Source organism: Aethalodelphis obliquidens, unplaced genomic scaffold (assembly GCF_003676395.1).
Source record: "Aethalodelphis obliquidens isolate GAN/ISIS:26980383/991018 unplaced genomic scaffold, ASM367639v1 scaffold27, whole genome shotgun sequence".
NCBI lineage: Eukaryota > Metazoa > Chordata > Mammalia > Artiodactyla > Delphinidae > Aethalodelphis > Aethalodelphis obliquidens.
In genome coordinates this window covers 19,431,570-19,503,658 of record NW_020837971.1, presented here as the reverse complement: position 1 = coordinate 19,503,658, position 72,089 = coordinate 19,431,570, and the positions used below count along the sequence as shown (strand labels likewise).

General features: G+C 37.9%; 1 protein-coding gene across 2 annotated transcripts; it reads left to right on the top strand.

The window, feature by feature from the left end:
- The first annotated feature begins 29,635 nt into the window (after positions 1-29,635).
- VSTM2A (V-set and transmembrane domain containing 2A) lies at positions 29,636-53,510 on the top strand. Of its 2 annotated transcripts, none has more exons than XM_027124174.1 (5): positions 29,636-29,759; positions 31,571-31,737; positions 32,801-32,851; positions 35,626-35,962; positions 51,582-53,510. In XM_027124174.1, exons 1-5 carry the CDS (start codon positions 29,684-29,686, stop codon positions 51,668-51,670), a joined length of 720 nt encoding a protein of 239 aa, XP_026979975.1. In that variant the 5' UTR covers positions 29,636-29,683; the 3' UTR covers positions 51,671-53,510. The 2 variants fall into 2 exon arrangements, with proteins under 2 accessions (XP_026979975.1, XP_026979976.1); XM_027124175.1 differs by lacking the exon at positions 51,582-53,510 and adding an exon at positions 51,460-51,536.
- Positions 53,511-72,089: the final 18,579 nt, after the last annotated feature.

Genomic DNA, 72,089 nt, shown 5'->3' with positions numbered 1-72,089 from the left:
ACAACACAACAACAAGATACAGTGCATTTCTATCATCCCAAAGGATTCATCAAGCTCTCTCCCATCAGTCCCCCCACCTTGCACCAGAGAAAATCATCATTGACTTCTATTATCATAGATTAATTTTTTCTATACCTGAATTATAATCATTCATTATTAAGCTTTTATGTCTAATCTCTTTTACTGAACATTACAGCAATGTGGTTCATTCATGTTAGTTTGTGTAGCAGAAGTTTGCTCTTTTTTATTGTGTAATATTCCATTATATGAATATACCACAATTTATTTATCCCCAACTCTACATTAATGGACATTTGGATTGTTTCTTATTTGGAGCTCTTAAGAATAAAGTTGCTATGAGCATTCTAATTCAAGCCTTTTGACAGACATATTTATGCATTCATACTGGGTATTTACCAAGAGTAAGACTGCTGAATCATAGGGTAAGTGTATGTTATTTTCAGTGATCCTGAAAAAGTTTCTGACTTGCTTGTTCCACTTTATACCCATACAAACTGTAGATAAGAATTCCCATTGCTCCACATTGAATCCAGCATTTGGTACTGTCACTGTTTAATTTAATTTAATCATCCTGGTGAGTGTGCATTTTCCTGATGGCAGGGCCAGGACTAGGGTAGACAAGTAAAATTCTACCTCAGGCACAATGTTTAAGAGGGAGGACACCAAAAAACTCAGTAGTAAAGATAAATAACATTTTAATTCAATAATTTAAAAAACAAATATTAATGAGAAAAATCCATGTGGAACAAAATATCAAAAATTTAAGGAAATATGTGTCATGCTGGCAAAGATAGGGAAAAGACTTTGTGCTTTGCATTTAGTATAATGTTAGCAGTAGATCTTTGGTAAAAAGCCTGATGATCAGATCAGATCAATTTCCTTCTATTCTTAGATTTTGTGCATCTATTGAGATAATCATATGTTTTTTTTCTTGACTATTAATTGATGTTAAAATTTCAAACCATTCTCCATTAATGTCGTTGTGATATGCAAACCTATTCATACATTGCTGAATTCAATTTGTAAAGATTTTTGTAGAAATTTTATCCCTATGTTTCTGAGATTGAATACCTGTGATTTTTGTGTTTTGCCGGGTTTTGGTATCAGGTTTACATTAGCCTCATAAAATGAGATGGAAGTATTCCCATTTTTTCTACTTTCTGGAATAATTTGTGTAAAATTAACATTATTTCTTCCTTAAATGTTAGGAGAAATTCACCAGTGAAGACATCTGGACATGATAATACGTTCAGAATAAATCTATTTATAGATAGTATATTCAAAATGTCTACTTCTCCTTGTGTTGGTTTTGATAAAATGTGTTCTCAAGGAAGTTTTCATTTCATCTATGCTTCCAAATTTATTTGCACATAGCTGTTTATAATATCCTCTTATTATTGGTTTGTCTTACATTTTCTTTCCTGTTTTTTCTCTACCAGTCTTTCTATGGATTTATTAATTTTACTAAATTTTTTGAAAAACCCAGATTTAGTTTCTTGGTTGAGTTGCTCTGTTGTATGTCTCCTTCCTGTTTTACTGATTTTATCTTTATATTTTATTGCAGTTTGATGATTTATTCTGCCACCTTTTACTAGCTTCTTGGAATGCAAGTTTAGATCATTGGTTTTCAACATTTTTTCTTTTCTCATATATACATTTAAAGCCATAAATTTCCTTTCAAGCATTGCTTCAGCTGTATCCCACAAATTTGAGATGCCTTGTTTTTGTTTAATCTCTCATTTTAAAATATTTCAAAATTTTATTGTGATTACCTGAGTACACTGTAGGTTAGTGAAAAAAGTTTTTTGCTTAATTTTCAACCCTCTGGGGATTTTCTAATTATCCTTCTGTCATTAATTTCTAGTTTAATTACACTGTAGTCAAAGATTATAATCTTCATTATTTTATTCCTTCGAAATATGTTAGGACTTGCTTTATGGCTCTCTAAATATTTTTTTTTATTTTTTGGCAAAGAATCTATGTGCCTTAATGTATTTGAAAAGAATGTGAATGCTACATTTGTAGGAAGTGGTATTCTGTGTGTCATTTAGGCCAAATTGTTGATCAATGTGTTAATTGCATTGTTCTAATCTTCTATATTGTTTATTGGTTTTGAGATTGCTTGTTCTGTTATTGAGGGAGTGAGTTAAAATCTCTAGCTGTGATTTGAATTTATCTATTTCTCCTTTTTTCTCTTATATTTTTGTTTCATATATTTTGATATTATTAAATGCATACAAATTTATGATTTTATTCTTTTAATTTTTAAATTTTTTAACATTTTTATTGGAGTATAGTTGCTTTACAATGTTGTGTTAGTTTCTACTGTACAGCAAAGTGAATCAACTATACATATATTCCCTCTTTTTTGGATTTTCTTCCCATTTAGGTCACCACAGAGAATTGAGTAGACTTCCCTGTGCTATACAGTAGGTTCTCATTAGTTATCTATTTTATACATAGTATCAATAGTGTATATATGTCAATCCCAATCTCCCAATTTATCCCACCCACTTTTATCATTATAAGCTCTCCCTTTTTATTTCTAGAAATATTTCTTACTATAAAGTCTGATTTTTCTGATAGTAACATAGCCAACATAGTTGGTACCTGTCAGCCTCTAGTCACAACATATTCACCAATTGATAACTACATAACCTTGTTTTATATCTATTTCTGTCTAAAGACCCCTTATTTAATATACGTTGAACTCATGGGCAATAGCACTATAACACATATCTGAATTAAGCTTATCTTAATTTCTCCAGAAGGCACATAACAGCCTTTTTGCCAGTAGGAACACTAGACATCACTTTAGTACTATTTTGGGAGGCCATTTAAACACAAAATTTCACAGAAAAAAAACCCCACAAAAACGTGAAAAAAAGTGGCACTAAATAGACTGCAAAAAGGACACTTATTTCCAGTATGAGAGTGGAAACAGGAAGGCAGAAGGTCACCCTCTTCAACCTCCTCTGGAAACCTGTGTGTTGGGAGACTCAGATTTTTCACCATTCTGCACAGATTCACACATGACTTGAAAACACAGGAGCATTGATTTCAGGGTTACAAATAAATTTTAACTAGTAGGTGAATTTGAATATGTGAACAATGTGGATCAAGTATATATCTTTTTTCTGTCCTTTCAAGCTAAATCTTTCTGTGTTCTTATATGTAAAGTGTATCTCTTTTAAATAACAATGGTTGAATCATGTTTGTTTTTTAATATCTATTCTGACAACCTTTATCTTCTAATTGGAAATTTTAGTCCATTTATAATTAATGTAGTAATTACATTAATTTTTGATGTAATTTTTGACTCTACAGTCTTTCTATTCATTTTCTAATTTTTTCACATGTTCTGTGTTTCCCTATTTTACCTTTCTTGCCTTCTTTTGGAGTAATTATTATTTATCTTACCTGCTTTTTAGTTATATATTTTAAAAATTTTATTTAGTGGTTCTCTATGGAGCAGAATATTAGTCCTTTTCCTGTTACAATGACTTTAAATGAGTCTTGTAAAAACTTTCCAAGTAAATCAAGAACCTTACAACAGTTCAGAATAATAGGCTCCTGAAACATTTCAATAGTACAAGCCCCCAGAACATTTCAAAGTCACTTACATTCCCTTCCTAATTCAGTTCACTGCCATCACCATGTCGAAGAATAATTGGCTGTTTACAGTAAAGCTTTGTTTTAAAGAAATCAACTGAGAACTGTGTTACATGTATATTAAATTGTATTATGCAGCTCCTACTGCAGGAGACATCGCTCAGACATGCTTTTTTTATTGTCCAACATCAGCTCATCAAACAGGAGATAAACATTAACATTACATAAAACCTACAGAACAATCTTGTGCAAAGCTTAAAGAGCTCCTTGAAACCATACCTTTGTTGCCAAAGTAAATTATAAAATGTTGTTTAACATTGAGCAGTTACTGTAATTAAACTAGAATAATTTGTAATGTAATTTTATTCTTAGATTAGATTTTTAAGTTTTTTTTAATTGAGGTATAGTTGATTTACAATATTATATTAGTTTCAAGTGTACAACATAGCAATTCAAAATCTTTATAGAAATAAATCCATACACTTAATGTCAATTAATCTATGACAAAGGAGTTAAGAATTTACAATGGAGAAAAGACAGTCTTTCCAATAAATCATGTTGGGAAAACTGGACAGCTATATGATAAAGAATGAAATTAGAACATTTTCTCATACCATAAAGAAAGAAAAAAAAATTCAAAATGGATTAAAGACCTAAATATAAAACCTGAAACCATAAAACTCCTAGAAGAAAACAGAAGAACACTCTTTGACATAAATTATAGCAATATTTTTTTTTTGGATCTGTCTCTTAAGGGAAAGGAAACAAACAAACAAAAATAAGCAAATGGAACCTAATTAAACTTAAAAGCTTTTTCACAGTGAAGGAAATCATCAACAAAATGAAAAGACAACCTGTTGAATGGGAGAAGATATTTATAAATGACATGTCTGATAGGGGTTAATATCCAAAATATATAAAGAGCTCAAACAACTCAATATCAAAGAAACAACCCAATTAAAAAGTAGACACAAAACCTGAATAGACATTTTTCCAAAGAAGATATGCAGATATCACCTCACTCCTGTCAGAATGGCTATCATTAAAAAGTCTACAAATAACAAGTGCTGGAAAGGGTGTGGAGAAAAAGGAACCCTCCTACATTGTTGGTGGGATATAAATGTAAACTGGTACAGCCATTATGGAGAACAGTATGGAGGTTTCTCAGAAAACTAATGACCCAGCAATTCTACTCTTGGATATATAGCCAAAGAAAAAAACACTAATTCAAAAAGATATATGCACCCCAATGTTTGTGGCAGCATTATTTATAGTAACTGTCATATTAGATTGATACAAGATTAGTTTAGCTTTGAAAATGATTTTTATGCTTTTTCAGCTTTTTCTATTCTCTGCAATAGAAATTTTCTGAATCTTGGTACTTTAGTAACAGACCTAAAGCTACATGGCGAGGTATTGCCAAAGAGTAGAGTGAGAGAGAAGCAGAAGGGTATAACTAGTGAGTAGTTACTGATTTTTAATCCATAATTTATAATCCATAATTTTGTAAAAAAAATTGTCTATGTTATTAGTATTTTCTCCTTTTTACATGGTTTGTACATATTGTCCTCAAACATATTACATATGTACTTTAATTGTGAAAGCATTAAATTCTATCATAGTAAATTTTGAAATACATTACCAAAAAATCACTATTAACCTTAAACATCCGAAGAGAATCATTGTTAAACTTTTAGGGATTTATTAATCCAGTAATATCCATTCAATCTACTCATCTCAAAAGAGCTAATATTTGTATTGGCTCTATTTTATATTATTATGGGTTTGGATTGAAAAAGCAAGTTGTAAAAAGATACATTCAATATAATAATATTTAAGAATATTCAAAATAATAATGAAATTGTATTTTGGGCACATACGTATGGAAAATATACTGGAAATAAATAAAAATTATAGCTTTCAAATACTAGTTAACTAATGAAAGGCAGAAATAGAAATGAGATGGGGATACAGGGCTTTTTAACTCTCTGTAACATTTCTTGGATAATAAAGAGAGTTGAAGCAAGTATGATAAAGTATGTTTTGTCTGGCTGACAAATATGTTGCTGCTTTTATTACTATTTTCTGGATTTTTCTATATTTTATCATTAAAAATGTATTAAGCAAATAAAAAAGAGCTAGTTACTGAACATACTTACCAATTCAGTGTTCTCTACTTGCTAATGCAACCATTTCTCCCCTTAAAATTCCATCCCTCCACCCACTTTCATGAAGTTTTACTTTTGATAACTTCTTTATTTGAATGTTTGATTTATTCATTTTTAATTTTCTTGGTTAGTAAGAAAAACATTTAAGTTGAGAAAAATTTTTTCTCAGTACAGCTTTAGAAAATTCCATCTGTTTTGGCATAAAGTATCCTTACTATTACAAATATATATATTTAAACAAATATTTAAACAAATACCTTACATCTTTTGGATCATTTAGTAAACATTGATTATTTCCTAATATCATTGTCAGATTCTTTATTATACATTCATATATTTCATGTTGCTTAATACACTCCAAATTACTCAAACGTATTTTTAAAAAATCAAAAAATTACATAATCTAAAATCTGTCCCAAATGTGACAAATTCATGGAGAATTCTAATGTAAATGTTCAAGTTGTACAATTTTTGTAACCCTCAGCATTTGTTACAATATTTTCTACATTAAAAAAAAAAATCAGAGCACAAAAGTCAGTCGAAAGCCCATAAACACACTAAAAACTCACTCATTAAAAAAATAGTAAAATGCAAGTGGAAATTTTTGTTATTTAAAAAAAAAATCCCAATTGCACTATCATATTCTTATTACACTCACGTATTCTTCAACAAATTAAGTGTTTCTAGACCACCATTGGCAAGATCACAGTTTTCCAAGTAAAACTAAGACAGAAAACAAAGTAAATTACATAGCATCTTCCAGTTTGTTGTTAGCTCTCCGTGAAGACCATTGAAGTACTTCTTTCAAGATATTAAAATTTTTTACATGTTTAAATCATCCTACAACTGTTATACATCCCTCTCATAGAAACAATCGGAAAAACCTCACCAACTTTATTTCACACAAAACAACCAAATTTTATATGACTTACTTCCAACCCAATTAAAGAAAATAAATCTAAAAGTTGAAGAGTCAAAGTAAGTTATTACATTAATAACTATTATATAAATTCATCTATAATAGAGTACCATCAAGAATATTTAATTTTATGAATCAAAAGAATATACACTTTAAATATTTCCAACAAAGAGATACCTAAAGTAGTTGACTCTTTCCGTGTGCACTATAGTTTATTCTGGGGTTTCCTATGGCCTTAGCTGCCCACCCACTCCTCAGTTCCATTCATTCAACAAATAATGTTGAGAATCTACTGTAGCCATCGAGTTAGGTGCAGTGAACACCATCGTAAATAAGAGAGATGTGGCCAATGCCCTCTTGGGTCTTATAGTCCAGTATGAAAGAAAAACATTAAATCAACTAAATGAGTAATTACTTATCTGGCATTGTGATATACTCTGGAAATACATAGGAGACAGAGTGCTTATACCAAGAGGTCTGAACTGGATTCTTGGACTGCTGAGTCTCTTACACAAATCAGCCCCAAGTGTCTGTAAAGAAAGCAATCATACATTTGTGGGACAGCTGTGTCTGAATAGATTTCTATGCAAACAAATTGAATAAATAAACTAGGAAAAAAATGAAATAACTATAGAGAAATTTGGTTAAAAACTTTGGAGGCAACCGCCAAATTCTAGCTCATAAAAGAATATATAGCTTGAAAGATATAGCATAGGAAATAAGCAATTTTTAGATAGTTACATTCTGTGCACTCAAATTAAAGAAAATGTGTGTAACATATAAAAACTAGATTGTAAGACAATAGCCTAAGATGAAAGAGGGAGCAGGCTGTGATAACACAGTAACGTCAAAGCAGATCTGAAGATCGCACTAGGAACTGAAGACAGCCTAGGAGGCATTTCGGAGAACTGAGTTAGCAATTGTAAGTGGATCTTAAAAAGCTATTCAGGGACTTCCCTGGTGGCACAGTGGTTAAAAATCCGCCTGCCAATCCAGGGGACACAGGTTCGATCCCTGGTCCAGGAAGATCCCACATGCCATGGAGCAACTACATTCCTGTGCCACAACTACTGAGCCTGCCCTCTAGAGTCCACGAGCCACAACTACTGAAGCTCATGTGCCTAGAGCCCGTGCTCTGCAACAAGAGAAGCCACCACAATGAGAAGCCCACGCACTGCAACGAAGAGTAGCCCCCGAGTAGCCTCCGCTCGCCGCAGCTAGGGAAAGCCCACGAGCAGCAACGAAGACCCAACGCAGTCATAAATAGATAAATAAAATTTTAAAATATATTAGAAAAAAAAAGCTATTCAAAAACGCAGCAGAAAAAATAGAATAGAATATAATGAAAGATGAGATAATAGATAGGGAAGACAGAAGAATAGTGATAAACTGTATAAAGGGAACAAATCAAATGGATCTCAATTAATAATCAAAGTTATAAATGAAAAAAACATTTAGTTGAAGAAAAACAATGATGTAGAATAGAATGGCCCATCAAATTCAAGACAAGAAAACAGTAAAAATTACTAGTGGTTAAATTCTTTGTTATGTCTGTTAATAATTCTCTGAATTTTTACAATGGATATATAATTTTTAAAAGTAAAATCTTCATGTATTATTAAATAAACTTTTTATTTTAGAACAGATTTAGATTTATAGAAAGATTGAAATATCATACAGATAATTCCTATATTGTACACTCCACACCCAGGTTCCCCAGTTATTAGCATCTTACATTTGTATGGTACATTTTTTACAAATAATAAACAAATACTGATAAATTATTATTACCTAAAGTTGATAGTTTATTCAGATTTTCTTAGTTTTTACCTAATATTCCTGTTCCAGGATTCCATTCAGGTTAACACAATACATTTAGCCATCATTTGTCCTTAGGTCCCTCTTGGTTGTGACAGTTTTTCAGACTTTCCTTATTTTTGATAGTTTTGAAGAGCGCTGGTCACATGTTTTGTAAAATGCCCCTCAACTGATATTTATCTGATGTCTTTTTTCATGATTAGACTTAGGGTTTTGCGGAGGTAGACTCCTGAATGCCATTTTCATTACACCATACCAAAGGTCTATATAAGTATAGATTCATATATATTTATTTTATACTTTGGGTTATAATACAGTACTACCTCACTTACGTTTTGTTCAAATTGTTCCAGTCTTGACCTCTGAGAATTCTTTCTGTTGGCCCCGGTGTCCCTTTGAAATGTCCTCATCATTGTTCATTGTTGTCTTCAGCACTTCCTTACTCTCTGGCACTACAAGACGCTCCAGGCTCATTTTGTGTATATCCTGCCACTGTCCTAGAATCAGCCATTTCTCCAAGGATCTCTGGTTACTTTTACTGGAGAAGGGTATTAGAAACCAACTTCTGAGAGGTAGGTGTGCTCATTGCTACTGCATCTAGGTCTTCTCATCTGATGGAAACGGAAATATAAGTAGGTACTAACCATATATCAATATGTGCACACATATATATTTATTTCTGTGGGTAACCAGCTGCATCTAAATTATGTTAGACATGAGTACATACTGATGTCTCTAACTCTAATCTATAACCACATGGTCCTTCTAGCCTCCTCTCATTGCTTGTCTGTAACTTCCCACTCCAACAGTGACTTGGCTCCCAACCACCTACCACCTGTTCACATTAATTCATGTAACATGCAGTGGCTTGTGAATTGTTAATTCATGCCCTCATAGAAAACAGCTCTATCAACTAGAGCACAATGCTTGTGTGCATTTCCTCTTCTCGTTAGACTTTCCTACAGACTCCACTCCATTCCAAAGTTACTGAGGTCAGCACCTTTCCCCCACTACACTCAGCACATTTGTTTCACACACATGTAATAGAGTTAGATCCCTTTGTTATATTCTGCATTCCATCCCAGAATCCTCAAACTTCTACTTGATTTTTTAAATGTGCATGTGCTAAGGTTCAGTCTTCGTGCAGTAAAGTTCTATGAGTTTTCAAAAAAACATAATATTATATATCCACCATCACAATATCATACAGGATAGTTACATCACCCTAAAAATGTAATGTTCATCTAGTCAACATTGTCACCCTCTTTGATCCCCTGGCAACCACTGTTCTATTTACCGAATGTCATATAACTGGAATCAAACTGTATGTAGTCTTTTCAGACTGATTTTTTTTTCACTTAGTAATTCGCATTTAAGATTCATCCATGTTGTTGTATGGATTAGTTAGTTAATTCCTTTTCATTGCTTAAGAGTATTCCATTACATGGATGTCTTATAGTTTATTTATCAATTAACCTATTGTAAGATATCTTACTTGCTTCTAGCCATTATGAATGAAGCTTTATATGGCACTTTTGCATGCTGGTTTTTGTGTGGACATATGTATTCAAATAAGTTTGGTAAACACCTAGAAGCACTATTGCTCATCATACCATAAGGCCATGATTAGCTCTGTAAAAAGCTGCCAACATGTCTTCTAAAGTGGTTGTACCATACTGCATTCCCACAAGCAATGAATGAGAGTTCTTATTGCTCTGCATCCTCATCAGCAATTGGTATTGTTAGTTTTTTTGGATTTTAACCATTGTAATATGTATAGGGTTATAATTATAATTTTAATTTCATCTCCCTGATGAAAAAGATGCTGAGTGTCTCTTCACATGCTTGTTTTCACTCTGTGTGTCTTATCTGCAGATATCCCCTTTGGGTATCCTAATCTCCTTGGTGAGGTATCTGTTCAAATCCTTTGTTATATTTTAATTTTGTTGTTTTCTTATTGTTGATATTTAAGAGTCTTTGTATGTTTGAGATCAAATATTGTTAAGTTCCTTATCAAATACGTTTTTCAAACATTTTCTCCAAGTCTGCAGCTTGTCTATTTATTCTCTTAAGACTGTCTTTCACATGGTAGACATTTTTAAATTTAATAAAGTCCAACTTAACTATATTTTTTCATGGATTATGCTTTTGGCTTCGTATCTACAAAATCATCACAAAACCCAAAGTCACATTGATTGTCTCCCATTTCCTTCTAGAAGTTACATAATTTTCCATTTTAGATTTATGTCTATTATTCTTTCTTCAGATAAATTTTGTGAAAAGTATAGTGTATATGTCTAGGTGCATTATTTTACATACAGAAGTCCAATTATTAAAGCACCATTTGTTGAATACTATTTTTCTACATTGAGTTATCTTTGTGCCTTTGTCTCTTAATGTATTTTTAATCACTGACATGGGCACATATTCCAAAATCTCTTGAAGTAAGGATAATAGATTTAGACTAGTTTCATTATTTAACGAGCGAGTATTTATCTCAGCAATGGTCCAGGCATTGAACAAAAAATACATCCAGTTTCTAGGTATATAATGTTTTATTGAGTTGTGTTTGCTATTCCTTCCCAGGAACAACTTTTTTATTGACAGACACCAAGTTAGGAACTGAAGAAAAGATATTGAGCAAAATAACTCAGATTCTGCATCAACAGAGCTAATTGTCAGGAAAAACAGAATATTAAATAAGCAATTACCAAACAGTATAACAAGTTTCACAAGAGAAATACAGGATGATTAGGAATCATAGGACAGTGTATTCTAGTATGAAAGGATTGGGAGTGTACTATTTTTATGTTGATTTAGAGTCATAGGGTTGGGGTGAGGACTAGAAATGGCAGGAGTGCGAGTAGGGAAGGTATTGTTCAGAGAGAGAAGATTTTTGTGCCGACAAAGCACAGTTCTTCACCAAGTATGAGAAGCAATGTAACATTTAAATGTGTCAGTGACAAGAGATACGGCTAAAGAGGTAGGCAGGAATCTGGTCATAGAAGTAACCCTAAGACTTTGCAGCAATTATTCCAGTGATCATGTTGAGATAGTGACAATATCTGATTTGCAGTTTTGGAAAAGCCTTATTCCTACAGAGTGGAAAAGACATGGGTAGTGAAGAGTGGAGGGAAATGATCACATTCGAAAGTTGTGTGTGATTCAGGTAAGTGATTCTAGTGACCTGGTGTTGAAGCTAAGAATTGAAATTTGAGTAATAACAGCAGGTAAAATCAGCAGCACTTGTTGGCTCAGTGAACACAGGGAAAGAAAAAAAAAACGAAGGAAGCAAGGTGACTCTCAACTCTTTTAATTGCAGAGTGATTTATAATCTAAGGCCATTCCTGAGTTAGAAAGCAATATAAGTACAGATTTGGAGAGAAGACCACAAGATAAGTCCTGGACATGCTGAGTTTAGTGTGCCTGGGAGATATTAGAGTTGGATATTTTCAATAGTCCTAGATCTCAGGAAAGACATTTTAGATTAAATTGCAGGCTCAGGAGTTACCAATAGTGTAATGAAATTGAAGTAGCTGAAACTGTTAAGAATTAGATAAAGAACAAACAAGAGGTGGCATGGAAGAGAGTTCTTAGCAGTACTGACATTTAGTGGAGGGTGGAAAACAGGGTCTTGAAAAAAAGATACTGAGTGAAACTGAGCAGGATCCTGCAGGACTCTCCCAGGTGTTCCCTGTTTCTTATTTGTAGTAAAAGGTCTATGTCTCTTAGGCCTTCCCTTAGTTCCAAAGAGTAGACTTAAGTAGTTACTAATCAGGGAAGTGAGGGAATGCAGAAACAAAGGAAAAGCAATCCAACCAGAAGAGTAATGAGAGGTTAAACAATAGTCAATGATAAAACAGAGTCCTAGTTCTTCCTCAAGAGATAAACATAACAATCTGATGCATATCTTTGAGTTGTTCTGCAGAAACTAAGAAGACCCCTACCCATGTGGAGGATGGTGATTACATGCTGAGCACAAGCCCATAGATCCCAGACTGGTTGGAACCAGAAGGTTGACAGTTAAGATTCCTGTTATCTCACTACCAAACAATCAGAAGAAAGTCATGCACCCTGCAGCCCTCGCCTCAAATGTTGCCTTTATAAACAGTTCCCTGAAAGCCATCAGGGAGTTTGGGTCTTTTGACTGGAGGTAAAAAGTCAAGAGAAAGATGTTCAGAAATCAAGGGAAAAGACAGTTGGTGAAGAATGGGGTAGCCTTCAGGATGAAATGATGTTAAGAAATCAAAGTAGGTAAGACGTGAACAATGTCTATGGGTTTTATTTTGCAAAAGAGATTTAAGTCATCATGGTGAAGCAATTTCAGGGAATTTTTTTTGGCAAAATCTAAATTACACTGGATTAAGTAATGAATGAGAGTGAGTATATTACGTCCTTTTTTACTTGTGCAAATGGATGGGTTGTTTGCACTGGAGCTGGCTGCACTTTATAGAAGTTCTTATGGATAAAATGTATTACAAATGGGAGAGAGCCAGTTTAGAACCATTCTAAATTTGGCCCATGAGGATGGTCAGGGAAAAAGTGATTCCAATAGAGTGAGTGTGGAGTGAAGTACAGAAAATCAGTAAAACAGAAAAGCAGACCTAGAGGAATGTGCATTGTCCATCACAAGTCCCCCGCCCATCTTCATGTTTGTCCTGTGTCCTTTCCTTTCTCCTATGCTGCTGTCTGGAACGCACATGTGGCCATGCTGAACCATGAAGACAAAGGCACATTCTGCCCTTCTGAGGCTCCCAAGAGTAGAAAGCCTGATGGGTCCTGAACCACCGACTTCCACTGACCCTGTTGTTTACGGGACTGAGAGATGAGGTTCAGTCTTGCTTAAGGTTATTATTATTTGGGTTTGTTTGGTTTTTTTTAATCACTCTGAGCAGAACTGAATTCTTACTGATAAATCTGTCCTCTTTAAATAACTAACTTCAATCCTGCAGGTAAGTTTGTGTGTCTGGTGACAGAAAGTTAGATGAGCCTTTCTTCTGATTGAGAGATTCTATTTAATATCTGGAGTGAGAGCAGAGGGTATCTGTGCATCACAAAAGGGGAGCTCTGAGGCTGAAGGTTGAAGAAGCCGGCAAAAGTCTGAAATAGTCATTGTGGAGAATGTGGAGTGACCCAACTAAGAAAATAATAGATTTGCTATTGCTGCAGTGAAAATAACATAGTTACAGGCTTCATTGAGGGCCGTTTGAGGCTGGTGAAAATGAATGTTTAAAGATGTCAATTTAATGGTAATGATTTTGAATTTCTTGTTAACTTTTTATTAAAGGGAACTACAGAAAACATAAATGTTCAAATCAATAAATTATCACACTGAGGATACCCACAGAACCAGTTCCCAGGTCAAAAAACAGATATGACCAGCCCCCTTCGTGCCACTTTCTACAATTTCAATATTGACTTCCAGTTGTGTGGTGTAGTGATATCTGGGGGGTTTTGTAATTGTATTGAATAGTACAATACAGTACATATTCTGTGTCTGATTTTTTGCTCAATATGTGTATGAGGTGTGTCAATTTTGTTGTCTATAGCTGTATTTGTTAATTTTCTCTGATGTCTGATATATGAATATGGCACAATTTATTTATTCTACTGTAGATAGACCTCTGGTTTATTTCCAGTTTTGAGTTATTAAAAGTAGTGCTACTGGGCTTCCCTGGTGGCACAGTGGTTGAGAGTCCGCCTGCCGATGCAGGGGACATGGGTTCATGCCCCGGTTCAGGAAGATCGCACATGCTGCAGTGAGGCTAGGCCCATGAACCATGGCCACTGAGCCTGCGCGTCCGGAGCCTATGCTCTGCAATGGGAGAGGCCACAACGGTGAGAGACCCGTGTACCACAAAAAAAAAAAAGTAGTGCTACTGTAAATATATTTGCACAAGCCTCTTAGAATACATATATACACATTCCTATTCTAATATCAGAATAGCTAAAACTAAGAAATTGATATTCCCAAGTGTTGGCCTGTCTGTGTAGCAATATAGGAAAACTCATGTTATTTAGTAGGAGGAGTGGCAAATTGGTGGTACCATTTTTAAACAGAGTTTGATATATCTATTAAATCTAAGGTGTACTTAACACTACAAACTGTAATTCCCCTCCTATGTATATATACCATATGAATGTGTATATATCTATATATACAAGAGAAACTTGTACAAATATATTTACAGTAGCACTAATTTTAATAACTCAGAACTGGAAATAAACTAGATGTCTATCTACTGTAGAATAGATCTGTTTTCATTTCATTTGTCCATTTGTAATCATGCTAATGTGACAATATCTTAAAAATTCTTTACACTGTCTTGATATATCTAGTAGACCAAGTCTTCATTTCTCTTTTCTTCTAATCTTGCCTATTTTTATACTCAAAAATTTACAAAAGAAATTTCAAATTAGTTTATCAACTAATGAAAATAACTTCTTGAGATCTTGATTGGAATTGCATAGATACATATGTCCATTTGTCTTCCAATCAATAAAGTTGGAAGTACATTCATTTTATTTAGGTCTTCCCTTATTTCTCCCCAAATGTTTATAGTTTTCTTTATAAAGACACTTGATATTTTTCATTAGATTTATCCCTGGGTATTTGACAATTTTATTCTATTGTAAATTCTATATATTTTTTATAATTGTAATAGCCTAATCTTTATTGCTAGAATATAGCAATGCAATTGATTTGATATACTGACCTCTTGTCCAACAATTTTTTCAGGACTTACTCATAAATTCTGACAAATTATCTGCATATTTTATATTTTCTACATATATAATCATATCAACTGAAAATATTAATAGTTTCAACCTTTTTTATCCTTACCTATTTTATTTATTTTTCTTAACTTAATGCATTAAGTACCTTAAGTACAATGATGGGTGGTAGTAAAGATTGTGGAAATCTTCGTCTAATTCACAAACTCAGAAGTATGCATTAAGACTTTGTGATTAAATATGATGCTTAATATTGATATCTAATAGATATTCCTTATAAGATTAAGGAAGTTCCGTTATATTCTTTGTGTACTAAAGGATTTTTTACAATAATCATAAATGGATATTTAATTTTATCATATTTTTATTAATTTAACAAAATGGTTCACTAAATGAGATTCAAGATTTAAGGTGGTAGCACTAGAAGTTAAAAGTAACCTTCAGAATTGACTTGACTCAGTAACTAAAACTTGGATTTAAAGATAGCTTACATTCAACAAGGTCAAAAATGATAAATTTCCTTAGTATAATGTGGAGGAGGATAGCTAAATGTTTAGCAACATAGGAGTGCTGTATGTATTTATTATATGAAACACATTAACCTTCCCACTCTTCCCTATGAAAGATAGGAAGACACCTCATTCATGAAGACTTTGACAAATACCTTAGTGAAGTGTCACCAGCTTCCATGAAACCAGTGCCATGGGGTCAATGTTCTGTAGGGCATCATTGTAATGAGCTCCTTTTCTGATGGGAATAATTACCTGGTGGCAGCCCTCAACCACAAAAATACAATAATAAGCCAAAGGAATGCTATGGTAGTCAAAGGGTTTTGACCTCTAGGGATCTCTGGTTGTGGCCAATTGATCATGAGAGCACTAGAAATAAAATAGATGACTACTCTTTCAAAGCATTACTCAATCTGTACAACTCGGGAGAAAAAAAAAAAAAAACCTTTATGTCTGATGAACAGAAACATGACTTCGGTCATTATCAAAAAATTTTTTTTAAAATCCTCTAAGTTTCCAGACAGAGGTTAGATCACAGATGGGACCTGGGTACACACTGAAATCATGCCAAGCCCTTTCCCTGATGTAACTATGTTAGATAGAACATAGCTCCATCAAATATAGAATTCTGGACTGTTGCCTTCGTACCTCCTCATACACATCTCATGAATACAGCCTCAAGGCGCTAGTGTATTTTTTATTTAGTGTTGATGTTTTGAACTAACTCCAGTGTTTCTCTCAAACATCAGGCTCTTTATCCCAGAAACACAATTTTAATTTATTACTGTTTGCCTTTGGAGGAGCCCAGAATACTCCAATACTTTCCTCTTAAAAACTCATTGTAAGGTTTAACAAGACTTCCCTTTTCATTCAGTCTGAATTTTATAAAAAGGCTCATGAGTCAAAAATGGGATAAATGACAATAAAATAATAGCTAGCTTTTACTGAGCCTTTACTGTGTACATGGCATTTTCCTCACAAGGTACAAAACAGGAACTCTTATTTACGGGGAAACTGGGTGACATCTAGAGATGACAAGTCACTTCACTTGCTTAAGGATTTAGAGATAATAAATACTGAGGGGAACCTTGAACTCAGTCTATAACACTCAATAATTGGGAAACGTGTACTTAAAAATGTACGGCTAATTAAATGTTTATAAATTGCTTTTGTTTCTTGAAAGCTTTTCAACAGCATTATTATAAGTTATTATTAACTTTCCTTCAAATTGTAAATATAGGCAAAGAACCATGGACAAGTTTGAAAATTATAGACTCTACTAAAAATTGCTGGTTTTCTTGTATTTTGGTTTTCTTTCCCCAAATAATTATCCGTTGTACAAAAATAGGTGTAGAAGGTAGTTATTCATGTCTAATCAAACCCACAGAATTTTTAATGAATAAAAAGCATACGTTAAAATTAACATCATAAATGCTGTGTTTCTACTGCAGCATAACTTTGAAGCAAGAAGAAACAATCTGGAGGTAGTAGATTCAGTTACAAGATCCTCAGCTTTCTTTACCTCGTGGCTTCTAGTTACAGATATTTTACTATGAGATGGACACATACCATTCATGTTAATTTTTTTGCTAATGAAGAACCGAACAGACACAATTTATATTTGATTATTAGCCCATTTTAAACTCTCCTAAGAGAAAAAAAAATGGATATAAGGGTTCATGAGTTTTGGGAGGGGCAAGATCGGGGTAGGGGATTAAGAGGTACAAACTATTATGTATAAAATAAATAAGTTACAAGGATATATTGTACAACACAGGGAATATAGCCGATAGTTTAGAATAACTATAAATGGAGTATAACCTTTAAAAATTGTGAATCACTTTGTTGTACACCTGTTATTTATATAACATTGTACATCAACTATATCATAATAAAAATAAAAGGGTCCATGGGTTTGTAGAGGGCATCTAAGTGGATCATGATATTAACTTTTAGAGAAAATGTGAAGCTTACCTTTGCTCTTTTCAGAGGTCACCTCTAGGCCACACATTACAGTTTTAAAATGACATAACATGACCTCATGAATAACATGAGTTCTAACTTCGTGAATGTCAGTTCCAAAGTTACATAGAGCTCCACAGAATATAAGTTAGATCTAAGTAATTTACATTTTAGTCATGTGCAAAAGGAAAAGATAAAGGGAGAAATCCCACGCAGAAGTGTAAAATGAACAGGAGTCATATGATGGACAGTTAGAGTCCATATAGGCCACCTGGCTCTTTGAAATGGTTGATCACTTCCAACAACCATCAGTATCCTCCCTCTCTGTTTACTTTATAAGACACGAGATACGAGACAACAAGAAGTTGTATAGAGGAGATTCAAAGACTATTCTCAGAGTCTGAAAATTCAAGTGATCTGTGTACTAGTGTCTAGGAAAGAGCTTGGGTGCAATTAATTTTGTTTTTAATTGTCATTTTTTCAGTATAAATAGTAGAACCTAGAGCATGAACAACAAGGGTTTTTTGTTTGTTTGCCTTAAAATATTTAATCCTCTGCCCTCTAAGTATTTTGGAGCTGAGAACCTGAAGAAATAAGGTCCTGATTTGATTTTTGTGACTCTAGTGACTATACTAGCAGCCCTAGTACTTCGCATGGAGAATGAGTGGTTTGGATTAATTCCTTACTGAGCTCCATTCCGGTTCTGAAATTCACTCATTTTGTGAAGAAATGCTGTGTGCATGTCTGAAAAGATTATACATGCTGTTTCTTCTGTCATTATTGTGTGTCCTTGACTGTCAATCTTTGGAAATTCAACAATGTGGAGGATACTGGTAAACACAGCATTACCAAGGCTTCTAGAATTCAGTGGAAAACAAATTTTAAAAGGTCATCTTTAGTTGATATGAGTTAGTGGCTTTCTCCTGGAGACTTTCTTCAGTTGAAATAGAGTTTCTTTGGATTTTTAATATTGCTTCCATATTTAAAGACTCTGTAATAATTCCTCTTATTTCCCCAAGTGAGAAAGAAATAATAAAGGCATTAGGTTACAAATTAAAAATTTCCTCAATACCCTGAAATATTCTCTCCTTACTCAGTTTTGAGCTTCTCCAAAGAATGTGTTCAAGACCACACAGGGATGCACTTTAGGTGCAGGAATGGAAAAGCGTGCTCAGCTCCATAACCCAGTGAGATGCCTGCAAGAGAGGTGAAGAAATGAAGCTTATGCCTCCAATCCCTAAGGGTGATCTTCCTATTCCATAGTTGGCTTTATTGTAAAGGTTATTTCTAAATAAAATACCTAATTTTGTGTCTTCCAATTATTCAGAAAATGAAAAATTTTTACATTGGGCACTTAAGTCCCAATTTAGGAGAGATGATGAAAATGTAATATGAAACATCATTCTACCATGAGCCTACGCAGGTGAAATATGGTGATTCCCCTTTAAGTCCAAGATGCAAAAATGCCCCAAAGTCTTCTTAGGAGAAAGAAATGATATAGTCTATAATCACAGAACTTGAAGAGACCCCTCTCCAGTTAGCTCTTGGATGGATCAATGGCTCTGAAAGCCTTTGTAAATGCCTACAGATATCATAAGGGAGCAGTATTTGAAAGACAAAGTTAAACAAGTTTTTATACACACACACACAAAGAATAAATCACAATCAAAATAAGATACCAAAGGAAGACAATGGAATGAACTCAAACTGAGGAAGGAGTATATAAACATTCGTATTATAAATTTTAGGGGAAAAGTAGCTGTGACACTACATATATTTAAAGTTTAAAAAGAAAAATAAGAAATGAAAAGCTAATTTAAAGGGCAAGAACAAAATAATAAAAATGAGATCATAGGATTTTATTTTTGGAGCATCTATTTCATAAATAAGTATTTTTAAAGAAGAGATGTGCAATCATTCTTATAGGATAAGGCATCAGCAATAATTTCGAGTAGGCAGAAATGGGCAGGCAATATCTCTCCCACATCTGGATGCAGACCAGTTGTCTTTCCTCAAAAGTTACTTCCAATCTTGCCGCGAATATAGTGTTTTACAAGGACTTATTTAAAATAATGGGCCTTAGTCTCAGAACTGTGTCATTTGATATACTGGATGTATTTGGTTTTTAATTCAATTTTCTTATTTCAAACTGTTTATACAGAGACGCTTTGTCTTTAATAAGGCAAGTGTTCTAAAGGAGATAATACAAATGTGTTTAGAAGCACTATTTACAGTCCTTGAGATGATGTACCAGGTATTAAGATAAAATTTTTGGAGGACGAGGGGAAGATGGTGGAAGAGTAAGACGCGTAGATGAGCTTCCTCCCCACAGATACACCAGAAATACATCTACATGTGGAACAACTCCTACAGAACACCTACTGAACGCTGGCAGACCTCAGACCTCCCAAAAGGCAAGGAAGTCCCCACGTACCTGGGTAGGGTAAAAGAAAAAAGAATAAATGGAGACAAAAGAATAGGGACGGGACCTGCACCAGTGGGAGGGAGCTGTGAAGGAGGAAAGGTTTCCACACACTAGAAGCCCCTTCGCGGGCAGAGACTGCGGGTGGCAGAGGGGGAAAGCTTCGGGGCCACGGAGGAGAGCACAGCAACAGGGGTGCGGAGGGCAAAGCGGAGAGATTCCCACACAGAGGATTGGGGCCCACCGGCACTCACCAGTCCGAGAGGCTTGTCTGCTCACCGCCGGGGCGGGCGGGGCTGGGAGCTGAGGCTCGGGCTTCAGTCGAAGTGCAGGGAGAGGAGTAGGGTTGGTGGCTTGAACACAGCCTGCAGGGGGTTAGTGCACCACGGCTAGCCGGGAGGGAGTCTGGGGAAAAGTCTAGACCTGCCGAAGAGGCAAGAGACTTTTTCTTCCCTCTTTGTTTCCTGGTGCACGAGGAGAGGGGATTAAGAGCGCTGCTTAAAGGAGCTCCAGGGATGGGCGCGAGCCGCAGCTAAAAGCGCGGACCCCAGAGACGGGCATGAGACGCTAAGGCTGCTGCTGCCACCACCAAGGAGCCTGTGTGCGAGCACAGGTCACTATCCACACCCCCCTCCCGGGAGCCTGTGCAGCCCGCCACTGCCAGGGTCCCGGGATCCAGGGACAACTTCCCCGGGAGAATGCATGGCGCGCCTCAGGCTGGTGCAACATCAAGCTGGCCTCTGCCGCCGCAGGCCCGCCCCGCACTCTGTGCCCCTCCCTACCCCCGGCCTGAGTGAGCCAGACGCACCGAAGCAGCTGCTCCTTTAACCCCGTCCTGTCTGAGCGAAGAACAGACGCCCTCTGGAGACCTACATGCAGAGGCGGGTCCAAATCCAAAGCTGAGCCACTGGGAGCTGAGAGAACAAAGAAGAGAAAAGGAAATCTCTCCCAGCCTCAGGAGCAGCAGATTAAAGCTCCACAATCAACTTGATGTACCCTGCATCTGCGGAATACATGAATAGACAACGAATCAACCCAAATTGAGGAGGTGGACTTTGAGAGCAAGATTTATGATTTTTTCCCCTTTTCCTCTTTTTGAGAGTGTGTATGTGTATGCTTCTGTGTAAGATTTTGTCTGTATAGCTTTGCTTCCACCATTTGTCCTAGGGTTCTATCCATCCGTTTTTTGTTGTTGTTTTCTTTTTCTTAAAAAAAAATTTTTGTTCTTAATAATTATTTTTTATTTTAATAACTTTATTTTATCTTTCTTTACTTTATCTTCTTTCTTTCTTTCTTTCCTTCCTTCCCTCCTTCCTTCCTTCCCTCCTTCCTTCCTTCCTCCCTCCCTACCTCCCTTCCCCTCCTTTCTTCCTTTCTTTCTTTTTTCTTTCTTATTCTTTCTTTCTTTCTTTCTTTCTCTCTCTCTTTCTTTCTTTCTTCCTTTCTTTCTACTTTTTCTCCCTTTTATTCTGAGCCGTGTGGATGAAAGGCTCTTGGTGCTGCATCCAGGAGTCAGTGCTGTGCCTCTTAGGTGGGACAGCCAACTTCAGGACACTGGTCCACAAGAGACCGCCCAGCTCCACATAATATCAAATGGCGAAAATCTCCCAGAGATCTCCATCTCAACACCAGCACCCAGCTTCACTGAACGACCAGCAAGCTACAGAGCTGGACACCCTATGCCAAACAACTAACAAGACAGGAACACAACTCCACCCATTAGCAGAGAGGCTGCCTAAAATCATAATAAGTCCACACACACCCCAAAACACACGACCAGACGTGGACCTGCCCACCAGAAATACAAGATCCAGCCTCATCCACCAGAACACAGGCACTAGTCCCCTCCACCAGGAAGCCTACACAACCTACTGAACCAACTTTAGCCACTGGGGACAGACACCAAAAACAACGGGAACTACAAACCTGCAGACTGCAAAAAGGAGACTCCAAACACAGTAAGATAAGCAAAATGAGAATATAGAAAAACACACAGCAGATGAAGTAGCAAGATAAAGACCCAACAGACCTAACAAATGAAGAGGAAATAGGCAGTCTACTTGAAAAAGAATTCAGAATAATGATAGCAAAGATGATCCGAGATCTTGAAGATACAATGGAGAAAATATAAGAAACATTTAATAAGGACCTAGAAGAATTAAGAGCAAACAAACAATGATGAACAACATAATAAATGAAGTTAAAAATACTCTAGATGGGATCAATAGCAGAATAACTGAGGCAGAAGAACAGATAAGTGACCTGGAAGATAAAATAGTAGAAATAACTACTGCAGAGCAGAATAAAGAAAGAAGAATGAAAAGAACTGAGGACAGTCTCAGAGACCTCTGGGACAACATTAAACACACCAACATTTGAATTATAGGGGTTCCAGAAGAAGAAGAGAAAAAGAAAGGGACTGAGAAAATATTTGAAGAGATTATAGTTGAAAACTTCCCTAACACGGGAAAGGAAATAGTTAATCAAGTCCAGGAAGCACAGAGAGTCCCATACAGGATAAATCCAAGGAGAAATACGCCAAGACACATATTAATCAAACTGGCAAAAATTAAATACAAAGAACACATATTAAAAGCAACAAGGGAAAAACAACAAATAACACACAAGGGAATCCCCATAAGGTTAATAGCTGATCTTTCAGCAGAAACTACAAGCCAGAAGGGACTGGCAGGATATATTTAAAGTGATGAAGGAGAAGAACCTACAACCAAGATTACTCTACCCAACAAGGATCTCATTCAGATTTGATGGAGAAATTAAAACCTTTACAGACAAGCAAAAGCTGAGAGAGTTCAGCACCACCAAACCAGCTTTACAACAAATGCTAAAGGAACTTCTCTTGGCAAGAAACACAGCAGAAGGAAAAGACCTACAATAACGAACCCAAAACAATTAAGAAAATGGGAATAGGAACATACATATCCATAATTACCTTGAATGTAAATGGACTAAATGCTCCCACCAAAAGACACAGATTGGCTGAATGGATACAAAAACAAGACCCATATATATGCTGTCTACAAGAGTCCCACTTCAGACCTAGAGACACACAGACTGAAGGTGAGGGGATGGAAAAAGATAATCCATGCAAATGGAAACCAAAAGAAAGCTGGAGTAGCAATTCTTATATCAGACAAAATAGACTTTAAAATAAAGACTATTAGAAGAGACAAAGAAGGGCACTACATAATGATCAAGGGATCGATCCAAGAAGAAGATATAACAATTGTAAATATTTATGCACCCAACATAGGAGCACCTCAATACATAAGGCAAATACTAACAGCCATAAAAGGGGAAATCAACAGTAACACATTCATAGTAGGGGACTTTAACACTCCACTTTCACCAATGGACAGGTCATCCAAAATGAAAATAAATAAGGAAACACAAGCTTTAAATGATACATTAAACAAGATGGACTTAATTGATATTTATAGGACGTTCCATCCAAAAAAAACAGAATACACATTTTTGTCAAGTGCTCATGGAACATTCTCCAGGATAGATCATATCTTAGGTCACAAATCAAGCCTTGGTAAATTTAAGAAAATTGAAATTGTATCAAGTATCTTTTCCGACCACAACGCTATAATACTAGATATCAATTACAGGAAAAGATCTGTAAAATATACAAACACATGGAGGTTAAACAATACACTACTTCATAACCAAGAGGCCACTGAAGAAATCAAAGAGGAAATCAAAAAATACCTCAAAACAAATGACAATGGAGACAAGACGAACCAAAACCTATGGGATGCAGCAAAAGCAGTTCTAAGAGGGAAGTTTATAGCAATACAATCCTACCTTAAGAAACAGGAAACATCTCGAATAAACAATCTAACCTTGCACCTAAAGCAATTAGAGAAAGAAGAACAAAAAACCCCAAAGTTAGCAGAAGGAAAGAAATCATAAAAATCAGATCAGAAATAAATGAAAAAGAAATGAAGGAAACGATAGCAAAGATCCATAAAACTAAAAGCTGGTTCTTTGAGAAGATAAACAAAATTAATAAACCATTAGCCAGACTCATCAAGAAAAAAAGGGAGAAGACTCAAATCAATAGAAATAGAAATGAAAAAGTAAAGTAACAACTGACACTGCAGAAATACAAAAGATCATGAGAGATTACTACAAGCAACTCTATGCCAATAAAATGGACAACCTGGAAGAAATGGACAAATTCTTAGAAATGCACAACCTGCCAAGACTGAATCAGGAAGAAATAGAAAGTATGAACAGAGCAATCACAAGCACTGAAATTGAAACTGTGATTAAAAATCTTCCAACCAAAAAAGCCCAGGACCAGATGGCTTCACAGGCGAATTCTATCAAACATTTAGAGAAGAGCTAACACCTATCCTTCTCAAACTCTTCCAAAATATAGCAGAGGGAGGAACACTCCCTAACTCATTCTACGAGTCCACCATCACCCTGATACCAAAACCAGACAAGGATGTCACAAAGAAAGAAAACTACAGGCCAATATCACTGATGAACATAGATGCAAAAATCCTCAACAAAATACTAGCAAACAGAATCCAACAGCACATTGAAAGGATCATACACCATGATCAAGTGGGGTTTCTTCCAGGAATGCAAGGATTCTTCAATATACACAAATCAATCAACGTGATACACCATATTAACAAATTGAAGGAGAAAAAACATATGATCATCTCAATAGATGCAGAGAAAGCTTTTGACAAAATTCAGCACCCATTTATGATAAAAGCCATGCAGAAAGTAGGCATAGAGGGAACTTTCCTCAACATAAAAAAGGCCATATATGACAAACCCACAGCCAACATCGTCCTCAATGGTGAAAAACTAAAAGTGTTTCCACTAAGATCAGGAACAAGACAAGGTTGCCCACTCTCACTACTCTTATTCAACATAGTTTTGGAAATTTTAGCCACAGCAATCAGAGAAGAAAAGGAAATAAAAGGAATCCAAATCAGAAAAGTAAAAGTAAATCTGTCACTGTTTGCAGATGACATGATACTATAAATAGAGAATCCTACAGATGCTACCAGAAAACTACTAGAGCTAATCAATGAATTTGGTAAAGTGGCAGGATACAAAATTAATGCACAGAAATCTCTGGCATTCCTATACACTAATAATGAAAAATATGAAAGTGAAATCAAGAAAACACTTCCATTTACCATTGCAACAAAAAGAATAAAATATCTAGCAATAGACCTACCTAAGGAGACAAAAGACCTGTATGCAGAAAATTATAAGATACTGATGAAAGAAATTAAAGATGATACAAATAAATGGAGAGATATACCATGTTCTTGGATTGGAAGAATCAACATTGGGAAAATGACTCTACTACCCAAAGCAATCTACAGATTCAATGCAATCCCTATCAAACTACCAGTGGCATTTTTCACAGAACTAGAACAAAAAATTTCACAATTTGTATGGAAACACAAAAGACCCCGAATAGCCAAAGCAATCTTGAGAACGAAAAACAGAGCTGAAGAAATCAGGCTTGCTGACTTCAGACTATACTACAAAGCTACAATAATCAAGACAGTATGGTACTGACACAAAAACAGAAAGATAGATCAATGGAACAGGATAGAAAGCCCAGAGATAAACCCACGCACATATGGTCACCTTATCTTTGATAAAGGAGGCAGGAATTGTACAGTGGAGAAAAGACAGCCTCTTCAATAAGTGGTGCTGGGAAAACTGGATAGGTACATGTAAAAGTATGAGATTAGATCACTCCCTAACACCATACACAAAAATAAGCTCAAAATGGATTAAAGACCTAAATGTAAGGCCAGAAACTATCAAACTCTTAGAGGAAAACATAGGCAGAACACTCTATGACATAAATCACACCAAGATCCTTTTTGACCCACCTCCTAGAGAAATGGAAATAAAAACAAAAATAAACAAATGGGACCTAATGAAACTTCAAAGCTTTTGCACAGCAAAGGAAACCATAAAGAAGACCAAAAGAAAACCCTCAGAATGGGAGAAAATATTTGGAAATGAAGCAACCGACAAAGGATTAATCTCCAAAATTTACAAGTAGCTCATGCAGCTCAATAACAAAAAAACAAACAACCCAATCCAAAAATGGGCAGAAGACCTAAATAGACATTTCTCCAAAGAAGATATACAGACTGCCAACAAACACATGAAAGAATGCTCAACATCATTAATCATTAGAGAAATGCAAATCAAAACTACAATGAGATATCATCTCACACCAGTCAGAATGGCCATCATCAAAAAATCTAGAAACAATAAATGCTGGAGAGGGTGTGTAGAAAAGGGAACACTCTTGCACTGCTAGTGGGAATGTGAATTGGTACAGCCACTATGGAGAACAGTATGGAGGTTCCTTAAGAAACTACAAATAGAACTACCATATGACCCATCAATCCCACTACTGGGCATATACCCTGAGAAAACCATAATTCAAAAAGAGTCATGTACCAAAATGTTCATTGCAGCTCTATTTACAATAGCCCAGAGATGGAAACAACCTAAGTGTCCATCATCAGATGAATGGATAAAGATGTGGCAATATATACAATGGAATATTACTCAGCCATAAAAAGAAATGAAATTGAGCTATTTGTAATGAGGTGGATGGACCTAGAGTCTGTCAAACAGAGTGAAGTAAGTCAGAAGGAGAAAGACAAATACCATATGCTAACACATATATATGGAATTTAAGAAAAAAAATGTCATGAAGAACCTAGGGTTAAGACAGGAATAAAGACACAGACCTACTAGAGAATGGACTTGAGGATATGGGGTGGGGGAAGGGGAAGCTGTGACAAAGCGAGAAAGTGGCATGGACATATATACACTACCAAACGTAAAATCGATAGCTAGTGGGAAGCAGCCCATAGCACAGGGAGATCAGCTCGGTGCTTTGTGACCACCTAGAGGGGTGGGATAGGGAGGGAGGGAAGGAGGGAGGGAGGGAGACGCAAGAGGGAAGAGATATGGAAACATATGTATATGTATAACTGATTCACTTTGTTATAAAGCAGAAACTAACACACCATTGTAAAGCAATTATACTCCAATAAAGATGTAAAAAAAAATTTTTTTGGTCTACATTGGCAGAACTGAAAATAAAATATGTATCGGCACTTTTCGTAAGGAAAAGAGCATAAATCCTTTCCTAATTTTATCTTCCTTCTTTCTTAATTTCTTACTTTTTCCTTTGCTCCTTTCCATCATTCCTTTTCTTCCTTTCATTGCTTAAATGCTTATAATTTTCTATTTAAAGTAGCCTGATGGTTTATCTGTCCTATAAAAATTTTCTCACACTTTACTTTTCACCTTTTTCGACTTATTTTTATTGTACTTCTGCAGTTACAGTGACCAAGTTCCCCTTAAAAGGAGCTGAAGTGCTTTGCTAAATTACTTCAGAACTTCCCTTGCTTAAAATGGATGCCCTTTTCTTTATATTGGACACTGTTCTAAAAGCAGATAACCTTCAAGTCAGGTCATATTCATGACATATTAATCTCATGTTTATGTCAAATGTTCAAAGAAAGCTAAAACCTTGTGGTAAACACTGAACACATCTTGTTAGGCATACAATTGAAAGCTGGAGGTGACTAGCCTCTGAGGATCTAATACCTGCAAAGTTTTGTTTACTTTTCAGATAATGTTTAATATGGGGTAGGTGGATTAACTTGGATTTTTTTTCCTATATTGTGAACACATTCCCCATGAGAGAGTGTTTGGGTATAAAAAGATTTATTTTCTTGAAATGACATCCTTCAGAATCCTTTGCTCAATAGAAGAATGTGGAGTCTTGCTGGCCTAAACATGAACAGATACAAAATGTCCTTCACGACTTTCTCCACATCTTAAATGCTGCCACACACCACAGTGAAAAATAAATATATCTTCAGAAAATAATATTGTTATGAAGCTACTGTGCCTTAATTTTCTGATCATTTAAGTTACTGCTGTATTCTGCAGAAGGATAAGCGGTTTAATAATCCGACAGTAATTTTTTTTTTCTGGTCAGTGAAGGAATTAGCCAACTACAAATTTTATAGCAACAAGATGAAAATGCATATACTGCCCTGGTTTCCTGACAGCATTTTTAACACTGAGTTATATTTCTAAATAATACCGAAGATCTGTGGCAGAGTTGCATAGAAGTAAGCGTGGGAATGAAATATCTGGTACTGTGCTTAGATGGCAAATGATTTTAATTTTGTTAAAAAGATTTAAATGCACTAACGTTTAGACTTCATATGCACAAATAGAGTCTTTAAGGCGACAGATACTGTTTTTAGATTCTTAATAAGAAATAGAATATACATCTCAGGTCTTCTCCAGGGAAGATAGCTAGATGTGTTCCAAATCCTAAACCTTACTGGGCTTTTTCATCCTAAAACAATATTCCTTATTAATACAATCTTAGGGAACATTAAATCTATTACTGTGTCAGGCAAAAAAAAAAAAAAAGAGCAAATAAAACAAAAATATACCTTGCAATAAAGACCTTAATGGTGTTTGAAACCCCTCCTCCACTCCACAATACAAAATACACGTGAGATGGAGGCTGGGATTGCGGAGCGGTATACGAATTAGCCAAAAGAATTTTAAAATAAAAATAAAAGTAAACGTGCTCTGGGTTTTCTTTCTGGAAAATTCTCTCAAGACGTGACTTTTTGTACTTTACGTCTCTTCCATTCACCAGCGAGAGTGGTACGGTCCCTGCATGAGCTGCTTCTCTTCCACTAGAGGCTGCTCAGCAATAAATTCGTGTGAAATAATAGCCTGCGCTCATTCTAGTTAGCAGTTAATAACTGGTTAACATACATTTCCCTCCAATGGCTGTTTTCATCGCCCCAGAGCAGTGTCTTTCGCCCCGTCCCATCCCTCCCGTCTTCAGCAAAGCCCCAACCTCCCCCTCCACCGCGGTCCGCCCTCCGAGCCTCCGCCGTGGCGAGAGAGGTTCAGCCGACGAGGAAGAAGCACTTTACGAAGGAACTATGCCGCCGCTCTCCGGAAGGCGAGCATAGACGGAGCGCGGTCCGGCGCGCACGGAGTTAAAGGCGCCGCGGCGCTGAGAGGGGAGCCGGCGCGAGCCCGCGAGGTCCCCGCCCCTCGCCAGTCCCCGCGCCACGCGCCCCACGCCACGGGCTGACGCCGGACCCGCCGCAGGAAGCGGAAGGCGGGCGGTCGAGTGGCCAGGCACTGCCCCGCGCCGCGATCCGGGTGTGCACGCGCAGCCCGCCGGAGCCCAGCCCGCCGGAGCCCAGCCCGGTGCCCAGCCCGCCACTGCGCCGCCGGGTCCCCGGTCCGCGTCCACAGAGCCATTCCGCGCCGGCAAGCAGCAGGATGTTAGCGGCGCCGCGCCCCGGGCGCTGAGACCGAGCCCGCGAGACAGTGGCATTCCTTTCTTTTAGGGCTTTTTGGCTGTTGGCTCCACTGATGTGACGACCCCCCCCCCCCATTTTTTTTTTTTTTTTTTTTTGGAACGATGGGGATCTTTCTGGCGTATGTTGGATTTGTTTTCTTTTCCGTTTTATATGTACAGCAAGGGCTTTCTTCTCAAGGTAAGTCTGTGCTCACTGGCAAATATACATTTGCTTGCACTGTGAGTGTGTGTTTGTGTGCCTTCTCTGTGTTCAAAGAATGGCCAGGCAGATGTGGTGAGGTTCTTAGCAAGTAACAGAGGAATAGTGTTCTGTTTGGCATTTTTCTTTAAAGTTTATTAAATAGTAGCCCTGCTAGATTTGAGAGCAGATCTAGTTGGTGCCCGACAACGAGATGGGTTCCTTGGTGAGCACAAACACAGGGTTATAAGTATGTGTGTGTGTGTGTGTGTGTCCCTTCTATCTGTGTGCATGCACAGGGTAACCACTCGTGCATACATAATCATCGCAAACAGAGCTGGGGATTGGGGACTCTCCATGGCCAGCTCTCCTCCTCGATGTAGGCAGTACGAGCTTATAGTTTCCTTTTTCTGGGTCCGTGTGACTTCGTTTGCCTGTGTGTTTATCAAAGGACAGACTCCTCTGAGGACCCATAAAAAGGTACAACTTGCATTACAAGCAGCAGCAGCAGCAGTAGCCTGCTAAATCCAGTTGTTAGGACTTCGCAGGCTGCAGTGATCATTTCAGCACCATGAACAGATCACACCTCTGCTGTCAGAGGACTGCATCGCTTCTGCAAACAGAAATGCCACACTCTCCCTTCCAGCTTGAACGGAAGAATCCTTTTCAGATCAGAATGTCCTCTTAACATCTCCCATTTCCTCTAAGTATAAATACAGTTCAATTTCAATAGAGATCATGTTGGGATTTTATAAAAAAAAATTTTGGAAAGGGACACTGATGGTGCCTCGCATTGAAAAGTGGGGGCAAAGTGCATCCACCCTGAATCGGCCCTGCAGCCCCCTCAGCCCTCCTCCCCATGAGTTCGCATTGTAGCTGTGCACTTCCTTCAGCCACAAATCTCTCCAAGACTTTTAGGGAATCATCAGCTCTTTGCAAAATATTTCTTAGACAAGATGAGAACAACCATCCAAAGCATTCCATGTTGGAGAAGTGCCTTTGGGAGAGAGGAAACATATTTTTGTGAGTTTCACCATGACTCCATGAACCTTGCAAACTAGCAGTGTCAAGATTGGTAATGAAAAGGCTGGGAAAAAATGTCTCTAGTGACTTCAGAACAATCTTTAATCTGAACCAAGCCCAGGTGTGTGATTCTTACATCCGACGATGTATGACAGTTTACAATACAGTTGCTTGATGAAGGTTAATTTGGAAAGAAATATCCACAGCTTAGAAAGTGTGCAACTTGTTTCACTGCTGTAGGCTTTGAATCACAATTGCTAATAAGTGTCATGATATATCAGGAATGTATCTTTTGACAGATAATCACGATCCCTTCTCTATTAACATGAAACGTCCAGTTAGTCATAGATTGTTTAGAAACTTGGAGGCAGGAGGCTCTCCTCTTGTATCAGCTTGACAGATTTGTCAAATATACTTAAATATAAATATAAGTAAAATATACTTCACTGAAACCCTCAGTAAGTTTTGGGGAATACTGCAGTTTGACAAAGGGTATTTGTATGTAACTGTGGGCATCTTGGCTAACAGAGGGGAGTTATTGGCAAGCTTGTTAACCTTTCCATTATCTGGACTTGATCAAAAACAAAATGACTTAGGCACCATACCAAAAGTAAGACAAGAAAGAGGCAAAGGAAAGGGGGTTGGGGAGCCTCTGGGATGTCACAGAGGGCTTTTTGTTGCGGTTTTTATTTATTTATTTTTAAGTCGAAGGAAAATGTAGTGAGCTCTCAAGAGACGCTGTCAAGAGTGGTGTGTATATTCCAAAAGGGTGCGTTTCTGTTTTGCAGCAAAATTTACCGAGTTTCCACGGAACGTGACGGCAACCGAGGGGCAGAATGTGGAGATGTCCTGCGCTTTCCAGAGCGGCTCCTCCTCGGTGTACCTGGAGATCCAGTGGTGGTTCCTGCGGGGGCCGGAGGACCTGGACCCCGGGGCTGAAGTGGCCGGGGCACAGGTAGCGGAGTCCCGTCGCCTTCGCGTCCGTCCCACCCACTGACTTAGACCTCTGAGTGTCCAGTCGGCGTCGGGCCCAAGATGATGCCTGGGCGCCCATGGGGAGCCCCCTGGCTCTCTCGGCAAGGAGGACGCCCAGGGATGCCAGGGAGTGAGCCGCATGCCCTGGTGACACCACGTTAAAACCAAGGGAAGGCATGTTGTCCAGTCTTTCCCGGTTAAAGATTGGGAATAGCCTCCTCCTTTTCGTACGGGTCATTGTGAGCTGTCCGTGATGGCACTGCCGTGTTGATACATCTCCGGACACTCAATGTCCCCTTCGGGACGGTGGTGTGAGGACAGGAATTATGTCGATGTTTCCATCACCCCGGCCCTCCACCCCCGTCGGTTTCTCTCACCTCCGCCGTAATCAGAGGGGGGAGGGAGGAGAGAGAGAGAGGAGGGGAAGTGGAGGGGGAGAGAGGGAGGTGGGGGGAGATGGAGGACGGGGAGAGAGGGAGGAAAGGGTGACAGGGGAGAAGGGGATGGGGACTGACGGAGGGACCCGAGGCGACCCAAGTGGAGAGGGGGCGGGGAGGGGAGGAGAACTGAGCAGGAGCGGAGGGGCGGGGAAACGAGGGTCTGAACTGAGGGGCAGACAGTTCTGCAGAAGAGGCGGCGGCCGTGCGGGGGCGAGAGGAAGCCTGTAGAAGGGACCACAGGCAGGGGACGCGGGCCGGGGACGACGCAGGGTGCCGTCCCACAGACTGGCGCGCCCCGGGGGCCTGACCCGAACGCAGACCCCCCCGAGTTCCCGGGTACCCCTTATTCCCCACCCTCCGGAATCCCAGCCTCCGCGGTCCCCCGCCCCGGAATCCCCACTCTCGGGAGTCCCTAATTCTCCCGCTCCCCGAGCCCCCGCCCCCCAGTCCCCACCCTCCGGAACCCCTAATCCCCGCTCCTGAGTCCCCGAGCCCGGCCCCGGGGCGGCCCAGGGCAGCGCGACCCCGCTAGGTTTGCATGGCCGAGGGCTCAGGTCGGGCCCGGTCTGAGCGTCGGTGTCCACCCCGCCTTCCCCACCGCAGACGGAGCTGCTGCCATACCGGGACCCGGACGGCGACGGGACCAAGATCAGCGTGAGTGTCACCGCGACGGCTGCCCTCGGGCCCGGGGGCACCAGTTTGGGAATTTCAGGTTTTCAAAAGCCTATTAACTTACTGCCCCTGAAACAGGCAACTTGCATGCGCAGGGCGAGAGCCCGCTGTCTGTGTCGTGTCTTACCTCACTGGATACATACACACTGAAGCAGAGTTCATACAATAAAATTATTTATCTTAATGACGTAGATATTTGAACAGTTACTAGGCAATCATTTTGCCACCCAAAGAAGTGTGTGAGACTTTATTCTTGCTCTTATTAACAGTTACATAACTGTTAAAGGGCTGCAATGCTAATAATATCCGTTCAAAATTATACCAGTAATTATTCTTCAATAGCAAGTAAAACACTAACGGTACGAAAATCTTCCCAGGCTGAAAAAAATTAGAGCATCCAACAGAGTGTTGAAGTTGTAATGAAAACAGCTCAACTTCAACGTCATTCATAATGCGTGCAACGTATTTCTAATGCCAATGTTCAAAATCATATAAATGTAAATATAAAACCAAAAGCCAATATAAAAACATTATTGGAGGAGGTTAACCTGTTGATAATACAGAGATGTATTTCTACTCTGCTGGTTATTACTTTTCATACTTGCGAGTGAAATTAGAAAGAAAATCTTTTTTTTACTACACCTCAGATGAAGCCATCTAGAATCATTTTATACTGTACCACTGCTCAGCTTGTTGATAATTAGTAAACAAGTTACCATTACTAGAAATAATATATGTATAAAGAATCTAAAAATCCAATGACCCACATTTTAAAAAGAAATTTATTCTGAGGCTATTATAACTAAAAGTGTAAAAATGTATTATACTAATAAAATCAGATTCTCTAATCTAAATGTATAATCTCAACATGGAAGAAAATATCAAACAAAAATAAGATACAAACCAGAAACTCCAGTTTCTATTCATAAACTCATGGACTTTTTAGAATCTTTCAATTCAATTATTCTTATATCACAGAAACTCTTGTTTTCTGACAGTGCTAGAAAAGCTTTATTGGTAAGATCCATTATTAACGATGTTTTTTTAAAATATTTCATTTTTCACATACACATACAGTTAGATAGATTGTTTATTTCCTATTCGTCTTTCATCCTTCACCCATACCCCAACCCTCCAAAGACCAGTGGTGAAGCAGCCTCACACATCTTGACCTAGGGAAGCATGCAATCAGATGCACAGCCATGCACACAACTGCTAACTGCTATGGCCAGAGTTCATATAATCTAGTAAACTGGAAAGAGTTCTAGACACAAACTGAGATAGAAAGTGGTGTGTTCCCAGTTTACCCGGTGTGTGACCTTGAACATATGTCCTAAACCAGCAGTTAATTTGAATTCTCAGGAGAGCTTTCACAAAATACTGATATGACCTTTGTTCCCCAGAGATGCACACAGTGTTTCTGCATTAATCCAAATGAGAGCATTTTCTAAACCTCCTCAGATGATTCTAGTGGGCAGTCAGTGTTGAAAATCACTGACCCAAACCCCCTAAGCCTCAGTTTACTATACTGTAAAGTGGGATAATAATAATATAAGCACTCTGACTACCCCAACCTTAATCGGAGACCCAGCTGAAAATATATTTGAAACTATCGATTCCCTTTATTTTTACAGTATTAGTAATATTCATATGTAATTTTTCATACACATAAATGCATACTTATGGTTCAGATGTTGGAAACTATTTGTATATACAACTCTGTATGTAAAAACCAGATGAACACTTCCCAAATTTTCTTAATTACTTATGGCTATTTGAGAGTGTAAGGGCCAGTAGAGAAATAACTTTATGCCTTCCTCGCTTCTTATCTTTTGAGATTATCCAAACCCTTAAATCTTGAATGTCTTATGAAGTCCATCATTCTGTCAATCATGGATTATATATGATGTTTGTCAAATCTAGTTCTGATAAAGATGCTTATAGATATATATATCTATTAAATATTATAGAATTTTATATATTATACATAACCTTCTATATAATCTTGCTGTTAATCTGGCCTATAAATTGTTGGTAGAAACGAGAGTCAGTTTCTATTTTGAAAATCAAAGCAGTGTTTAACTGATGGCATCTCAAGTTCCAGTAGCATACAGACCCTATGGTAGCAGGAGGTATGTACTCTGAGCCACAGGATTTCTGGTGCCATTAATCTGCTCCCTAAATCATGCCACCCCATGACTATAGGTCAGACTGCACCAACAATTTGAGAAAAAAACATTACTGTCCAAGTCTATTTTGTCAGTCCCTTTAGTAATCATCCCAAAGTGGGGATAAAAGCACATTCTCACTTCAACTCAGTCGTGACCAACAACGTGTCTTTTTGATCTCTCAAGAGCAGTCGTCAGCAGGGAAGAAGTGAGAGAGGCTGTGTAAACTATACACTCAGCCTCATGAGGTCCTGCTTCATTCAGCTGAGCTCACCAGGCAGAGGCCAGTCCCATGATGGGAACATGGCAGGGCTGGTCCCACAGCCTGGGAAATGGGAACCACATGGCTCATGGAATCTGGCCCAGCTGGATTGAACTAATGTGTCCATGATCTTGTGAAGCCAGGTGTTAGTGAAATAGGATAAATAAGGTCTTCCAATTTGACTGCTGAGAAAATAAAAAGCTTTCAGCCTATGGCTGTGAGACCAATGAGACCCTTTAATTTTCCAGCGTTAGCAAGCTCGGGACAAGGTACTGGAACCCAGTCTCTTGATGTAGCACTTTATTTTTTTACTTGCAATTTTTCAGACAGTGAAAGTCCAAGGCAATGACATCTCTCACAAGCTTCAGATTTCCAAAGTGAGGAAAAAGGATGAAGGCTTATATGAATGCAGGGTGACCGACGCCAATTATGGAGAGCTTCAGGAACACAAAGCCCAGGCCTACCTAAAAGTCAACGCCAACAGCCATGCTCGGAGGATGCAGGCCTTCGAGGCCTCGCCCATGTGGCTGCAGGATGTGAAGCCCCGCAAGAACGTCTCGGCGGCCGCTCCCGGCAGCATGCACAGCTCTGCCAACCAGCGAGTGCTCTCCACTTCCAGCCCTCAAGCGGTAGCCAAAATCCCCAAACAAAGTCCACAATCAGGTATGGAAACCCATTTTACCCCTCACAAACCCTCCACAGGAAGATGGTCAGAGTAGACAGATTTATGTATGACGGTTTTAAAATTGGAGACCTAGTTCACTTGAAATGAGGATGAGCTATGAGAGCCAGGGAGGCTGGCCTTCCCAGAGGATGTGAATTGCCCATTAGTCTCTGGCAGTGCTTCATGTCCAGGGGATCTGAGAGCTGGACTTCTTTTCATTCGGTGTTTACACATTATAAGCACAATAAATCATGTAATGTTTGGTTGCATTATAAATGCATGTTTATTTTCTCTGCAGATTTATGTATCGATAATAGCCCAAATTAAGAGACTTTCACTTAATCAACATGTAAATGAAAGAGACACACCACATTTTCAGGGACCCGTAGCCTTAAGCAGGACCACTCTCCAAGGGCTTCTGATTTTGAAGGAGAAACTTCAGCTGCCTGTGATGAAAGTGATGATGATAATGGGAGGAAATGAGGGGGGTGGGGCGAAAGGCAGAAAGTGGTGCAGAGATAAGGCAGCTCCTGTCAGTGTAGCTCCGATGCCAATTTAGAAGCTTAGTCAAGCTTAGTCACACGCTTCCTAAGTCAGCTGTGCAAGTTAAAGCTGCTCTGAATAGCATTAATTTATGCGCTCATTCAGCCCGTGGAAACTCATTGAAGTTTTAACCTTGGGATAGGCAGTACTTAACACCACCCCAGACTGTTCTGTATTTTGATAACACACTTGACGTAATATTATAGGATGAAGGGAGCATAAAATCTATCATTTCTCATTTTTAAGCTTTTCCCTTTATAGTTTATCATTGAAGAATTATTGACACTACTGTTGGTAATAGAAAATTCTGTTGCTACCATTCAAATTCTTTTTAGCCATTACATTTAAAAAATCTCATCATTTTATCAGGGTGATATTTATATATATATAAATATATATTTAAATCTTTATATATTTACATTTATATGGAGAAATATGTATATATATCTTTAAATCCTTATTTGTAAACAACATTTTTAAAATAATGTGTGCCGCTCTAGGTTCCTCCTTAGGCTTCATGTGCTAATGGAGATGATTTGTCCTGAGCTCAACTCAGGGTCTCTGTGAGTTTGTCCTGCCTTTAAATGTAGTTGAGCAGCTATCCCAGCATGCCTTGGTCATGGCAACTTATGTCAGTCTGATGAATAGACAGCTTAGCCTCTCTGAAGCCAAATTTGTGTGACTTTGCCTTATTTTCCTCTTTATCATCTCTTTTATATCCCAAAGTAAAGAAAAAAACCATAGCTAGAATGTGTGTATATATATTCACACACACACATATATATACACACCTATATATATATATATATATATATACACACACACACATAGACACACACACACACACACACACACCCCTAATGGTTATAATTTTTGTAGCCATTATTTGGTAAAGATTTTATATCTTTGGAGACATTGCCCTCCTCCCTTTCATACCATCAAAAGAAGAAGCTAGACACTATATGCAAAATTACAGAGTACCCCCAGCCGACAGTTTACAACCTAATTGGTGAGGACTCCAAATCATGGAATTGAAATTATTAGCCTACATAGACTATTCCAAGCCAGAAATCATAAATTCATTCTGTGGAATTAAACAGACAGATTACCTGTCCCAAGTGAAGGATTCTAAGCATAGAATGAAATGTTCTATTTCTAAACTCTTTACGTTTTGGATTGAATAACATACTCTAAGAAGATCCATTTTACTTTAGTCTCTTTCTTAGTATTGTGATTGGTGCTAAGTGGTAAACTCTACACATCTTCTAACAATTTTCAAATAAAAATCACTGCTCATTTTCCACCCCGTTACCAGCCTCACTCATTGCTTGTCCTAGAGGAAGAGTGAAAGGAGACAGGGGATGCTGACTCATGGAAGCCCATATCCATTCAAAGTAATTTCCACTAAAAATTATCTGCTCTAGCAAAGATTAATCGGAAATACATCAACGTTTTTCATTTCTATATTTTCCTACCAGTGAATACTGGAAAATATTTTAGGTACATTTAATATTTTCTAACTTCTAGTGCAGAAGCTCGGGTGGCTCAGCCACACCCATTTTATTCATGTGTAAGTTTCTGTGCTTGCACAATTATTGCATAAAATACCATATTTGGGATGGATATTTATGTAATATTATATTTCCTGTAACACCCACGTCCTGATTTATAATTTCACTTTATAATTCTTCAGGTTATATTCAAATAAAGCTGATTTCAATACCCACGCTTCATTTATTCACTCATTTATTCACTCTCCATCCTTTCAAGAGCTTATATGCCAGGCACAATGACACAGAAATGGAAGACATACTTCCATTCTTCAAAGGGTTTATTTTTTTTAATATTTTCATTTGTGAGAAACAAAGTATTTGTAAATTCCATTAACCATGCATCTTTCTTTTCTTATTCTGTTAAAGGCAAGACATGATGAAGACACAAAAATTAAAATCTTGCCTTTACAGGCTAAAAGCTATACTAGCCTTTTGTTATTCTCACTTCATACAGGGAGGCATGCGTCATCTGTGGTATATATGACACTGTAATACAACCTGTTACCAAAGGCTGGTCTGTCAGCCTTTTAGTTTCACCATAGTTTTTGACTTAGTTGACTGAACTATTTAGATTGAATACTCAACTCTTAATTCATACTTTTTTCTGTCAGAGAAGTTCTGTGTCTCTATGAAGGAAAAGTATTAGCTGAAAATAACGCTGTATGTATACACATATATAATGTTCAAATTGTCATAGAATTACCTAGTTTCCTAAAGGAGAAATTTACATGAAAAAAAGATGGAAAAATAATCTATTACCATCTACATATCACAAGATAAAGAAAAGGTTTAACTATCGTTCAATATAGCTACTTTTCCCAGATATTTTCCCAAAAGCTAGTGAGCATGTGACTATCCCATTGGGCTGTATCTTTATGATATCTCTCTTTAAGTTCTTTTAATTCTACCTCCAGTTGATAATCCACAATTACAACCAAAACAATGAGAAAAATGATAAAGCAAATAGGTAGAGCTTGGCTTTTGCCATCCCTTAGTTGTTTCTTTTCTCCAGCTCTTGGTCTGTACGCATAGCTGACATTGAAGAGTATCCTGTAGGTGCTCTGAGGGTAACAGTTTCTGATTCTAGCATGAAGTGGTTTAGTTCCACCTGCACGGAGAACAGATCCCCAAATACCTCAAGAAACTACACCGTTCTCTACGTGTTTCTTCTTGTCTCATGGAGAACATCTACTCCTTACAGAAGCCAAACATCCCCTCCATTCACCACCACCCCACTTCCCTCCCTTTGTTCCCCCCATCTACGTTCCCTTCAGTGGGTCCTCTCCCCCAACCCTGGCCAACAGGCCAACAAAACTGTGACTACAGCCCAGCCCCACCCCCCGGAAGGTCACAGCTCCGCCCTCCCTCCGCACCCCTGGACATCCCGTCTCCCCTTCCCGTGTCCCGAGTCCTGGCGGGCAGGGGGGAAGCTCTCCCGTCGCTGGTCTCCTAAACTCCCCTCTGGCCCCTGCTTGTTGGCTGTTAGTGTTCCCCTCTCTTTGTGGGCTTCTCCTCCTAAATTCCTCTCTTAAATGTAGTTTTTTCCCGTTCTCAACGCCCTGATCTCATCCGTTTCTGTGGTTTCGACCGCTAATGTTTCCTTAGAAAACTTAGCAGTTGATATTCCGATTCTGATTTCCCTCTGGAGAGCCGGACGAGAGCACCCCGCTGTCCCCGTCATGCTCCCCATGTCTGTCCCACGAGCACCGTGCAGAGCAGAGCCCCTGCATGTTGTTGACACCAGCCGTTGACGTGTGGTGCCTCTCGTCCTCCGCCCCCCCCCCAGGCTGGGCTGGCCTGTGACCACTGTGACAGTGAGATGGGAAGGAGTAATGCCACCCCAACCAATTCCAGATGTACCCTGCAAGGGGACAGCCAGCCTCTGCTGTGGCCGCTTAGAGCCAGCCACCGAGTAGGAAGTGCAGCTGCCTTGAGACACGTTGCTGACTGAAGCCAGCCTTTGACTTCAGCCCCAGCTGACTGCCCCCCCAGACTCCTGAGAGAGAATAATAAATTGTTGATTTAAGGCACTAGGTTTTAGGGTGGCTTGTTTCACGGCAATATTCAGGTCAGTCCCCTAAACTCAAATATTCAAAATCAAATTTATCATCTTAGCTGTCAAAAAAGAAATGTTCTTCCTCCTATTGTCTTAGAATTGCCTGTTTCCTCATTCAGGTCCCCACAGCAGTTTGTTTACACTTACTCTGAAGCCCTCTGCTGTGTCTTATATTATAGTAATTTTTCCCTGGGGTTTTTCTCCTTTTTATGCTGGAAGTCCCACTTTCTGGGAGGCCTGACCCTCAGGCAAAACAGGGTAGGTGATCACCCTAAAGACAGCTTCTTGGCTACAAAGATCACCACTTCCTTTTGCATTCCTCTAAGTGCCTAGAACACGTGGTGCTCATGTGTGGCAAGAACAGGAAAAGAGAGAGAGGGCCAGTATGTCTCTGCTTTTATCTTCTTTCTCTTATAATTATGTTTGCATAAATAGATAATATTGCCACTATTGCAAAAACGATCAAGACTCCTAAACAGTGTTTCTCAAAGTGCAGATGTCCTGTGCCAGACTTACCAGAGAGCTTGTTAAAAGTTCGTGTCCCAGGACAAATTTCTGAGTCTAGAAGCAGAAATATGCATTTTTATGTGCAGTAAATTATGAGAATCCTTATCTCTAAAGAGTTCTTATGGGTGAGAGAAAATTTTTTTTTATTATTTACTATGAGATGTGTGTGCATGTGTGTGATGCTACAAAATACACTTTTAGAGACTGGTCTTCTGCTATTATTTTTTCCAGTAATGTGATGGACTTTTGTGAAACTTTTCTTTACTCCTGTGGTCAACAGCTGGCACTCATAAGAAAACTGGCCATGGTTAAGGTGTAGTTATGTTTCCACGTGTAGTCGCTCAGCAGGAGTACTGATTCTCTGAACTCAGAAATATGATGATTGTGTTTTCAACATGATGTGAACCTGAGCATTCAGAGGCAGCTGCTGCTACAGCTGCTGAAGCCAAGGGCTCCGGAAGCTCCTCTGTGGCTGACAAACATGGCAGCTTTCCCAAAGTGGCCGAAGTTAGCAAGAAAGGTCTTACAACAGATTTCAGAGCTACTGAGGGGAGGGAGATAAGGGGCTGAGTGTCATGCAGGAAATTATGTTCCTGATTTAAAATATGAGGAAATGGTGCACGGCATCCAGGTAGAGAGCCGCTTGTATAATCCAGACCTCAATGTTGATTTTGGTTTAAATGATCCAACTTGGCTGTTTACACAGGCTAAATTAATTTGATCATTGTAATTCTATCAGTTAAATGGCTGCTGTGTAAATCAAGCATCTATGAATAAGGTGAAAAATAGATTTGAGGCAATGCTTTGGATAATACAGGCTAAGGAATCTGCTAGAGCTATGTTTGAACCGGAATTACGCAGATTAGGAGTCTATACTTGCTAAATTCTCCTGCAAGCTGTATTTAACTTAACTCATTGAAATTCAGTAACTGGCTGGGTCTGTAAAACTAAGGCTCTGCTGTGTGAGGGAGGGGTTTTTCAGTGCGTGGCCACCTTAGGGTTCCTTCAGGGTCATTTGTGATTACTAGGAGCTCTGTGATCGAGGAGCCATGAAGCAGAGTTTGCCAATGTTTTAAGGTCTTGTCTCGAATGATTTCATGATCCTTGAGATTTCAGGAAGCTTCCAGAGGAGCAGTTTTCTGGGTAGATGACCAGCGGGTTGAGAAGTTGCTGGAAAGACCTCACTCTGTTGGTTAAAATAACAAGAGCCTTCCAAGAGAAAAGAAAGGCAAAGTCTCCTTCTCCCAGGGAACACTGCTGCCACCTATAGCCTGACACAGGTGCATTCATTTCAGCTGCAAAGGAGCAGAAATCCACTGGAAGATGCTCCTTAGACCTGCAGGGGCCTCTCACCAGTAGAGGGGGTGGGCACAATTGTTAAGGAGAGAGACTGTTCACACCTCATGGCCATCACACAGAGCTGCGTGTACTTCCAAGTCCTTGTTTATTAAATGGAAACTGTAGTATGATTCTCACAGAGTTTTGAGGATTAAATGAAATTACATACATAGAGAGCATGACACCGATCAACTCCCAATAAGTGACAACTAGCGGCTCTATTAACGACTATTATTGCATGTGCTTATATACTATTATTATTAGCAGCAGCAATGAAATGATGAGAGTAAATGGTCTCCACCACCTGGCTCTACTGTGGCGAATATTTTCCTGGTTGGCTGTGTGTAGGTGACTGAGTTAAAGAAAGGAGACTGGGTCTTCATTCCTGACTTATGTTTTATTGTTCATAATTTCAGAGCTTCCTCTTTTCCTTCTATCACAATGATGTTAATTGATGATAAATTGTCCCCTACATAACATAACTACATATCATACTAGCCACCAGTTGTCTTGCCTAAGGCTGTAACTAGATGGTTAACTTTATTGGTAAAAAATAATAAAATTCCAAAGGATTTTTAGGACTTTGAACTGTGTGACCTGAATAAAGAATGTGTCTTAGGAAGCTGAAGTTATACACACTGGCTGCTACCATAATTAAATGCAAGCTTTCCAAAAAGACCCTTGGAATTTCTTAAATCACAAAATAGTTATAGATAATGTAACTGAAAATATAAACATGTGAGAATATTATTAAAAGCTTTAAAAAGAGAGAAAAACAAAATGGATTTAGAACCTTATACTAAGAATGGCATAGTTTGTGGTGGTAGATAGATACAGATTTGACTCCTAGATTCACTCTCTACCAGCTCATTGTTGAGTGAGCTGCACACAGAATCTCAGACTCTTTCTATGTAAAACTGAGGCAGTAATACATGTGCCCCAAGGGTCGTGTTAGCATTAAGTGACATGATGTATTTTAAATGTCTAGCAGAGTAAACCTGGCACGTGAGTGAGCTTGGCCCTTATTAGTTCTCTTCCCCTTTACCTACCAGATATTAAAGTATATTAGCAAATAACCATGAGTTAAGAGGGCCATAAAGGAACAGAAATATGAATAGAGAAGAAAGAAAATAAGAAGTGTGGAAGCTCTAAAATTGGTAAGATAAAATAATATCTGATGAATTAAAAATGTAATAACTAAGGGAGGATTTATTCAATTAATAAATAGAAACATATTATTACAATTTACGATACATATCCAAATGAACGTCAATTAATTAAAGAGCTGAACAGAAAAGAAATATTTGACATAGGAAGATCAGCATGAAATTAGAGGTCTGAGACTTTGAAGATTTAAAGTCACAAAATATACAAGTGAAAATAATATTTTACTATAAATAATTTAAAACATTTGTTTGATTAAATCAAGTGTAACTAATAAGTGATATAACAGACAAGGAAATATTTGTGTCTAATATTCAGGAAAAGAAGGGAAAATGTCCATTTTACAGATGCAGTGGTTATATGATCCACTCCAAATGACTTAGAGATATCAGATGTGATCAAATAATATTGATAAAATCAAGGTAAAGATAAAATTAAATTAATTCTCCATATAACAGCAATAACCAAACAGAAAATATTTGTGGCATAATATATAATCCTCAATAGTAGCAACAAGAAAAAGGTATGAAATATCTTATTTTTTAAGGCAGTAGCAAATAAGTAGTATAAAGATGAAAACCATTAGAACACCTTGTTAAGAGTTTAGGTTTGAATAAATGAGTAAATATGGTGTTTTTGGATGAACAAGCTCACCATTATAAATATGTCAGGTTTTTCAAAAGTATTTGTAGACTTACTGCAGTCCCAGTCAAATCCCTAGTCATTTAAAAAAAATTGACACGTATAATCTTGGCAAAGTTTTTAAAAATCAACATGTGTCAAGCTTACAGTGACTGAGGCATTCTGCTGTATCATTACTTGCAAGGTGAATGGTACTTCCCTTCTGGAGGAAAATTGGCAGGAAAGATAAGTCACAGGGCTTGAGATTGTCCCTGAGATGATGCTCCCGGGAGGAAATTCCAAGGAGCTCAGGAGAGAGGCAGACCCAGACCCAAGAACAGGGATGCGTATCACAGAGGTCTGCCCACAGCCGGAAGTACTCAAAGGGCCAAGAGTAGTAGAGAAGTGTCGCAGTGAATGTGACGAAATCATACAATGAGTATTAAGCACCTTCTAGAATCATGTTTTCAAAAATGTTTAATGAAATTAGAAAACAACCAATATATAATGTGAAAAAATAAAGGATACAAAAAATATAGGATACAAAACTTTAAAGTGAAAAAATAAGAATATATAATATAATGTGAAAAAATATAGGATACAAAACTTTAAAGTGAAAAAATAAAGAATACTAAATTTTAAATCAATCTCAGATATGTGTGTATAAAAATGACAAGAAATATATGAAAATGTCCATCAAAAGTCAAGATATCTTACAATTTTTAATTATTTGATTATTTTGTTTGTATTGATAACATCTGTACATTGATAATTCATTACTTTTGTTATAAGAAAAAAATAATATTATTTTAAATTTCCCAAATTTAAAAAGAGGCCAATGACAGACAGCTCCTGAGAAAACAAACTAACAAACAAAATATATTCAACAAATAACCAAAGAAAGGCAAAGTAAAATAAAGGTGTTGTGTGATTGTGAAGCTCATGACAAAAATATACATACATGCAGGTACACACGTGCATATGAAAATTGAAAGCACTACTGTGAAAGTGATGTCCTCAGAAATTGCTAGTAGCATTGAAATTAAGAACGTTATATCTTATTTCCTGGGAGCTGGGTGGAGAATCTGACCATCAAATTATTCTTTTTGTTTTTCTAAACTTAATGGGTGTGATCTTGATAAATATATTGATAAAATAAAGCAAGCACGTATAACTTTCATAAATAAAATGTCATGCAATCATTTTCCTCTCCACTGTGTGACTCACTGAGCCCCCAGTTTGGAGGGAGATCAAAGTGGTGAGCAGTGGTGCGGTCATTGGGAGATGATGACTGCACCATCATTTATAAATCAATACACTGGGAGATTTATAAATGATTATTATGTTTTATTTCATACGACTGCTTTGAAAAAGTCTGAGAGAGCATTTCTTCATGAATTCAGAATCCTATCTGCATAGAAATATAGGTTACACTCTCAATGCTTGAATTAAAGCAAATTGTAAAAGCTAAGAGCACCTCTTATCGGCTTCCTTAGGACAGTGTCCTCACCTGTGATGGGATAAGTGCTCTGGATCACAGCCCCTCAGCAAAGCCATCCCACATTGGCACCACTTATCCTCATAGTTATTCTTGAGTTGAATGTGCTTCTTTAAGCCCTCAGACAAACTCGATACTTCAACAACAGTGTCAGCGCAACAAGGCTACACACGTGTGCACTCCCTAATGTGGATTTGTGATCATTCCAACAAGGTGTGGATGAATATCTACCTTCTCATTATGAATAAAGAGATTGATCATTAATAATGAAAACATACCCACAGAAGGCATATTTAAACTGTGAGTAAATAGTTTCAAGCACTTTAGCAGCATTTATTTATACACCAGTAAAATGGAGTACCCTTAACGAATCATTCTTATTTATGCGTTAAAGCAGTGATTAAATATATGTAGCATTAAACTTAATTCTTGGAAAACAATTTGTTTTTCCATGAATTTATATTGTTCTCCCATTTTGTCAAAACCACTCATATTTCCATATATTTCTAATAGGCAGAATTGAGAAAATTTAGAGTTTTCTGGAATGAAGACTCTCCAGCTGAGATTATGAAGCAAATCAGTTTATAGTGTCAGACAGAACTGGTTCTGAGTCTCAGCGGCCACCATGTACTCACCGAGCAAACTTAGTGTGTTATATAATCCTTCTCGGTTTCACTTCCTTAATCAGCAAAACGATCATATAGCAGCCTGCCGGGACCATGGTCAGAGGTAAATATTAGCTGCTGCTGTCCTAATCATCACCCTGTCTGCACCAAGATCAGTTCCTACTTGAATAAGTCAAATTACAATGAAAATGTGCTGTTTTGACAGATGCACTGTGGCCTTAGCAAGCAGGAGGCAGCATCATTTTTTTGCCCATTCTTGAGTCGCTGTAGAAGGTAGGAGCCCTGAAAGCCTGCAGGGATTAGCTGTAAGCAAGAAAGTCTAGGACATTCTGTGGTGAATGGGGTATCACCCATGCACCTTGTCACCTAGACCCTGTGTATGTGGACAGCTGCACTTGGCTCCCTCAGCTACAGTAAGAGGCCTCAGAACTGAATAGATGTGTAAATTTGCTGACTAAAGGAAAGCAGGAAAGGAAATGTAAACAGCTGCTGCCGACATGCCTGGGCAAAGTAAAACAGGCGATTTATGTATCAGGTCAAAATGAAGCCTGTTTCTTCTTAAAAAAATGGGTTCTGGAAGAAATCGGCCTTGGACCCATAAGAATCTAATAAAAAGATATTCTTTTCAAAAAATTATAGAATAAAATCATCCTATTATTTGACCTTTCCCCTTAAGTCATGATTTAGTGTGTGCAAACCTGAATAAAAATTGCATTAAAAGCTAGCTCAAATTTTCTCACACAGCTCTTTTCATATCTTAAAGCTGGCATGTGTAATGAAAGAGAGGTAAGTCAAAGGCCTGTCCATCCCTAGAGCTGTAGCGGACACTCCATTCTTTATAAGCTTAGCCTCTTCACAGGCAAAACAATTATTTGAGTGTTGCTTCTTTTATTATTGGAAAATTTCCATTCTTAGGTTTGTTCATATGATAAGCATCACCAATATTCACTTCTACAAACTAAAGATGCTGGAGTCAGACCAGGGAGCCACAGCAGGAGAGAAATTGTGTTCTTTTTCTTTTCTTGCTCCTTTTGACCCTACCTGATACTCAAACAAGAAAAGAGAAAAACCTATGAGAATTGTACTTAAATCTGTAGACAGGTGCCCTGAATTACGACTCTTCCATATATCGAAAACAAGAGTTGTGCTCACGGAGGAAATTAACCCATCACAAAATAATCCCAGCCAAGAGAAAGAGGATATTTGAAGAGCTGGCAAGATATAGATGGGATAAATTGTCTAGTTAGTTGTCTTAACGTTCTACTTACTTCTTTGAATTAAATACCCATATCCCGTATCTTTTCTGGTGGCCAAGAGCTCTGGTTGTCTTTCTCTCCTGTCGCTAATGGTTGCACTTTGAACATCAACTTAACCTTTCCTGGTCCCAGACTATAAAATTGGCATTAAAAGTTTAGAAAAGAGAAGTTCATAGAAAGAAGAGGGCATGCAAGAACAGTGGTGGAACCACCTCTCATTCAAATATTTAAATGAATTTGGAGGAACCTTCAAGATTTAAAAGACTACAATATGAAAAGTTCAAAATATTATATCATCAGACATTTGGCACACTATATGGAGGAAAACAAACTTTACTTATTAATGTTTAGGAAAACAGAGAAGCTGGTAGTGTTTTCATATTCAATATTTATCAGTTCAGACTTGGGGAAAAGAAGTTTTCTAATTTTTCTCTTAAGTGTGTTATAGCCAGTGCATTTTCGCTGAAAAGATAAATGTACACTTAAATGATAGCTTCACATCTTGATCTAACAGGTGTGGAGACAGTGAAGCAAGGTTGCTTGCCTCAGGGAGTTTCAGAAAGAAGCACATCCAGACTCTGAGTCGATCTGACTGCATTGCTCTTCATTTCTGTACCTTTGCTTTACTACCTATTAACCGTGTAACCTAGGGTGAGTTATTCCATGCTACTGAGTTACATTTTCCTGACATGTATGTTTACTATACTGGGCTGATGAGAAGATGAACTAAGACAGTGTATGCATGTAACATGTATGCATATTCCCTGACATAGCAGGTACCCAGTCCGCTGTAGCCATTTTGCAGATTGATGTGAAGGAGAAGAGGGTGCAGCTTTGTTCAGTATGCCCAGTGTCTTCCAGCCTCATGGCTGTAGATGCAGGAAAGACATGGCAATGTAGATAGAAGGTGCAAAAAGGAGCCAAGTTCTTCCATCAGGCATGACAGATGAGGGCCAGGCAGGCTTTCCCGGCTGGAAGGCTGTGCTGAGTTAAACAAGGCAGGCGGATGCAGTGACTCTGAGCAAATAGTGATAAACTTCTCCTCCTCTACCTGATCTCTGAGGATGCCAAGATCTCAACTCTGTGTGGTTGTGATTCGTTGTTATTTTGTTTTGTTTTGTTTTTCTTTTAATAAATAGATGGAATTTTCTGTTATTCCCTGAAATAATAATTATACATACTGAAGATAAAATATTTGAGGCTTTTTTTTCCCTATTTCTCCTTGGCCAAACTCATTTGTCACAGACACTGTCTTGGGCCATGCCTGATGTCCACATCCCAGTGAGGGCGATGTGATGCGCTATCGCATGAAGTATAAAAAGGGCTGAAAAATGGAAGCTAAGTGTCTATACTCATTAAACTTCTAAGAAGACTTCTTAGACTTTTCCATTTGCAAAATGGAGCAAATCCTCCCTCCCCATACCTTACAAAGGCATGAGAAATTACACCTGAGAGAGCACCGAGGAAACCTTTAAGCATAAAAACAAATGAAAGGCATCATTATTAAGTTGACGTCAAAGGATATCGTGAAATCACACTCTGAGTCAGAGAGAAATCTCTAGGTTGTATTAGGCTACTCTTCATCGAGGCATGTTATCTACACATTTTCTTCCCATAATTTAGATAATAGCATTTCCCTTTCTTCACAGGGTATTTTGTGTTGGGGACAAAAGTTTAAAAAGTCAAGGCATTGTTTTAAACTTTGAGAATAATAAAAAAATTGCTAAAATTTCATCCTTGCCTTTGATGAGCTTATAGTGTAATCAGTGAGGTAAGATACGAATATAATGAATTACAAGTCAGTGTGAGCCATGTTAAGGCCACAAGAGAGGGAAAACCAGAATACAGAGGAAGTTCAGAGGAGAGAGAGCTTACAGCTAGTTGGTGGGAACAGACACAACGGAACGCAGCTATCTGAGGGCAAGAGTTGCTTAAATGCATGATCGTCTTAGGGGATAACAGGTTATCCTGCTTGGCTTGGGCATAGAGCAAAAGGAAACCAAATAAGGCAAAACAGCTAACCAAACACAGTGTCTGGCATACTCATGAAAACATATATATAAAACAATAATATGCAAACAATTATTATGCTCATTTTAGAAAACATCAAAGAAATAAATATCTTATTTGGGATTTCAGAAGTGAGTGGCTGCAGAGGAAACTGGAATTCAGGGCTTCTGATTGCAATCTTTGTTTCAAAACAGTAAAATGTTTCTATTTGTAAAAATGAGACTAGAGTATGACGCATGGCCAAAGTTTGCATTTTACAAAAAACATTTGCTTAATTTTCTCTAGAACAGACCATAACATGTTTGACAAATAGTAATATTATATTCAGAATGGTGTACATCTGAATGAAATTGACTATGATGATTATTTGTTAAAATTACACAGGATAAATTATAGCATTTTAGATTCTCAGATTTCACTGTCAAAGTCTTTGGGATTACAAAGATAAAGGAGCACATACCCCTTCATTCCAGACATAAATAAAACCTAGAAAGAAGCGCAAAACAATCAGTGATTTGATGACAAAACAGATTTGCTTTAGAATTTACTGTGCAGGAAAAATATATATATTTGGCTTGACAGAAATAAATTTCATTTAATGAAAAATATGCTAGGAAATGCAGGTGCCTAGAGTGGGTGAATGATTACAATCTGGAAAAAAAAGTGGTGTGTTGCAATGGTTTATTGCCTATCTGATGGCTATTCAAATTTTTAACTTTACTCTTTACAGTATATCATTGGGTTTGTTTCCAATTATACTGTTTTAACTGGCACATACTGGACACAGTGTGATAGGAAATGTTGGGTTAGAATGACATAGCTGTTCACTTCGAATCTCACGGGAATGATGGGCATCTCCTGTGAAGGGTTGATTAGTCGAGAAATGAGCTGCATAATTCACAGTTTCAGCAAGTTTGAGCCCATCTGCAATGTTCATGCTGAAAAGGAAACCATTATTTCACAAAATATTGTTTTTGAAGAGCAAATCATTTTCCTTGGTTTTATTGTTTTTAGCATTCTTAAAACCTTTATTCAACACCAGACATACTTCGTGTCAAGTGCGGTTAGCAATTTAAGGAGCCATGTAATCATTTTCTTTCTTTCTTTTTTTAATTGACTGAATCCCTGTCAAAGAGTCTCTCTTCAAAAGATAACAAGGGCATATATTTAATTTTGGAAAGCTCTGATGCTAGTGGTTCTACATAGATTTTATATGTTTTCCTTGCATGATCTTTGTACTTAGAGCCGCATGTGGACTGTACTTTACTTTTGCAGTTTGAACCTTGTCACCCAGCTTGAGTGAAGCAACACTCTCCAGAGACCCACCACTAACCTCTGGGTCCTCAGTCATTACATTTCTGTGTTAAATACATGACTCACCTCCTGAACGAAGGCAAATCGATGATGACACTAAAGTAACCTAACTGAAAACAGGAATATGAGTCTGCTAAACAGCCCCTTTAGAAGCCCAAATATTTACTTTGCAGAGATTTTTTGAGAGCATGTGTTTTCACCACAATTTCTATCATTGCCAATGTGGACCTGAACATGATTTAGATGAAATATTCAAAAGATTGAATTTTCCTACCCTCACCCCTTCAAACCTTTTTAACCTTTCTTAAATTAAAAAAAAAAAAGAAAGAAAGAAAAGAAATGCTTTGAGGTCCATCACGTTTTTGTTTTCTCACTAATAAAGGTATTCAATACATCATTTGTAGCTTACTGGATAAAATATGTAAAGAAAAATACAAAAAGACTATTTCATTCTCTCCCTTATGTAGTCTCAGAGCGCTTTCAAAAATTTCCAATTCTTGATAGCACTAACTTTTCTTCAGATTTTAAGGATAAAAAGTTGAGAAAGATCTTCCTCTAAAAGCAGATGCCCCAACACACCCACTCCAGAACCCGTTCTGCAGGCCCTTGAGAAGGCTGCTGCTCTCGGTTTGGGTTTTATCTCCTGTGGTTTTACGCTTGCAGTAGTAAAACAGGGGATTTGTTTTAGACACCCATATAGGAACAACCAAGTGACTATAGGGAATCATCCTCAAAGCATTACTTGAGGGAAAAGTATCTGCATTTGTTCCTCTAAGTGTTCCCAACTGTGGGATGGCATGGCTTGAAAACAGACAAAGCAAACAAGAACACTTCCTGGGACTGAAATACTTTGTATGTGTTGTTATTTGCAGTGCATGCCAAGACATTCATGGGCACCAGAGCCAAGCTGGCGAGCTAATTAAATATATATATGTATGTGTTTAAAACAGCCTAATAAGGAGCATTGGAAATCTTCGAGATGAGCGAATATCTTATAACTTCTTCCGCAGGTGCGAGGATAGCTACAAGCCATGGACTTTCTGTCCTGCTTCTTGTCTGTGGCTTTGTGAAGGGTGCTTTGCTTTAGTCTAAAGTGCTGACTTTTTTCCAATATCACTTTCTCTTCTTAAAGCAAAGAGCAAATCGCCTGTAAAATCTACGGAGCGGACAGCAAAGTTGACCCTAAACTCCAAGCACCACTCTGCACCCACTGTACTCTAATTACCTACACAAGGAGCACCTGCTTTCGGAAACAAACGAAGAGGCTATCTCACTTTGTTCATCACATTTTCTTGGGCAAATCACTGATCTTTTATTTCAAGAGAATTAGTGTGAAGTGATAGAACATTTTCTAATAGCAAGATCTATTTTTTTTTCCTTTTCTTTCGGCTACTCAAAGCATCATCTCACTGACTGCTCAGGGGTTGGCCTGACCGTCATCGGTATAGTGAATATTTACTACAGATACCACTGATTTCCTACTAAAAGACCCATTATCTGCAGGAAGTAAGCAGAGATCAAAAGGCTACAGAACATAAACTATCATCAAAGAAAACTCCTGTCTGGGGGCAAGAACAAAATTTTCAACACTGCGAGTCAACAATGAAAACATTGTTTTAAATAAGAAATAATAAAAGATAATTTCTTTTTGAATTTTTCCCCTTTTCTTGGGTTTTTCTCCTTTTTCTTGATTGTAGTTCTTGTTCAATATGGCAAGTGCTGATTATGGCCAATCCCTGTCAATCCTGGGAGGTTTATATAAAAACATTTTGAGTGTTCTATATTTCAGTGCATTTTAATTCATTTTGCAATTCTTGTATATGCAAATGATAAATTCTGTAAATTGCTTATAGTATGTGCGATATAACTTCAAAGTAGATAGACTATGAGCCTCATGCAAGCTGATTTTTACCATTCTCTGTATAAATATATACAAATAAGTATCTATATGTTGGGTCATCAACCAACTTTTTTTTGGATAAAACATTTGTTTTTCACTTATTCCTACATTGTGGGCATTTTGTAATGCATTGTTTCACTTCCACAGGTTTGACAGTTGCAGATGGTTTCTGTTGCCCTCTGCTTCCTTCTGGAAAATGCATATTCAAAATCGTATCGGTCTCTGATAAATGAATTAATTTTGCTGTGTGTATGCTGTGTTGAAATTTGCTATGTTCCTTTATATGTGGTGTTTATTGAGGTTTGAGGATCTTTTGACTCTGAAGAATGTAAGCTCTCTGGTTTTGACAGCCATTCCTGTATTATCATCATCATTATTGTCAAAAAGCAATGTCGCATCTAGAAAATTTGCCTTGGAAGTGAATATGGGGTAGGTGAAGTGGTCATCGTGAATCCCTAAATTCATAGAAGAACACTTCTTCCTGTGGCTAAAAAAATGCTGCTTCCTTTGACCTTTATGAATTTTTGTAGCTTTGTCATTCTGTTATTTGCTAATTATAGTTTAATGTCTCCTAATTAAAAATTAAAATTTGGTTGTTGGCTAAATATAATATGCAAAAGATGACTGCAGATCCCCGACTAAAGAAGATAATGTGTTCAGTGTTCACTAGTTAAGTGAATTATAACTTTAAATATTACATTCTTATTTTTGGCTTTATGATAATTCAGACTACTTAATTTAGAACCTGTTTTCTACTCTGGCAAAGAACTATAGGCAGGACTAGCAATGTGTTCCGAATACACTGTGGAGTAGATATGGTTGAGATGGAAATGACCTAAGTTTTCCTTCCAGAGAGATTCTTCCATTTTCTTTCATAACAAACCAGAAGTTCATCTCTATAGGACCGTCAGCACCAAGGCTAAGGTCCTAGACTGAAGCTTGAAGGCAATGAATACCTCTGCTTTTCAAAGGTAAATGCATTGATTTTCTGCAGTTCAATTACAAGCAATGTGATATTTTCATAATATCCTTGACATTATCTTCTGAGAAAATGTTTCATGCTAAATATTTTATTGACATTTTTCTTGTTCCTTTGGTTTATTATTTCAGTCTAATGAGAAAAATAAATAAAAGATTTGATTGCACTATTTTATTAACCTAGAAAAATTATTTTCTTTCAAAGTTTAATGCCTAAACTGCATAAAATAATAAGACAAATATTACTTAAGTCTATCTGGACTCTAAAGATTGCATACATTCACGTATAAATAAGTATACTGATGCAAATTCAGTCAGTCTGGGAAAATCCACCATGTAATTTACTTTTACCCAAAGTTCAGGTCATGAGATTGGTCAGTTCTAAAGCAAGATGGACATGTATCTGTGTATCAGTGATGTCCACCATGCTCGCTTGTAATAAAGGACATTATGTTGATTGGGAAGAACTCTCATTACACTCATTGTGTCAGGGTACAGAATAACAGAGATTTCTTTGTCAGTGTGCTACCAAGAGTCTGACTCGCTAACTTCTTTGAGAAAGAACACGGCATACAATCTGTTTCTCCAAACTAGAAAATTTAATGTGGAATCTTAAATATTGGAACAGAAGCTATAACAACTTAAAGAGACATCTAGTTCTTTTCACCATATATTGTCCCTCTGGGACTATTACTTGGTGTGTAACCGTAACTATAGAAACAAATAAGCTCGAAAAATAAATTATTTGACTTTCTCAACCTTGATTTCCAAGGTTAAATGATAAATATTTCTAAAAGAGGGAGTCACAAAAAGTTCAAATTGCTTACATGAATTCAAGTCAAATTCTTGAGTTATTTCTTAAAGACTTATGAACTGCTTACAAATGAAACAATGCAAATGAAATCGCTTGAAGATAAAATAACAAAACTTATCTAAGGCAAGAGCTCTTAATCTGAGGTAGTAAATAAACTCAGTGGACTTCATAAACCCACTGAAACTATATGCATATTTTTGCATATGTGTATTTGTTTTATGGAGATGGTCCTTCACATTCATTGATTCTGAAAGTGACTAAATTATGACTTACTGACCTAAAAGAAGAATGCTTAGATGCTTCTGATCACCTAAAAGGTCCTACTTATTATAATTTTGAACTAGTTTACCTTAAAGTTCTTGGAGAAAGACATATTTAGGGAAATATTTTATATATATATATAGGCAAAGAAAATATACATTTTTAAGTACAGGAAATTTTTATGAAATTTCTCATGTATAGCATGGAATAACAGATATGGGATGATGTTCATTGAATTTTTAGAATGAATGTTAAGAGTTTAAAATATGATTTTACAAAATATACACAGGTACAATTCAAATTAATAGTCCTGGTATTGATCATATATATAAGACAAAATAATTTAACTTAGTGGTAAATTCTATGATAAAAAATAATTAGAAAGGGCAAATGTAATCTGTCTCAGATAATACATAAACTCTGATGATTGCATCTTGGAATTAAGACTATGAAGCTACAAAATATGTATTACACTCAAATAATTTTAATTTTAGAACTTTTCATTAATAAGGGGAGAAGTCTATTATTCAGGAGAGTTTAGCTTGTAAGCAAGACTTCCTTGGGAAGTAGTCAAGTTATACTTTTGCATAGAAGCTGCAGGGCTATATTAAGCATGAGGGAATTGAACTCAACATTTTAATGCTAATTTGAAATTGATAATTTTGAGGAGGAAAAGGAAAAACTGAAAGATTACCAGGACTGCTTTTTGTGTAGCACTGAGCTAGTTACAATAATTACAAACGTCATTTGAACTATAAACATGAGTATATAAATTGAAAGTGCAGACAGATTGAAAGAAAGCAGACTTGCCTCTAGACACTTGTTGGTAAACATTGTGATTAAAACAGTAGAAGGAGGGGGGAATATCTACATGTACCCAGAAAAAAGAAAAAAAGTGATCCAATAATGTGAAAATAGGAGCTTAGACTTCTCTATAATACAAATCCCAGAAGACAATGGATTAAAGAGTATAATGGGGAAAATACTGTAATAAAATAGTTTTATACCTAGTTAAGTTATATTTTCATTGTTAAAGAAATAAAATTATTCTGAGGTAGGCAAGGCTCATAGAAAAATAGCATGTATGTACTCTTGAATGCTCTAACCAAGATAGGAATCAAATGTGATGTTAAAAATAAATAGGCATAGTATAAACTGTCTACCATATGAGCTTTGAAAGTGTTAAATCCAAAGAATCATTGAATATTTTATTGTATTTCACTGTATATGAATGAAACAGAAGTTTCACAAAACAATATTTACCCTTATTTTGTGCATGCAATGAAATGCACTCTAGTATTTTCTATTTTGTTCTGTTTATTTTGTTGACACTTGTCACAAAACATTAAATTGATTTTACAATGCAAAATTTGGAGAAAAAAACATATCACAGGTGTATTTTATTCCAAAATTTGGTACAAATGGCAAGCATAATTAAATGACAGTATATAATATAAAACAATAATTTGAGTTCTGAACTCTTACTATGCTCTTCAAAAAAACAGGCAGTTAGAGACCATCCAAGGGAGAAAATAATGCATTCTTTGTCTCTCCTAAAGTGGCATGACTTGTGTTGGGGGCAGGAGAGTAACAGGGCTGTTGTATGTGTCTGTGCCCTTCCTGTTCTGTTTTAGGTTCCTATCTTTTTCTTTGCTGGTTTATCATTATCTGAACCCCCTTCCTGTTTGAGATATCCCCAGCCCCTAGTTACAGCTGATGAGGTCCTCCAGAAGACTTTTCCTTCTTCAAAGCTGAGAAGTACATTGGAGAGTGGCATGCCAGCATATGGAAATCTACTCCCATGGTTGTCCCCAGAGACCAGGGAAGTGGTGGAGGACATCGAGGCAGTGATATTTAACCACTAGAGGAAAGGCATGTGTGGTGACCATAATAAGAAGCAACCCCAAAAAGGTAATAAGAAACATCTGACCCCGTTTGGAATAGTCAGTTAATTGTGGGATCTCCAGGAGGAACTAGAAGGGCAGCCTTCTTGAAGTCACACTTGATTTGTCTGAAACCTTATAAGAAAAATCCTTATTTCTTGAAAACAGAGTTTTGAGCCACGACACTGAAGTCACAATCCTCATCTAAACCCATCACCAGAGTCAGATTCACTGAAGCGATCACTGGCCTCAACGGTAATCCTTTGTACGTACGCTGGTAGTATTTCTCTCAGCCTCCCCCAAAGGGAACCAAGATGCTTGGAGAGTAACTGTGCATCGAAAAAAGAGGAATATCCAGACCTTCCTGTGTTACCAGGCAGACCTAATACTATATCCTGGGGCCCCTGGGGTGCACTAGTCCAAGACTTAGGGGGCTAGTGATTAATAGGATATTTATCATAATCCAGTGTTGGCCTATGGAGACCACTATACCCACCTGCAATTATTTCCCCAGCTTCTAAAAACACAGTTGATATGTATACATTTAGCAGTGAAGAAAAACGCTGCATTGGTATCTGTCCCATAAGGTGATGGCTATAAGTTTTTAAAGGACCCTGGAGTTTCTCCTCTTTACCAAAATAGTCGATAAAAAAAAATGACAGAGTAGTCAATTTTTTTAAATGACAGTAATGAATTACACTACTAAAGTCATGGATGAAGCATTTCCCCTTTAGTTTGGTGTACAAAGGATAGCTGAGTCTTTAGTCTGGGTTATCATAAGCATAATTAGGTGCTGAGTGCAATTGTAGCTGCTGGTCCAAATTTGAGCACTTACTGGAACAAATTAGCAGAGCTCCAGTTAATAATTTGGTAATTTTCTACTTTATTGCAATTAGAATAAATTAAAGGGATTTTTTTTTTTACCTGGCAGGGATGAAAATACTCCTTTACCGTCTTGCCTCAAAGTTACATTGATTCTCCAGGACTGGAGAATCCACTAGTAATCCTCACCAGCCCCTCAGACATCCTGTTGCTCTGTTACAGTGATGACAGCATGATGGTGAGATCTGGAGGTCAGGAAGAAACAGCACCCTGGAGGCCTTAATAATATACATACACTCCACAGGATGGAAGATAAACTCTATAAAAAATTTAAGGCCATGATAGCTTCGAGCATACCTTTAAACATTCAAGGAAGTCATAATCTCAGTCTTTCACAAAGTATTCCAGTAAATGGAAAAATAAGGGTTGCTCTCAATTCATTTTATGAGACAAGCATTACTTTGCAAGAAAACCCAACAATGGCAGTGAGAGAAAGGGCCGTTACAGATGTTAACTCATGAATGTAGCTGCAAAAGTCATCCACAGAACAAAAATGAATTCAATATATAATACATCATATGGAATAAACATGGTTTATTTCAGGAATGCAAAGTTGGAAAAACCAACAGTGGTCTTAGATTGTTGTCCCCAGAAGCAGATGCTGAGACCTGAAGCGGATTCAGGTCTAGTTGGTTTGTCTGGGGATTCATGGACCACGAGTAAAGGAGGAGGTAAGACGAGAGAAGGCAGGCTGTGTGTCAAGCCAGCTACCATTGCGGAAACTAATCAAGCGGTGTAAGACGCACCTCAGAGTTACCCTCCTGCCCAGAAGAGGTGGAGTAGTTAAATACCAGCCCTGCCAGCAATCAGTTGAGGGTGGCTGTCCGTGGGGGAGGAAGACGGTAGGGGGGTTCATTTCCAGGCCCTTCAAGCCTGCTTTGCTCACAGACAGAACAGCCGTCTGCACCTTCGGAGGCAATTTTCAAGAAAAGGACTGCAGGTGTTGGCAGTGAGAAATGAGCTCGAATACACTGAAGTGCTGAGGCTCATTGGATGTGGACCACAGCAGCTTCTGCTGCCACATTAACGAAACAAAAGAGAAACGATGCATTTATCTCAGTAGATGAAAGAAAGGCATCTGATGAAACTCAACATCCGTTCATGATTTAAAACTCTCAGAACACTAAGAATAGAAAGGTCCTTGCTTACCCTGGAAATGGGTATTTTCAAAACTTTTGTAGCAAACACCATGCTCTATTATGACACTGAATACTTTCCCTTTATAGTTGGAAATGGGAAGCCCACGATCCCACATGTATCTACCAGATAAGAATGATCTTAGAAGCATTTTAATGATCCATAATTGGGAAGAACACAAATAACCATTAATGGCAGATTATATAAATAAATGTCATGTTCATAAAAGGATATACTGGACAGCAAAGAAAATAAAGCAACCAAGGCTATTTACAACATTATGGGTGAATCTTAAAGCCGTAATTGATAGTTAATTGATTAAAGACATAAGGGGATACATACAGTAGTATTCCATTCATACAAAATTCAAGAATAAGTAAGATTGAATCAGTGTCTGAAGTGTGCTGGAAAAATCCCTCCAGAATGGCAAGATTTGTCACACCTTGTCCTTCCTAACACTAAGAAAGAGTCCCATGTTTCATGGATTTTGAAAAGAACACATTTTACAGCTTTGTGTGCTGCTCTGATTAATTTACTGAGTGACCTGAAAGTTTTCCAAGTTTGAGTGTAAACCAAAGGAAGAGTAGAACTTTTACCTGGTCCAGGCCATGATGGAAGTAGCTTTGCCCATTGACCCTTATAACCCTATAGGTCCCACCATGTTCAAAGTGTCTCGTTAGTTTCAGGACTCTCTTTGGGGCCTACTGAAAATCTTTCTAGGAGAATCATTATGAACATCAACAGACTTTTGTAAGAAAGCCATGCCTTCTCTGACAAGTCACTCATCTCCTTTTAGGAAACCATTTACCACTGTTCCCTGGTAGAGATTAAATAAAGATGGTACACCAGGCAATTAAGCAACCTCTCAAGATTTAGCAATATCTATAAAGTCCAGGATACCACAATAGCACCATCAAGTAGAAGAAAGTATCTAAGAAGGTCCTGAAAATACAAGTAATTACATAAAAATGTCACGCCCTTAGTTTCCCTATTCCATCAGTCCTCTATCAACCCACATTATAGTGTCATGATGAATTAGTTCTCCATAAGGAAGAAGTTTAAATTCGACTTACGGATAATTTTGAAACCAGAAAATTCTCTTCGTTTAAGATATCTAGAGAACATACAAAATTTGATGTGAAATATCCAACTCAGATCCTTGACAATCAAAACTGTATATATGCTTGTTTTACATATGAGTATATCAGATAGTATATGATAAAGACAACATTCCTAATCAACTGAGAAGAGAGTTCTATAAGCAATCTTGGAATAATTGTTTAACTCTTTGGGGAAAAAACTCAAGCAAAATAAAGTGAGGAAAGAATAAATTAAAGGGCAGTATGAAACAAAATTTATGTCAGTAAAAATTCAAAATCAAAAGAAGAACTAAGGGAAAAAAGACTTCAACATACATGATACACCCAAATCAATATCCTTTCCATAAAGTCAAAACATGTGGAAGAAAATAAAAGGTTAAGACTTACAACAAAAGATAAGACACTAAACATTACCCAAGAATACAACATATATGTCCACAATAATCCATAGTAGGTTCAGTGGCATAAAAAGCTTCCAATGACAACTGGTAACCTCAACTTCCAATTCAAGGAAGCCACTGTCTGTCACCTAATGGAGGCATGCCTCCCTCCAGAACCAAACTCGCCAAATGAGCAGAGGTGGAAAGGGACGGAAAGCAAAACTCCTGTGAGTGGATAATTATGCATAATAGTATGAGGAGACAATTTCACTCCCAGCCTTGGTTCCTGCACCCATGTATGCTGACTTTGGGAAAATCAGTACCATTTATCAGATGCTGATTCAAACCATATATTATCTTTCTGGGTGTTGATACCAATTAGGGTATAACTGAGTCTCAGTAGACCATGTCGTTGTCTACTGCTGCTGCTTCTGGGTGATGAGGTGTGTAGTGACATTGGTGAATTCTATGGGCATGCATCCTCTAGCACACTACTGAGGAATAATTCCTTGATCAAAGGTAATGTTGGGATGATAGTGCCAAAAGAAGAAAACCCATGTGCAGAATGTTTGTATATTCCACACAGAACAAGTGGTATCCTCTCTGTGATGGAAAGAATCCAATGTAATCAACCAACTACCAAACAGGTCTTCCTGGGAGTGGTGACATATCAGGGGCTCAGCACTGGTTTCCACTATGGGCAAGTTAGTTAGTCAGGTACTTGGCCAGAACAGACTTTGTGTGGGGAACCGCAGCCACTGAGGCCAAGCATATGTGTTAATATAAGATGAAATAGGGTAATATAATAAAGATTGTAATATGGCTAGAAAATAATAATCACCTCTACAGTTAATAAATGATATTTGATAAAGTTCAAAATTCTTTTTAAAAAACTTTGTAAACTTGAACAGCTAATTTTGTATTATTTCTGATAATATAAAAATAAGAAACAAAATCTGGAAAGAAGACTGTATAAATTGGCAGTAAATAATTATCTGCTGAAAAAGCATAAGAGGGTAAAGTGACATATTTTAGGGCTAGTAATTGACCATAATACGATAACAGGTAAATGTTAGTATGCTAAAACAGCATGTACTTTCCTCTATGCCAGTTAGAAAAGCCTAATGGAAAAGAAATGCATTCACATTGAGAACATACACAAGTAAGAATAATGAATTAAATAAGAATAACGATATCAAGAAAGATGCCAATCCTAAATGAAGAAAACTTGAAAAAAAAACAAAACAAAACTGAAGGCACAAAAGAAAATTAATCACTGGAAAGCATACCATGTTCCAGAATGATTCTTTATAAAGATGACAATCTTTCCCAAAGCTATGCATTTCCAAACATATCCTAGCTAGGGTTTGGGTGGGGGTTTTTTTTCAGGTGGGGGGATTGGAATTTTGCCAAATTATTTTAAACTTAATCTTGGGGAAGAAAGGAAGGAAAATAGCAAAAGAAAATATTTCAAGAGTAATGAATGCAGAGTTAACCTCCCAGATAATGAAAGCACGATAATTAAAATAATGTGGTTTGGGTCCAAATATTGACAGGAAGATAAATGGAACACAACGAACGTTCCAGAAAGTACTCAAGTGTATATAAAAAATAATACATGATAAAGGCGATATGAACAAGCAGCTGGGAAAGTTGAATTATTCAATCAGCAGTTATGATTGAATTCATGAACATTAGGAAATTAAATTGTTGATTAGACAATTAAATGGAAAAAAGGAAATAATTGGTAAAAAAATGTAAGGATAAAAGATTAGAAAAAACAATTATACAGTCAAGTAATCAATAGATAAAATATATAGAAATATAAAATTTCTGTAATATAACTTTTGAAAAGTAACAACTTGGAAAGAACAACAGGCAAAAAAGAAGCAGATGAGTAGATTATATCCTTAATATTTAAGGAGATCGTAAATATGGAAGGAAGGCAGTAACACCCCAGTTGGAAAATTGGCTAAAGACACAAATAGCTATTAGACAAAAGAAAAAATATATTAAAATTAATTTTTATTGGAGTATAGTTGATTTACAATATTATGTTAGTTTCTGCTATGCAGCAAAATGAATCAGTTGTACTATATATATATATATATATATATATATACCTCCACTTTCCCTCCACTCTTTTTTTAGATTCTTTTCCCATATAGGTTATTACACAGTATTGAGTAGCATTACCTGTGCTATACAGTAGTTTCTTATTATCTATTTTATATACAGTAGTGTGAATATGTCAATCCCCATCTCCCAATTTATCCACCCCCCCACTTTCCCCCTTGGTAACCATAAGTTTGTTTTCTACATCTGTGACTCTATTTTTGTTTTGTAAATAAGTTCGTTTGTACCATTTTTTAGATTCCACATATAAGAGATACCACACAGTATTTGTCTTTCTCTAAGGGATAAAACAACTGATATGGAGGAAATTGAAATTACAAGAGAAGACATTTTTTAAAGCTATGCAACCATGGAAGAAATATAGACATTACATACTCTTTCCATCCACTCAGTATTCTGTATGTATTTCTCAGATGATTTTTGGCATCTGGTATTGTGGAATGTCCAAAGCCAGACCAAATTTTATCTCCGGATTGGTCAACTGCTTTTTCCCCAGAAGCTTTTAGGACTTTAAAAAAAAAAAATCCTTAATGTTGAATTTGTTGTGAAGATATTTCTTTCTCACCTAAATTATTTCTTCAACCGTAATTCAAATATCATCATTTTTGTTGCTGGAAGATATAAGTTTTGCAATCTTTTGGTCAGAAAAACTGCTTTGAGCTTTAAGTCTGAGCTCATAACAGACCCCAAAGTGTGCAGGAAAATATATAACCATACTGCCAAACTAAAAGGCACTTGTCTGACAACAGTTTGTAGACAGTCCTCTTACCTGTTTTCACAAAAGTTTCCAAAAGTGATTTGCCCAGGTCCTGGCACACAGTACATGAAAAATAAATATATCCTTCTATTGTTACTTCTGATGACGAGGTCACTTCAGGAAATGGTTCAGATTTCCGTTTCTGTTGTGTCAACCTAAGGTTTATTTTCTGATAAGGAGGTCAATCTACATCTAGGGAAGCACAATACAAATGATAAAAAGGGTGACTCAAGTCAACGCAATACTGAAGAAGAACAAAGTTGGAGGACTGACACTGCCTGACTTCAAGACTTACTATAGAGCTACAATAATCAAGACAGTGTGGTACTGGCAAAAGAACAGACAAATAGATCAATGGAGCAGAATATAGGACCTAGAAATAGACCCACACAAATATAGTCAATGATCTTTTACAATAAAGCAATGGAAATTTAATGGATGAAAGTCTTTTCAATAAATGGTACTGGAACAACTGGACAGACACCTGAAAAACAATAAATACAGGAACTGGTGTTACACCTTTCACAAAAATTAACTCAAAATGTTTCTAAATGTAAGAGCTAAATGTGAAGCATAAAACTCGTAGGAAAAAAAAAAAGAAAATAGATGACCATAGATTTGGTGAAGAACTTTTAGACAGAACACCAAAAGCATACTACCTGAAAGAAAAATTGATGTCAAATTTTATTAAAATTAAAAACTTCTATGAAAGATATTTTTTACAAAAGACTGGAAAGATAAGTCGTAGGGACTTCCCTGATGGAGCAGTGGTTAAGAATCCACCTGCCAATTCAGGGGACATGCGTTTGATCCCTGGTCCAGGAAGATCCCACATGCCACGGAGAAACTGAGCCTGTGCACCATAACTACTGAGCCTGCGCTCTAGAGCCTACAAGCCACAACTATTGAGACCATACGCCACAACTACTGAAGCCCATGCACTCTAGGTCCCGTGAGCTGCAACTACTGAATCCCACACACCTGGAGCCTGTGCTCCGCAACAAGAGAAGCCACTGCAATGAGAAGCCCACATACGAAGAGTAGCCCCACCTCGCCACAACTAGAGAAAGCCTGCGCGCAGCAACAAAGACCTGACGCAGCCAAAAATAAATAAAATTATATATTAAAAAAAAGATAAGTCATAGACTAGGAGAAAATACTGGTAAAACACATTTCTGACAATGGACTTGTATCCAAAATATACAATAAACTCTTAAAACAATAATAAGAAAACAAGAAACCCATTTTAAAATATACAAAAGATCTGAGTAGACACCTCACCAAAGAAAAATATATTGATGGAAACTAAGCATATGAAAAGGTGCTCAACATCATAAGTCATTGAGAAATTCCAAATTAAAACAATGAGATACCATTACATACCTATTGAACAGATAAAATTCAAAATACTGACTATACCAAATGCTAGTGAGGTTAGGGAGAAACAGAAACTCTCATTCATTGATGGTGGGAATACAACATGGTTTCAGCCATTTTGGAAGACAGTTTGACAGTTTCTTGCATAGCTAAATATAGTCTTACTACATAATTCAGCAATGGCACTCCTAGCAATTACCCAGATGAGTTGAAAACATATGTCCACATAAAAACCTGCACATAAATGTTTACAGCAGCTTTGTTTATAACTGTCAAAAACTGGAAGTGACCAAGATGTCCTTTAAAAAGTGAGTGGGTAAAGAATTGTATATCCAGGGAATGGACTGTAATTCAGTGATAGAAAGAAATTTGTAATCAAGCCATGGGAAGATGTAGAGGAAACTTAGATGCATATTGCTAAGTGAAAAAAAAGGCTGCATACTGTATGATTCCAACTCTATGACCTTCCAGAAAGGCAAAACTATGAAGACAGTAAAAGATCAGTGGTTGCCAGGGACTTAGCAGGAGGAAGGAGAGATGGAAGTACAGGGGACTTTTACTGCAGTGAAACTATTCTGTATTATACCGTAGTGCTGGTTAAATGACATTGTGCATTTGTCGAAATCCACAGAACTAATTTTCCAATGCAAAAGTGATCTCTACTATTAAACTATAAACTTCTGTTAATACTAATATATCAGTATTAGTTCACCAATTGTTACAAATATGCCACACTAATGGAAGATGTTAATGATATGGGAAACAGTGGGAGAAAGAGAAAGTGTATCTTATCTCTCTGTACCACCAGCTGAATTTTCTGTAAACCTAAATTTTTTTCTAAAAAATACAATCTTTTAATTTAAAAGAAAAAGTTGACTCAGATGTTTCAAAATATGTCAACACGTTTTATTGTCTTTCCAAAAAAAAAAAATCAAGATACTCATTGAGGTCAAAGATTGTGATAGGATTGTAACAATCATTCCTCAATTATTTGTATGTCTTTAAAACTGCATGCCAATGTTACTAAGTCACGAGGTCAGTATCTTCAACTAAAAATCAAGCTAAACAACAATTAAATCTTCACACACCAAGATGCAAAATATATATTAAAACCTTATACTACTAAAACTTTTATGGTGAAGATAATTAAGCAAAGAAAACTATAATGCAAGCAATGAGCCCTTAAAGCACAACGTTGTATGTATTTCCACAGCATGCAGTTAGGAATTCCTTTGCTATAAAATTTTATTCTGCCTGCATCTCAAATTCAAACGTTTGAAAATGTGAATCTTAGATCTTCAGGCAGAAGCTAGTAATACATGTCATAAGCCCCCATGAGTTGTATATCTGTATCATTAATAGCTGTATCCTCTTGCCTAGAGTAAAAATGCAATGCTTGCATGTAAGCAAAGAGAAAAGGGAGGGAGAAAAGAAAGACAAGAAAGATAAAAAATGAAGATGAATTGATGAGGTCGTTAATGCAAATGCCAGAATTCATTCTCTAAGCTTGATGGGGCTCTGAGTGTTTTAACACCAGCCTTTTGACAGCCCAGGAACCTTGGGGAATCATAATGATAAGTCAGATTCTTCTGTATTTAATTTATACTTCAACTTTCTGAGACTATGCAGAAAGTGTTAGGGACACCATTGGTTGCCTTGGAACTGAGCTCATTTCCACCTCTATCTCATGCAGATTTTTCTTAAAGCATTTGTTTTCTGTATGTATCGCTTCAATTACAGTTATGAATAAGGCTGACATATCTAAAATATTTTAATATACTAAGACAGGAATGTCTTTTTTTTTTTTTTTCCATGAGAGCACCGTTTCATTTTTAAATTGGCAAGAACAGTACATTTTCTCATATTCTTCAACCTGGACACATACCTGTTCCTAGCATGGTTGGATGGTCAGCATTGGCACATTATTTAAATGTTTGTTGTGATGCATGCTTGCATTTTATTACCTATGGTTTAGGGGTAGTGAATGAGAGTGATTTGTACCAGCTTCTAAAATTACACCTAACTGTAGAGATATTAGATATGCTTGTAGATGTGAGTGACACATTTTTCTGTTACATATTAATTTGATCATCCTTCTCTTACTCTTTCAGGGAGTAAGAGGGGGGAAAGAGAAATTTCATGAACTTGAGAATAATGTGTGTTTGGGCACTCAGAAATAAATTTACAGAAATAAAATTGCAAAGATAAGAATATGCTGTTGGCATTGGACAACCACAAAGATAGCCTTGGGAGACCAATCTTTATAGGAAGAAATTCAATCAAAAATCTCTAAAAGCAAACTATTAATGACATTCATAGTATGAGAACAAGGAGAGAGAGCATTACTGATGCCAGCACTAAACTTTCAGCAAAATTAGACTCTGAAATAGATACTGATATTCTACTGTTCATTCTAGGTCCTGTGCTGCTCTCTCCACAATCTACAGAAGAGAATGTAAAGACTGAATAGCTTCATGCACTGTTGCTACAAGGCATTAGCTTATATATTTTTTATAATGTCTACATACTTATTGTAAACATCTAATAAATTAAGGAACATGCACACAATTATAATTATATACAAATGATATAGCGTGCATAGTTTGGAATTTTAAAAAGTCACTTACTTTGTTAAATCCAGTTGGAAACCAGTGAATGCATCCAATGAATGCACAGTATGACTTTGTTCAAAACTTTTCAATATCTCTAATTTGCTAGTGGAGCATAAATTATGTAAAAAGGCAGTTGGAAGTCTCTGAGACCTGGATTCAGCCTACCATCTCAGTCCCACCCCACAATGATTCTTCCCAGAGAGCCTCTGGTCCAGCCAAAATCATACTCACCACACCCCAATACACTGCAATCCACAAACACTTCACTCAAGCCTCAGGGGTACACTTCTCAGCCTATTTCTAAAGTATCTCTCCCCAAATGACACCTGCCCATCCTATTCTTTTCCAGAAGTGGAAGGTGCTTTGGGAACATGTTACAATATCCAGGACTATAATGTTCACATGTTCCTCACAACTAAAAATGCTGTAGGTCTGTGATAAATTGCATGCCCAGAGAAGTGTTGCGACAAAGTAAATAAATACAAACACTCATAATAAAATCGCCTTTTCACTCCATTTTCAGCAATTTCATCCCACACCTTGTCACTTTTCCCTGTTTGTTGGTCTGCCTTCCCCACTCTCTGCTCATCTTACTCATTATCTTAAGCTTGTTTGTATGTAAGGTGTTATCGTTATTTGGTGTATTCCATTTTAGGTTTCTCTTTTATACACACAGACTTCAGGGAACTTAAATTACAAGGCCATGACTGTGCAGCTGGGAAAAGACAGGACTCTAAGACACTCTGCTTCCCAAACTGGTGTCTTTTCTCCTGTACACACTCCTTTCAACGAAAATGATGCCTTTCACCAGAGAAGCAGCACGACCGTGATGAGCCACTTAACCTCCCTGGTCTCCAATTTCCTCATCTGTCAGTGGGAATTATGAGTTCTGCCCTGCCTATTTCACATGGCGGCTGCAAGAAGCAAATAAGATAACGTATGTGAAGGAGTTTCTGAAGTGCTAATAAAAAATTAAAAGTGTCATTTTATTATCTTCACATGGAAGACAGCTGAAGAGTGCTGGGATTCAAAATACCAGATTTAACCACTTACTACCTGTGTTACCCATGACAAAAAATGAAAGCTGGGGCTTCCCTGATGGCGCAGTGGTTGAGAGTCTGCCTGCCGATGCAGGGGACACGGGTTCGTGCCCCGGTCTGGGAAGATCCCACATGCCGCTGAACGGCTGGGCCCGTGAGCCACGGCCGCTGAGCCTGCGCATCCGGAGCCTGTGCTCCGCAACGGGAGAGGCCACAACAGTGAGAGGCCCTCGTACCGCAAAAAAAAAAAAAAAAAAAAAAAAAGAAAGAAAGCTGTTTGGACCTAATGCTTTTTCCAACTATGACACAAAAAATGATGAGCTAAATGATCACACAGGTCCCCACTAGGGACTGAATCAAGGTTTGGATTAAACTGATGTCTGATTCACGTTTTCCCAATTTCTAATAGCCTTTAAAATATCAAAAGAAGTACCAAACTTGCAAAAGATTGAGCATTTATGAATTCTTAGAAACATTTTTTCAAGAGCACAATGCCTTAGGATTTTGAGTAAGAAAACCAACTGTGCCTACATTAAACTGCAGTCTCAATAGAAAGTTCCCAAATAGGGCCTATGAAGAGAAGTGAGAACAAATTCCATTTTCAAAGACTGAGATTGGCAGTTCGTGTAGTGCCAGAATTAGTGAGGATTTCATATTAACTAAAACATCAGCAAAGCTGGATTTAGAATTGCCCTCAAAGGTCCGCCGCACTCACAGACCAACCTCCAACGTTCCACACTCCCTCCTAGATACAACAGCTGGGTTGTGAGCAGATGAGCTAGGTCCTCTGCTGACCAGTGGCTGCTATGCGGTGGCTGGGGAACTCTGCTCCCCAAGGCAGAGGACCCTGTCAGGAGAAGATGCACAGAGTTCTGATGTCCTAGTGAAAATAAATAAGGGAAAACCTCATTTACAATGGAGCCAGGAGGCCCTGGAGAGGGGCTCTCACACAGGCAAAACCAACAGAAAGAACAAAGATAAGAAGGACTGTGTGTATAGTATCCTTTGTGTAAAATTCTCATCTCAACTTCTTGTCTGTGTTGATAAGAATGTTACTTTTCTTCTGCTACAAGGAGAACATTTTTCACATGGGAATTTCATCTCCTGCTTTTGAGGAAAGGAAGGAAGGGCCCTCCCTGGCTCAGCAACAACGCACTCACCACCCCTGCAGCCAAGAAGAAACTGCCACAACCTTGAACACTTGTTCTCCTTCAGTGAACTTTATTCAAAGCAACCCTCCCTAGGTTCCCCCTAAAACTTAATAAAAGCTTGCCATTCACTTTGTCTCTTCGGACTTGCCTTTGGCTTGCAGGTCCCAAATTGCAATTCTCTGCTATTCCCAAATAAACCCATTTTGCTGTTTATAAATAACTGGCTGTTTTCTTTTTAAGGTTAACACTAGCAATCTGGGAACTATGGGTTTTCATCTCTGCCACCATCTCTTCAGTGTCAATAAGCAAGCCAGGTGGCAGTGAAGGATGATATCATCTCAATGTAGCAGAACCACCTTAGATCAATCCCTGGACATTTACATAAAGTCTTTGCTTGTCCAGCAGCTGCAGACTGGAGATGGGAATTCATGAAGGACCAGGGTGGATGTCAGAAGGGCTGGGACCAATCCCAGTAAACTGAGAGCAAATCCTAGGCCTTGATAGAGCTCAGTTCAAATTTTGCGAAAGGAGAAAAGTCATGTATACAAAGATTAAGAAACAAAAGGACCAGTGGATCAAGATGGTGGAGGAGTAGGACGTGGGGTTCACCTTCACCAACAAAAACATTGAAAATACATCTACAGGTGGAACGATTCACCCAGAACAGCTACTGAGCACTGACAGAAGACCTCAGACTTCCAAAAGGACAAGTAAACCTCCACATAACTGGGTAGGAAAAAAGGAAAAGGAAAAAGAAGCAATCTGGGTGGGGCCTGCACCCCCAGGGAGGGAGCTGTGAAGGAGAAAACCTTCCCGTACCTTGGGAAGGCTCCTTACCAGCAGAGAGATTAGACTGGATGGAGGGGGAGTTTGGGAGCCTGAGAGGGGAGAGTAGCAACAGTTTGTGGAAGGAAAAATGGAGAGTAACATGCACAAAGGGTCAGCACCTCCACCCTGTGCTCCCCAACCTGAGATACTCCTCTGTCACTGAGGATGGGGGTCAGCTGCTGAAGCTTATACTCTGAAGCTCAGTCCCAGGGAGAGGACCAGGGTTAGGTGAGGAAACAGCCTGAAGAGGTCAGGCCTTGGTAACTGAGGGTATACTAGGAAGAAGCCTGGGACCACCAGAGGGGCAAGGCACCATTACTGGGGGGCACATGAGGAGAGGGGCAGGACCACCATAAGAACTTCTTTCCCTATGAGTGCTCCCAGGCAACAGGGCCCTGCCTACAGGAACTTAAGGGGCAGGCATGAGTCTCCACTGCCATCTTGGGCTCCAGAGGCAGGCACTGGAAGCCTCTTCCAGACCCATGGGCAGATGCCAGGCTCTGCCCTCACTCACTGACCCGGAAGGGCACAGACAGCTCCAGCCACTAGAAATTCCACCAGAGGACACCAGGACCTGCCCCCACTGCCTGAGGAGTGGGCAATGGTTGCTGTAACTGCATGCCCCATATCAAGTGGATAACAGTCAGCACACACTGAGAAAAGAGACAGCAAGCACCCAAACTAAAAGCAGTCCCTTGACTCCAGAAAAGAGGACAGAGTAGGACTTACGCTCATCTCCTCTCATGAAAACACCAAAATCACAACTAACTGCTGAGCAATCATCAATAAAAAAAGACTAGAACCTACCAAAAAAGATATTTTACATTCAAAGACAAAGAAGAAGCCACAACAAGATGGCAGGAAGGGTGTTTTGCAACAATCAAATCCCACACCCACCGGATGGGAGATCCACAGACTGAAAAATAATCATATTGCAGAGGTTCTCCCACAAAGCAAGAGTCCTGAGCTCCACGTCAGGCTCCCCAGCCTGAGGGTCTGACATTGAGAGGAGGAATCCCAAAAGCATTTGGCTTTGAAGGCCAATGGGGTTTGAGGGCAGGAGTTCCACAGGAAGGACCGGGGGAAACAAGAGACTCCAATCCTAGAGGGCACACACAAGGTGTCATGTACACTGGAACTGTACAAAGCAGTAACTCCATAGGGGCCAGGCCTGGACCTACCTATGAGTCTTGGAGGGTCTCCTGGGGAGGTGAGGGTTGGATGTGGCTCACTGGGGGTGGGGGCAAGGACACTGGTGTCAGAGGCCCCAGAGAATATTGATCAGTGTGAGCTTCACCAGAGGTCGCCAGTTTGGCATCAAGACCCAGCCCTACCCAACAACCTACAGGCTCCAGTGCTGGAATACCCCTGGCCAAAGAATCAACAATATAGGAACATGGACCCACCCATCAGCAGACAGGGTGCCTAAAGCCATCCTGAGATCACAGCCACCCATAAACGTGTCCCTTGACACGGCCCTGCCCACCAGAGGGACAAGACCCAGATCCGCCCACCAGAGGGACAACACCCAGATCCACCCACCAGTGGGCAAGCACCAGTCCCTCCCACCAGGAACCCTGTGCAAGCCTCAGAATCAACCTCACCCACCAGAGGACAGACACCATAAGCAAGAGGAGCTACAATCCTCCAGCCAGGAGAAAAGAGACCACAAACACAGAAAGTTAGACAAAATGAGACAACAGAGAAATATGTTTCAGATGAAGGAATAAGACAAAAACCCAGAAGAACAACTAAATGAAGAGGAGATAGGCAATCTACCTGAAAAAGAATTTAGAGTAATGATTGTAAAGGTGTTCCAAGATCTCAGAAAAAGAATGGAGGCACAGATTGAGAAGTTACAAGAGACGTTTAACAAAGAGCTAGAAGATTTAAAGAACAAACAAAAAGAGATGAACAATGCAATAACTGGAATGAAAAATACACAAGGAATCAATAGCAGAATCACTGAAACAGAAGAATGAATAAGTGAGATGGAAGACATATGGTGGAAATCACTGCCAAGGAACAGAATAAAGAAAAAAGAATGAAAAGGAATGAGGACAGTCTCCGAGAGCTCTGGAACAACATCAAACACACCAACGTGCACATTACAGGGGTCCCAGAAGTAGAAAAGAGAGAGAAACGGCCTGAGGAAATATTTGAGGAGATTATAGCCGAAAAAATCCATAACATGAGAAAGAAAACTCTCACTAAAGTCCAGAAAGTTCATGGAGTCCCATACAATATAAACCCAAGGAGGAATATGCTGAGACAAATAATAATCAGACTGACAAAAAATTAAAGAAATAAATATTAAAAGCAACACGGGAACAGCAACAAATAACATACAAGGGAACCCCCATAAGATTATCAGCTGATTTTTCAGCAGAAACTCTGCAGGCCA

Excerpts from the sequence above, each read along its gene's own strand:
- VSTM2A (XM_027124174.1), top strand. The coding sequence starts at position 29,684 with ATGGGGATCTTTCTGGCGTATGTTGGATTTGTTTTCTTTTCCGTTTTA. Across the intron at positions 29,760-31,570 it reads GCAAGGGCTTTCTTCTCAAG|CAAAATTTACCGAGTTTCCA; the intron begins GTAAGTCTGTGC and ends TCTGTTTTGCAG. Across the intron at positions 35,963-51,581 it reads CAAACAAAGTCCACAATCAG|CAAAGAGCAAATCGCCTGTA; the intron begins GTATGGAAACCC and ends CTCTTCTTAAAG.